Here is a 72,089-nt window from a genome sequence, read left to right on the forward strand (position 1 = left end):
CCTGAAAGACATATTTGTGTCTCTCCTTTTCTTTGACTTGGACTTTTCTACCTCTTTGGGCAGCTCAACAGGTAGGTCATTGACAAGATGCAACAAATTACGATGCAATATACGTGACTTGGTTCTATCAGTTTCTTTGACCACCTTGTAGACTGGATTGTCACTGATTTGTTCTTCCACGATATAGATGGTGCTTTCCCAATATGACCTTAACTTTCCAGGGCCACCTCTTTGACTCAGGTTGCGTACGAGCACTCGATCACCTGGTTGTAGCACTACACCTCTTGTGTGTTGGTCATAATACTTTTTACCACGATCACTTGACTTTTTGCTGTTTTCTGATGCTATGCGATACGCTTCAGACATGCGTTCTGCCCATTTCTCGGCATAGCCCTTTGAGGTCTGGGGTTCCTCATTGTTAACCATTCTGAACAACAGATCTATTGGCAACCGGGGGTGTCTACCAAAAAGCAAAAAGAAAGGTGAATAACCAGTCGCTTCATGACGTGTACTGTTATACGCATGTACAATCTGGGGAAGATAGTCTTTCCAATTTTCCTTTTTTTTCTCCTTCAGGGTACGCAACATCTGGAGAATCGTACGGTTAAACCGTTCGGCCGGATTCCCCTGAGGGTGGTAGGGAGTCGTACGAGAGTGTCCTACTGTGCTCATTTTCTGTAGAGTTCGAAAGAGATCATTCTCGAACTCCTTCCCTTGGTCGTGGTGTAATTTAGACATGTATCCATATCTGGGAATGTAATCATTAAAGATCTTCTCCGCCGCAGTTTTCCCAGACTTGTTACGGGTCGGATATGCCTGTGCATATCGGGTAAAGTGGTCTACCACAACGAGAATGTATTGGTATCCACCTTTACTAGGCTCCAAGTGCATATAATCAATGGATACGAGCTCGAGTGGAGAGCTGGTAGTTATGCTACCCATTGGTGCTCGTATGTGGGTCACTGGCTTTTTCTGTTTTATGCATTGGCACTGTCTCGTGACATAGGTTTCAATCTCACGTCTCATATACGGCCAATAAAATCTCTGCCTAGCCAAGTTTAGGACTCTTTCGGTGCCAACATGGCCCATATCATCGTGCAAGTGCTTAAGGACTAGGGCTTTGTAGCTAGCGGGCAAGACTAACTGACGTCTCTCGGCTGTCTTACGATAGAGCACTCCATTCTCAATGTGTAGCCTTGTCCATTCGTGCATTACCTTCTTGCCAGCGCCCTTCACACTCTGTTTCATGTTTTCGGTCAGTGGTGCACTTGACTCTTTCATTTTTAGAATCTCCCCAATCACTGGATCTGTTCGCTGGGCTTTTTGCAGTTCAGCTAGATCAATCGGTGTCACAGCTTCTCTACTGCTTGGTTTGGACTGGGCACTCTGTGCTAGAGCCAGGGCGGCAATCCAGGCAACATCTCCTTGCTCACCTGCTCTGCACCCTCCCCAAGTAGCAGTGACAGCTTCTCTGGGAAGTTCTTGTGTACACTCGGTGACATATTTGTTGATATCTAGGGGGCATCTGGACAGTGCATCGGCATCACCGTTTGCTTTGCCGGGTCTGTACCGTATGTCAAACTTAAAATCTGACAGTTCACCCACCCACCGGAATCCAACTGCATTCAACTTAGCAGTACTCATGACATACGTTAAGGGATTATTGTCTGTATAGACAGTAAAATGTGGGGCATAATACAAGTAATCCCTAAATTTCTCACAGACGGCCCACTTAAGAGCGAGAAATTCTAGTTTGCCTGAGTGCATTCGGTAGTTTCTTTCAGCTGGGTTGAGGGTTCGTGAGCCATAACCGATTACTCTTAGCTTCCCATTCTGACGTTGGTACAGAACAGCTCCAAGTCCCTTTTCAGATGCGTCCTTGTGGAGCACAAAAGGCAACTCGAAGTCAGGGTAGGCGAGAATAGGGGGGTTCACCAGCTGGTCAATTAGCTTACACAAGGTCTCTTGGTGGAGCTCGGTCCACTCAACTGATGTTCTGGATGGTAATTGTGCACCCTTCCCCTTCTGAGCTTTGCGACTATCCTGAGGCTGCTGTTCTTGGCCCTTTTTCTGTTGTAGGAGCTCATAGATGGGCTTCGCTACTCTGGAAAAATCTTGGACAAAAGAACGATAGTAGCTCAGAAACCCAGCTATTCTCCGAACATCTCCAATGGTGGTTGGTGTCTCGTTTTTCAAGGCGTACACCGCCTCCAAGTCCTTGGGGTCGATGCGAATGCCCTCAGCTGAAACCAACCGGCCAACATATCTCACCTCATGTTTAAACAGGTCACATTTTGTGGGTCTGAGTTTCACTCCATGACTCTGGAGAGCTCTAAGGACCTTCCTCAGCCCTTCAATGTGGTCTTCAAACGTCTTGGCATAACATAAAATGTCATCCAAGTACGGTATGCAACACTCGTCACGCAGAGGAGCGAGCATCTCTTCCATACTGCGTTGAAATGCAGCAGGTGCGTTCGTCAAACCAAAGGGTATCCGCACCCACTCAAACAGACCCCAGGGCGTAATAAATGCAGTCAAGTGGCGCGACCCTTCTGCAATAAACCCCTGGTGGTAAGCCTTCCCCTGATCTAGAATGGAGAACCAACTGTACCCACCCAAGGTGTCTGTGAGGTCTTGGATTCTCGGCAGGGGGTGGCGGTCTGGGACTGTGCGCTGGTTTAAGAGACGGTAATCAATACAAAGACGGAGAGTTCCATCTTTCTTGCGTACACAGATGACAGGGGTCGAATAAGGGGACTTAGACTTCACAATCCACCCTCCGACAAGCAGATCCTCAATGTATTCCTTTACCTCCTTGTACAGGGGTTTGGGAATGGAGGCATAGGATCTTTGTACAGGGTTTTTGTCATTGAGTGTGATTGACATCTCTAAGCTCGGTATACACCCTATGTCATTGTCATCTCGTGCGAAGGCTGCTGACTCTTCCCTTAACAGTTCTCGTGCAACCTTCTGCTGTTCCTCACTTAAGTGACTTATGTCAACTGGTGGGTCCCACCTATCTGCCACACTACTTCCCTTGTCCTGTTGAGTCATCTGGACTTTCTGACTGTCATTGGACTTCGGACCACTCTCGTCAGTCTGTACTATTTTAACCACTGGCTCAATGCTTCCTAGAACTGTTCTACAGGGCAGGGTCCCTTCGTGTCTAGTGTGGTTACCGATGGGGACTCTCACATAGGGAACTTTTGACTGACTGATTGCGACAAGACTGTCACCAACATCTAGCTGCTGTAGCTGTGGGTTGTTGTCAGTGGGTTCAAAAAGCACAACTGGGTTGGACGTGTCAAAGGGGGATGGAACCCTACACTTCACATGTCTGACCTGGCCTGCCGGAATGACTACGTCATGCTGTCCTATTCTCAACACACTTCTACTGACTTTCTCGTCGCTGGTGAGTTTGGTCTGGACAAAACTGACAATTGCACTGGCTTTATCATCTTGGAGATTCATTGCGCCTAGCAGGAGTGCTACAAGGGTGGGTATGAGGTCTGCACCACCCTCTGGACCCAGTATCAGCTCCTGGATCACATTGAAACCGATCAATGGACGGTCCAAGGGCACACTACTAACCAGAAAGGGTACTTGTACTGTCAAACTAGGGTCACTGTTGTCAGGGAGACTAACCATCACTCCTACCCAGCCGTCATATGGCAACGGTTCCCCGTTTACAGCCAGCACACTGAGAGGTTGTCGTCCAATCAATTCAGCCAATGGACGCACTGTGTGCTCAGGGAGGTATGTATTTACCCACTGACGCTCGAGAAGACTCACTTGGGCACCTGTGTCAAATAAGCAGTCTACTGCATAACTGTTAATGTAACACTTGATCTTACATTTCCTCCCCACTAGCTGAGCCACTCTTTCACGAATTTCATTCTCTCTGTTTAGGGGTGAGGGGGTCACATAGTTAGTTTTCACATGAGCTTGACTTTCTTTGGTCAGCTCTGTTTCTGTGGGACACTCTTGTCCACTGCCCCTTATAGCATGGGCGTTAGCAGAGGATGGGCTATTGTTCTTGTTCTGCCCCTGTTTAAGACATCCTACTGCCCTGTGACCTGTTTCCCCACATTTGAAGCAATGGTTGCATGAACTTAAGCCCTTCTCAATGCAATTGGGACATCCGTATCGCCTTGTTGTTGGTTTGTGCTTTGGCTTTGGGTAAGAGCACTCACAGGGTTGTTCTGAGGCCTTAACAGCTGTGAGGGATTCAACCAATTTAGTTAGAGCATCCACCTTGGCATTCAGTTCCTCAATTACCTTATTCTTAGTCTTTGGCTTGTTTTCTGGTTCTTTTTCAGTGACATCATCCTCAAGTTGGGCACTGTGAGCCTGTGTTATTTTTCTACTAGAGCCATGTCCCACTTGTCCCAGCCTTCTCTGTCTCTCACTCTCCTTGCTGCACACTTTGTTAACTTGCCTTATCAGTGACTCATCTGACACAGCATTATCAGACAAAAGGGGTTTGAGTTCAGAGCGGACATCTGTGTACTTTTGGAGAAGGCCCTGGTAAATCGTACGTAAGAAGACATTCTGGACTGTGCGGGGCTCATATTCAATGTCCATGCTAGCCTGTCTCGATGCAAACATGACTTTCTGCTTCAGTGCTATCACTCTGTACAGAAACTGTTGAGGGCTCTCGTGTTCATGCTGCTTAGTGCTCATCAACTCCTGAATCCAAATATAAAAAATATAGAAATAAGATAAATAGTGCACTAAGAAAGCAAAAAAAGGATTACTATGAAAAACTACTATCAGATAACAAGAACCATAACAAGAAACTTTGGAGTATAGTAAACTCAGTATCAGGTCGAAAACCAAAGGTCACACTCCCAGACCACCTTATTATAAATAATGAGACGGTGTCTGAGGGGAAGCTGATTGTGGATCAATTCAATAAATTCTTTGTAAATGTTGGCCCACAGCTGGCCAAGGACATCCCTGAATCACCATTGCGCTGGGACCATTTTGACTCTGATAAGAATACAATCACTAAAAATTCATGTCTGTTACTTGAACCAGTCACTGAAACAGAAGTTGTGAATGCCCTCACACAGTGCAAATCTAAATCTTCAGTAGATGTAGACGAAATTGACATGAGACTGTTGAAGGCGTTACAAAAAGGAATTATAACACCACTCACGCACATATGTAACTTATCCTTCAAAACCGGTGTATTTCCAGACAAAATGAAAATAGCAAAGGTATTACCATTGTATAAAAGTGGTGATATAAATATGACTACAAACTATCGCCCGGTCTCCTTATTGCCACAATGTTCAAAGATTTTGGAAAAACTCTATAATAGCAGATTGGAAAAGTTCATGACTGAACACAACATCCTGTGTGACAGCCAATACGGGTTCAGAAAGCAACATTCGACAGCACTTGCCCTCACAGAGTCCATAGAACTGATTAAAGATGCGCTTGACCACAAATTATATATAGTAGGCATCTTTATTGACCTCAAAAAAGCTTTTGACACTATAAATCACAATATTTTGATTGAAAAATTATATGATTACGGTATCAGAGATACAGCTTTAAGATGGATCAAAAGCTATCTATCTGGTAGAGTCCAATATGTCCAGATGGGAACAAATAGGTCTACATGCCTGGACGTCGTCTGTGGGGTCCCACAGGGGTCAGTCTTAGGCCCTAAGCTATTTACTCTATATATCAATGACATAATCAAAACATCTGATGTATTAAAACTTATTTTATTTGCTGATGATACAAATATTTTCTGCTCAGGAAACGACTTGAATATACTGGAAAAAGTGATCAACAGAGAAATGACAAAACTAAATACATGGTTTAATATAAACAAATTATCACTAAATCTGGCAAAGACCAAATTCATGTTATTTGGGAGAAATAATGTAAAGAAAAGCATAAACTTGCAAGTAAATGGAAACAATATAGAAAGAGTGAGGGAACATAAGGTTCTGGGTATATCAGTGGATGACCTCTTGACATGGCGACCACATGTAAAAATAATTCAAAATAAGATGGCAAGGAGTGTGTCCATTCTGTGGAAATTGCAGAAATCTCTCAATTTAAACTCGCTTAAGACCATATACTCGGCACTAATAGTTCCCACATATGAGGTACTGTGTAGAAAATTGGGGTTTCACTTACAAGGGCATTACAGAACCAATATTTAAACTGCAAAAAAAAGTGCTTCGCATCATTCATTCTGTCCCAGCCAGGGCACATACGAACGAACTGTTCATAAAGACGAAATATCTAAAACTGAGAGAGATACTTCATTTTCAGATGCTACAAACAATTTACAAAGCAACACAGGCGGCATTACCAGTAAATGTTCAGAAATTGTTCACTCTTAGTCAAAGTCCTCACAGCATGCGCAGCTCGCTGCAGTTTAAACAGAAAAAGATAAGGACAACGATGAGAAGCCATAGTTTGTCAGTAGCTGGTGTGAAAATGTGGAATAGCCTAAACAATGAATTAAAGTTAGCAAGAAATGTAACTGTTTTCAAACATGAGTTAAAGAAGCTGTTATTGAAGGAATATCAAACCTAGGTACAGGAAGGCAATGTCTGGCTATGTGTACGAAACAAGGCAATGTGGGAAAATCAGCACTGGAGCACCTGGCATGGAAACAAAACATGGAAACAAAACAAAGTGACTATAAAATGTGTGTGTGTGAAATTAAGCTCTATCACAGCACAGCAGATATCACGACCAAGCAGAACATAAAATCAAGAATGGAGATTCTGAACTGGTCAGTAAATGCTATTGACAAGATTTTTTCTACACGGCGTGCTGGGACAGGGGAACCGGCCTGTCCAGATGGGACATTCTTGGCGGGGTACACTATGGACAGTTGGAACAAATGGAGAGTGGTGTGTCTTGGGGTGCTGGATATGGAAGACGTGGAGGACGTCTATATCTTCACGGGCATGACGGTGGGCCTGGTGATCCTAGGGCTTGGCGGTGTCTGGATGCTACAAAAGCTGAGAAAAGTGAGAGCTGATCAGGCAAAGCTGCTCTCTGGCCTCTCTGACATCAAGGGGAGACTGACCAGTGTATGGTCGGATGTGTCCAAAGCTCGTGAGGACAGCGACTAATCAAAATCTGCATTGACACACGCACCTCCATTGCAAATTGGATTGCATGCAAAAAGAGTGTCACGGCTCAGACAGGACAGAGAACCCACATGCACAACACCAGGCAGAATCAGAGTCCAAGAGGCTTTATTCGGGTCCAAGGCAGGCAGGGGTCAAAACCGGGCAGACAGGCAGATCAGGCAAACAAGTCCAAGGGGACAGGCAAAAATCAAAAACCGAGAGTCATACCGGGAGTCATGCAGGGTTACAGGCAGGCAGGCAGGCAGGAACAGGACAGAAATCAGGAAGGCTGGAAAGCGGAGCAAAAGCACACGACAATCTGGCAAACAAGAAGGTGGAAATGGGCCGGTATATGAGGGGAACTGCTGATGAGGGAAACCAGGTGTGGAGCTGGGTGGGGAAGCACAGGTGAAGGGAATGAGTGAATCTCTGGCTGATTAGGGTGGCAGGATCTGGAAAAACAGGGGAGTGAGTAAAACTAAAAAACTACACTGGGAAACCATGACAAGAGACTTGGACATAAAAATAACTGAACAGTGGACACAGTAGTAAATCACAGGAACGGTGATCAGGATGAGTGGACTGGACACGTGTACAAACATACATGCTATCTGGACTGTGAAGGATGAAATTAGACAAATTGCTATGTGGTAAACTATGTATCTTACTGAATTCTGTTGTTGATATGATCATGAATCTTACATAGAACGGGGCGGGACTTTGATAAGCGTCAGCTTCTCCCGTACCCTTTTCGTCATGTGTTGAGTATGCAATGTATAATGTTCTGGAGATGAAATGTGTCTATATAAACATGCCGAAATAAACGAAATAATAATAAAAAATAACTCACTTCCACTCTTTTCACTCAGGTGTGATCGCATGAAGCTCTTAAGCTCGCTAAGGGTTAAGTCATCCTTATTAATAAGCATGTCCTTAAACTGTCCTGGTTTGACAATACGTAGGACCCCATGAATGATCTCACACTCTGAATGCTTTGCTTTTAGCCCTACATCAATCTGCTTACACAACCCATGGTAACTGATGTCTGATGTACTGTCTGTCACCTGACCTCCGTGGACTTTAAATTCTCTGTGTTGTAGGAATGATAAGTCTCTAAGGGACACCATGCCATCAGGCTGTCTGTGTACTGGGTCTGTGGTAGGATGGTCCTGAGCTATGGTCCCTATACTGAGGTCTGACTGTGGTGACACAGTGAACGTAGGTGTGTGTTGGGCTGATGTGGTCATCTGTTCATGTTCAGCTAATTTCTTGCCCAAGGCCTCATAATTAGCCTTTAACATTTGGTAATCAACTGCCTGTTGATCAGCAGACTTAATAGGAGATGGGTTGGCTATTTTACCTCCCATACCCGGATGAATTGGTCTAGCCGGACTAGGCATTTTGACACGGAGAGTAAAGATCTCATTAATTATATCTCTCAAAGCAAGTAAATGTGCAAAACCCTGATCCTCAGAATCCAGCAGTGTTTTACAATGCAAGTACGTACAGATATAATCAAAACAAGTCTCTTCATCACCTTTAGTTACCTTTGAAGGGTCAACATCTGGCACAGGTGTGATGTTCTCGACAACCTCAAAGAGTTCATCTGCTGTCAGCTTGTGTAACTGTTTCTTTATTGTCCATGTCAAGTCTTTTCTTGCTTCGCTGTCTGCCATTTTGTCTCACTCAGCAGCGTTTTACAGTTCAGAAATCTTCGTCCCGCTCTCTGGCACAGTTACACAGTTCAGTCGTCTTCGTCCAGCAGCTCTGGCAGGTCACAGTGTTCAGTAGTCTTCCTCCAGCAGCTCCGGCACATTACACAGTTCAGGTCAGTACTGTAGGGCGAGGCATGTGTAAGGGACTCAGAAAATGTGTTTTAATATAAAACAGTTGCCCCCCCCCCCATTTTTGTTTTTCGGTTGTTTTGTTGAGAGCTGAACTGGCTGGACGGACTCGCATACAGCGGGAAGTTACCCTTCCAAGACAGTAGATGGCGCTCGAGCGCTTCTGTGGGTCATACCGAGAGAAGAATTCCACAAGCCAACGGAGCGCCAGAAATAAAATGGCGTTGGCTTTGTGAAGACGTTAACCCGTTGTTTCTCTCATTATTAATCCACAGGTACGTAAAGTTACAGTTTAGTTGGTTATCTTTCACATTAAATGTGAGTTTATATTGAAACGTGAGCTTCTATTGTTTAAATGTGAGCTTATATTCTTTAAATGTGAGTTTATATTGAAACGTGAGCTTATATTGTTTAAATGTGAGCTTATATTCTTTAAATGTGAGTTTATATTGAAACGTGAGCTTATATTGTTTAAATGTGAGCTTATATCCTTTAAATGTGAGTTTATATTGTGTAAATGTGAGTTTATATTGTTTAAATCTGAGTTTATATTGTTTAAATGTGAGTTTATATTGTTTAAATATGTGTTTTAGTCATGGGACAAAGCCAGTTTATTACTTTTTGTGAATGATTTATTTTATTTTTCACATTTTCATTTAATTTACTTTTGATGAACATTATTTACTAATTGAATAAGAGAAATAAAATGGCGTTGGCTTTGTGAAGACGTTAACCCGTTGTTTCTCTCATTATTAATCCACAGTGATCTCCATCCTGTGAATTACATGAACCGGTCCAGATACCCCTAGATCTGGAGCCGGTTACACATGCAGCACTCCTCCAGCAGGGAACCCTCTCACACGCAGTGGTCCCGTGGCTGCCTCAGTCGCATATCTGCCGCTCCAGTATGCTGGTTCTGTGATGTTGGACGGGCTGTCCAGCACTCTGCTAGGGTCCCTCTCGCACGTGGTCCCGCAGCTGCATCAGTCGCACGCCCGTCAGTCCACCACGCTGGTACTGTGATGTGTCCTGGGTTTGTAGTTTTAGATCAGCATTCCTTCTAGACTAGTGGTGCTGATCCCAGCGGTGCCTCCAGAATTCTGTTACAGGCCTCAAGATGAGAGGCAAGTAACAGAAGATCAGTCCTGCATTTTACAGGGGAAATTAAAGACAGGAGAATTACGTTGCGTTCTTCAAGCAGGCTGCAAGCTGTCTTTATTCACAGAATCTTAGTTTTCAATCACTTTCTCTTTTTTCTCTCTCTTTACATTCAATCATCATGTCATACAATCAATAATCACAGATCACATATTCCCAATAATCATGTTCACAATTCCCAATAAACTGTTACTATAGGATTATAGCTTTAATTATTTGGTATTTCTTCTGCTGTACCAAAATTACTGTATATGAAATACATTTTTACTGTATGTGTTACAAAACTCACATTTATACTGTTACTTTTAATCAGTCTCTTAGTTTGCTTTCTCAGTAAAGACTGTTATACCGTTTTAAACCTGTAATGTTTACTCTTTTTACAGTCTTACTGCATTTCTAGAACGTTTTTAATAATAATATAAATAAATGAATTAATCAAAATAGTTGGTCTCAAATACCATGAAATACTCTAACACATGTACAATGACACACCAAAACGTATGCTAACTGTGAATGGTAAAACACGTGTACTCTTTCAAGTCTCAAAATAAACTAAAACACGATATTTCTGCATGTTGCTTAGATAAAACAAAAACATAAAGGCTTATGAGTCATTTGCCATTAGTTGTGATGCTTTTGCACATTTTACTAACCTGTATTTTACAGGGGGAAATAAAGACAAAAGAATTACGTTGCGTTCTTCAAGCAGGCTGCAAGCTGTCTGAAGTACGGTAGCCTCCGTGGTTCATATACCGGTGATACCACTGCGCAACGCCCAAGGCATACTCAGCGCTTCTTAATGCCCCCTGGTGGCGTAACTAAGTAACTGCTCCTACTTTAATTTGAAACACAAAATGCAACTGAAATAGGCCTTTTACATGGCTAAAACTCAAAATTAAAATAAAACCAAAACAACAATTGTGCATACACTTGTGGGTGTCACATATACTTCACAGCCAGTCTAACTGACTGCCAGTCTGACTAACACCCCCTGGTGGAGCAACAAGAAAAGCTGTAGTTGTTTGCACAACATTTAATAAACTAACCTCCTGTAGAGGGTCACTGCTTTAATCTTTGTAGCAGTTGTAATACTTGACTCAGTGGCAGCTTGTTAGTCATTCAGGCTTCTGAGGCTGCATGAAGACAAAAGGGACTTTTTAAAACAAGCCTCAGCCGTGGCCCAGAGAGTTTGGCTAGGGCTTCCCCGCGACAAGGGCTCTCCAACTCGGAACACAAGGAAGACAACGTCCCCTTTGTCAGTGTGGGAAGGTGGATAAAGCTGAACAGAACACCTGAACTACTGTGAGATTCCTCAAATCAAGTACATACATAATTAGGGCCCGAGCACTCACAGTGCGAAGGCCCTATTGTATCTGTAGAAATTGTTCTCGTTTTAATTTTTAGGGCCCGAGCACCAGCAAGGCTTGGGTGAAGCCCTATTGAAATTGCAACGATTATTAGCGCCCGAGCACTTACAGTGCGAAGGCCATATTGTATCTATAGGAATTTTTCTTTTTTTTTTTTTTTCCTTCTTCCGACGAAATGAGAGCCTTTTTGCCCCCCTAAACGTGCCCCAAAAGTCACCAAATTTTGCACGCAAGCCAGGCCTGGCGAAAAATGTGATATTTAATGGTTTGCATTAATGGGCGCCATGGCCGAAACCGAACAGGAAGTCGCCCATTTTGAATTAATCGTGTAATTTTGGCGCAATTTATGCCATTTTCACGTGTTGTACTTTAATAAACTCCTCCTAGCAGGATCGTCTGTTCGACATAAAACTCGCTCAGTAGACACAAAAGATGTTAACGATGGAAAGTTAAAGGAGCCGTCTGTAAGAAATGGCCAAAACTGGTACTGCAGTCACTTTCAAAATATTGTTGAGCGGCGTGTACCCTCCCCCTCCTCCCCCCGACCAGAGGTTGCCAGGTAGGCTGCAGAATGCAGCAGGAACGTAGGCTGCCATGGCTGCCATAATTAGAGCCGAGCTGGCAACCCGGATGCCGAAACAATACTGACTTCGTGATTGGGAGATAGGTGGAGGGTGGAGCTTCAGGCCAAAACAAAAAATGACAACATAAACATCAGTTGAGGGCTGCAACTGCTCTTTTTAAACTGGAATATCCTGGCTTGAGTGCTGTTGTCAGTGACATAAGTATTTGAAATGAACATGATTTTTAAATGTCTGTTGACATATCGGGGTCATTTTATGATTCGTTTCATTATCGCTCTTACATACAGCTCCTTTAACAAAATCGTGAGTTTTTGTGAAATGGCGTGGCCCCGTGTCAAACTTCAACGTTAAAAAGGAAGTGATACTAGTAGCTGATGGGTCGATATTTGATAGTTCCTATTTTCTGCCATAACTTTTGAATGGTTTGAAATAGAGGGTCGTGGGTGGTGTCATCGGACTCGGTTTTGAGTCCTTGACCATAATTGGTGCAAATTAGCCCCTTCTTCTGATTGGTTGATATTTGATAGTCCCTATTCTCTGCCATAACATTTGAACGGATTGTGATAAAGACATGTGGGTGGTGTCGTCGGACTCGGTTTTGAGTACTTGACCTTCAATGGCCTGGATTATCCTCGCCCCTTCTTCTGATTGGTCAATATTTGATAGTCTCAATTTCCTGCCATAACTGTTGAGTGGTTTGACGTGCAGGAGGAAAATGTCATATGAGTTTATTATTTTTATCCTAGTTTTTATATTATCCATCCATCTTCTATACCAGCTTTATCCTTTGCAGGGTCACGGGGGTCTGCTGGAGCCTATCCCAGCTATTTTCAGGAGAGAGGCAGGGGTTACACCCTGGACAGGTCGCCAGTCCATCGCAGAGCCACATATACAGACAAACAACCAGACACACTCACACTGAAACAGCTAAAATAGTACCACCAAAAGTGGAGACAAACAACTATACACAAATTATAGACCGATATCACTCTTATCACAATTCTCCAAAATTCAAAAAAAAACTTTTTGTAGCAAGACTTGATAGCTTTATTGAAAAACACCAGTTACTAACAACCAATATGGATTCAGAACCAACAGATCAACCTCAATGGCAGTTATAGAACTGGTAGAAAAAATCTCTAAAGCAATAGACAATAAAAAAATACACCGTGGGAGTCTTCATTGGCCTAAAAAAAAAAAAAAAAAAAAGCATTTGACACAATAGATCATAAAATACTATTGAAAAAAATATATCGATATGGAATCAGGGGTATTGCCCTCTTGGCTGGAACGCCATCTAGATAAAAGAACGCAAATTGTTAGCCTAAACGGAGTCGAGTCGGAACTCTTAGAAATAACTTTTGTAGTTCCTCAAGGCTCTGTACTAGGGCCAAAATTATTTATCCTATATATAAACGATATATGTAAAGCCCTATAAGACATGCAGTGTTTCTTATTTGCAGACGACACACAAGGCTGTACTCATCTGGTCCAGATCTAGAGCAGCTCCTGCATGCAGTACAGAAGGACCTCAACGTCATGAATAAATGGTTTAAAATAAATAAGTTGTCATTAAATATCAGTGTAGCACGGCGAGTGCTACGGAGCCCGAGGAAACCCATGCAAGCACGGGGAGAACATGCAAACTCCACACAGTAAGACCCTGCTACCGGGGACCAGTGCTAACCACTAAGCCACCGTGCTGCCTGGGTTTTTATATTTTTATATTATATAATATATAATATTTATATTATATAAATATATTTATTATTATTTTTATTATAACATGAAAGAATAAGTAAATATGTTTTAATAACCCTTTTGATGAAGTTTGTGAGGTGTTCATAAACACGCTCACTTCAGGTAATATTTGAACTTGTCCTGTCTGTTGATAAAGAGCAACCTTTGCCCGCCTTCAAACACTGCTGTCAGTCTTTTACAGCCAGAAGTCAGTATTTCCTGGGATATTACAGTCTTACTCCTTAATATCCAATATTAGTTTTAGTTTGACTTGATGGCCTAAAATCTGGGTCTATGGTGTTACTTTTGAGAGTCTAATTAGAGCCCTTTAACCATATCATAATACAGCAAAGTCAAATCCAGGGGAGTCAGATCCTTTTTTATTTATTTTTTTATTGAAAAGGAAGATCTGGCCAGGCTAACTGAGGTCCTCAGCAGAGGACCTCAGTTTTTCATTAAATAAATTGAAGCTTAACTATTATTAAATCACACATTAACCCTCTAAAACTGGCAGCAACAACTCACAGACGAAAAGGGGAAGCATTAATTATGAATGTATTATTTTTAATTGCTTTGGCAACCCCTCCTCAGTCTTCCCACGGTGGAAAACTGCCCCGTGCACGGGCGTCAACCTGGAAATGCAATAACTTATATTGACGTCAGATTTCTTGTGATTGAATCAGTTTTCATTCTCTGTAAAGGGTTGGGTCATAAACTAAAGGTTCCGAGGTTGTGCCAGCAATACAGGAAGTGAAAGTGTGAGATTATATATGAATATATCGAGCAGATTAATGGCAACAATCAAGATGAGGAATAAAAATAAATAAAAATTAGACCCCAGTTTCTGTGTTTTGTACCACCTTCTTTATGTATGTATATTATATAAGTCCTGTGACCCTGACTGGACCTGTTCTGGTACAGCAGTTTGTGATCAAGTGGAGTCCACGTGCTGAAAAACGCAGCAGTTACTGTCTTTCCCACCAGGTACGTAGTTTTTCATAAAACTCAGCTGTGCTCCGTCATATACTGTTAATATTTTATCAGAATTTTAACAATCAGGCCTCAAATGGAGATTTTCATCACTTGTTCAGATGAGACAAAATGTCATCGATCCATGGATGCAGCAGCCGTGAAGACCAAAGAAGAAACTTGATTTATTTATACAATCAAAACTACATGAAAAGCCATAAATATGCAGCAGAATCAAGGATGTAGTCATGTGATACCAGCACACGTCTATGAGGATGTGCTAAAATAATTAGTGCATGATGGGAAATTCAGTCAGGAACACTGTCAAAACTCACATAATTAAAATAATTAAATAAAACAGAAGTTATATTCTTGTTTAATTGTATTTTTCATTGAAATCTGTGATGAAACATTAGAAATGTTAAGTGTTCATTGTTTATAAAACATCAGCTGAAAGTTAAAGCTCCTGATTTTAAAAGCTGAATTTAAAAAATGTTGAAATTTAAAAGGAGTGAAAAGTCAACTTTTAGTTGTGTTTCATCAACACAATATCCAATCTAATCGTGTCAGGAAGAGTTGCGTCACCGCCTTATGGGTTTTTACTGTACGACACATGACTTTTTGTCCATCTGTTTTTTCTCCACCTCCCGAGTCTGACGTTCCCCCTCCGTCTCTCTCTGGTCCTCCGGCTCAGCATCCCGATAAAACGGCGTCTCCAGGACCGCCTCCTTCTTCCCCGACGTCAGCAGCCCTTCATGCAGGGAGTCGTGGATCTTCTTCCATGAGCTCATCTCTGAGCTCCAGAGAGCGGCTCGGGCCCTGATGAACTGCGACACCTCGGTCTCGCTGCCTTTGGCCAGGCTAATGCTGTCCTTGCAGATGAAGAAGATGTCCATCCCGATGAAGAGGGCATTGGCCGCGATGAGGCCAGCTCTGGCCGACTGAGAGATGGCCAGAGACCCTTTGGCGGCTGCCTGACCAACGTCCGGGATTTCTGAGGCCACCCGCGGGACGTTACGTAGAGCTTTACCCTCCTGAGCCAGAACTTTACCAGCGGAGATCAGATCTTCACTCTTCAACACCTTGACAGCCGAGCACCCGTCTACGAAGGAATCAATGCCTTTGCCAACGGTACCAAACTTAAAGAGCGCCTTTCCCACGCCCAGAGCCAGATCTAACTCGCTTGCCTCCATTTTGGAGATGGTTTGTCTGGTCACCTCCTCCAGGGAGTCCTGGAGTTTCGTCACATCCTCCATGAAGCTTTGGAGGACTTCCCCAGCTTTCTTCTGCTGCGTGCGGTTAACTCCCACTTCGGTGGCGGTCGTGACGATGCTGTTGACCCCGCTGGTGACCCCCAAGCCGAGGCCGGTCATGGTCAGAGCGAGAGACACTCCGGCCGTGACAGGGATCAGCGCCAGACCGACGATGGACAGCACGCCTCCGACTACGCCCACCGAGCTGCCCGCCACGCTGGAGATCTTGGCTCCTTTACTCATCCGGTCCAACTGAACCGCGTTTTCCTCCAGCTCGGTCAGCGACCGCAGCATCCTGGGCCGGCGCTCGCTAAACTCTTTCATGAAACCGTGATACGAGTCCTCCTGGAACAAGAACACCATCCGGAAGTGTGTGTCCATCCTGGGAAAGTAACATTTAAAAACAGGGAAACACAGAGGTGTAAGTGAAATGTATATATGAACATCAGTGTTGGTAAGATTAAAGGGTACATCATCATGGGAGTTAAACTTCTAGGATAAGCAAAAGAGGGGGGGGCTGTCCATCACAGCCGCGTTGGTGTAAATGGTTTTACAGGTGGAGGCGACCGCCATTGTTTACCTCCCCAAAAAGTTCTGGTATAATGACAATCAAAGAAACATGTTCAATAGTTTCAATATCGTTTGGTTACTTTGTAACCTTGGTTCTCTGAGTGAAGAGACTATCTCTCCACTCCGTTACATATTTCACGTGTACGGGAATTAACCCCCCTGCTGTCAAGGTACGTGGATACTTCTTTAAGACACAACGGCTTGCCCGGTTTACCTATAAAGCACCTGTGCTGGCGTGTAACCATTGATAGTTTGATCGAAACATGTCTCAGAGCGGCCTGAAATTTGGAGCGATAGTCTCTTCACTCAGAGAACCAAGGTTACAAAGTAACCAAACGTTCTCTATCGTATCGAGACTAATGGCCCTTTTGCACTAGTCCCACCTCAGCTCGGTTCTACCCGCCACGGCCCTGTCTTGCGCTTTTGCACTAGGGGCTGAGAGGCCGCTCCAAGCAGATACTTTTTCTGTAACCATTCTGGCGAGGTTCTAACCGGGCTGAGCCGGGACTATTTCTGACGTCACCACCCTCCGCGCCAGTGATTGGTCGGGGGGCGGGGCCGTTAGACGTTTGAATCAGGAAGCGGGAGTCAGCGCGAGAGCGACCCGCGGCGATTTTATTATAAAGCGCAAAACGTCTGTTTGGTGATCCAACTCTGAGGTGCAGATGTTCATAAACCTGGTGGCTGAGGAGAGAATTAAAAAAGGGATGTAGACGGGCTGTTTTACTCTCAGCCGCTCGCGGCTCCAGCTGATTTCTCATCAGCGCCGACATGAACAAAGGGGTTGCGCAATCGAGTACGTCACAGCAGCTTCACCCCAACCTGCCCCCTTCTCACCTGGCTGTGGAAAAACAAACAGGGACAAAGCGGGTAGAGGCGTGACGAGCCGAGTCGGCCCGAGTAAGTACTAGTGCAAAAGGGCCATATCTCTCCACTCCGTTACATATTTCATATGTACGGGGAACTCTTTAAGACACCACGTGAGGAGACGGTGCAGCCCACAAGCTCAGTACACCAAAAAGAGACAAACAAACTATTTACAAATGTACACTATTTACATACCAATCAGGACGAGGCCCCGCAAGACGCAAAGGCCAAGCCTGAGTGGCAGACGGGCTGTTCAGGACAGTCTGCAAGCCGCAAGACTGACCAAAAGAAACCAAACAAAAAGTCAAGAACGGAGCGGTCGCTCAGGACGATATCGAAGGCCCAAGGAGGGACTGAAGGTCCAGTCCTACGAACCGCAAGCACCCTTAATGCATGCTCTTCGACACAAACTGCCTTGACAGCTGCCACCATATCTTGCAGGGTGGCGGCAGACTTCCCAGCCTCCAATTGAGACTGCAAGAATGACAGGATGCCCCGGGCGGTGGCTGAATAGGGATCCATCTGTTGAGCCCCACACCAAGTGGTAAATACCCCCCAACGGTATGAGTAGGGAGCCCTAGTGGAAGGTGCCCAGGCCACTTGCACAGTCTTCACCAAAGACTCCGGCAAGCCTAAAGCCAGGAGCCCAGAGAAGGGGTGGAACAGGGCTTCGCTCGCCTGGGACAGCAGGTCCCGCCGAAGCGGGAGAACCCATAGTGTGCCGTCCAGGAGAGGTGGAATTGCCGAAAACCACAGCAATGTGGGGCCAAAGAGGAGCCACCAGAATCAGCTTCACCCCTTCCACCTGAATTCTGTGAAGGAGAGGCTGGAGAAGAGTGAACAGAGGGAAGGCATAGAGAAGACCCCGAGACCATGGGTGCGCCAGGGCATCCCACCACAGGGGAGGACCGTCGTTCGTAATGCGTTGACTCCCTGGAAGCAAACAGGTCGACGTCCGCCCTGCTGAAGCGACGCCAGATCTCCTCGACACACACACACACACACACACACACACACACACACACACACAAACACTTCTCTGTAACACAGATCGTCTCACGCTGCACCTTGACTCAGGTGGAGATCAAACAATCACTGATTACACGCCAGCACAGGTGCTTTATAGGTAAACCTGAGGGCGTGACCGGGCAAGCCGGTTTGTCTTAAAGAAGTATCCACGTACCTTGACAGCAGGGGGGGTTCATTCCCGTACATATGAAATATGTAACGGAGTGGAGAGATAGTCTCGAAACAATAGAGAACTGGGTCACAGAATTTACAATTATTACAATCTATATTAAATCTTTGTCTAAGAAAACTATTGCAAGGGTAAATATCAATTCAAATCTTAAAATGAGTTTCATTAGCTTTTGGAGCGACCGGGAGAGAGAGGTACTTGGTTCTGATCATTAGAAAAGCCATGTATAGTGTACAAAACAAGTTTTGATGATTTGACTGATTTGGGAATTTTATGAATCGTTATCGGATCATTCAAGGGAAAATCGGTTCAAACCGATGAATTGTTACGTGATTCATGACCCCCTGATGTTTGGGGTGAATCTCACCTGATGTCATCCAGCTGATTGATGTGATCAAGCATCTGCCGTATGTTCCTCTCAGTCAGACACCGTCTGAGCTCCACCGCCACCTCCTGGACCGTCTTCAGGCTGAAGTCCCTGAAGCAGCTGAGACAGACGTTGTTACTTTTCTCTTCACACAATATTCTTTATTAGAGGAATTATCTCTGTAAAATGCATGTTGTTTGTTGTTTACCTCTTCTCCATCTTCTCACAGATTTTCCTGCTGGTCTGGACGTATCGGTCCAGCTGGTAGGCCATGACGTCGGCGTTCTGAAGTCTGGGGAGGAAGAAGACGCTTGCGTCTCTCTTGAACTCCAGGAGCAGTGGACAGATGCGTCGCACGGCGGCGATGACGGCCTGAACGTGATCCAGGCTGATTTCTTCAGAGAGGTTCAAGACATCGTTCTCCGTGAACACGTGCAGAGAGGTGACGGCCAGCTTCTCCACTGCGCCCAGGAAGCAGTTCAGCTTCTCCAGACCTCCCAGGACATCCTTCAACACTGCGGCCAGCTCCTTCTGCAGCTCCTCGCGCTTGCTGTCTGCAGTGAACTGAGTGAACTTGTTTCCCATGTACTCCACGAAGGCCTTTCCTTTGTCCTCCGACTGTGTGAAATGGCTCAGGTCCAAGCTGATTTTATCAGCTCTGTCTTTGATGTCCATCATCATGTGCAGCTCCGTCTCCCTCCTGAGCGTCCATTTAGAGAACCTCCCACAGAACTCCCTCACCGTGTGGATGTAGGTGAGCGTATCTGAGATGTAACGACACAAGGCCTCCTGCAGCTCGTTGCTGTAAAACAAACAGCTTCTAATTAGGATGAACAGGATAGACGTGTCTCTCTCTGCATCGTTGGTCAAGTAACAGACTCATAAACAGTTTCGTCCCCAAAGTCATCACCTTCCTGAACACGCATCTGTCCACCCTCACACGGAAATCTTTTTAACTTTAAAATATTGCTGCTGACATTCAGAGCTCTGCATAGTCAGGCCCCCTCCTACATCGGAGCCTGACGTAAGATAAGAAAAGATAGTCCTTTATTGATCCCCAGAGGGGAAATTCCGGTGCTACAGCAGCTCAAAGTCGGACAACATGAACTAAATAAACAAAATGAAGTATGAAAAATAAAAAATACAGTAAAAAGAAACTGAAACTGAACAAGAGTACTGTAAACTGAATAAATGCACTATAAACATAGTAAGTACAGTATAATCATGTGACCAGAGCTTGATTAGACAGATCTCCGGCCGTCTCTACGTTCTCTAGACGCCATCAACGCTTTATCATTACTCACATCAGTAAGAGGGTTGCTTTATGACCATCATGTTGATTTTATGTACTTTTATTCTAGGAGCTTTTTATCTGTATCGTCCTGTTTTTATTATATTTTTACTTTTATTTCTTGTGAAGCACCATGTGAAGTTTCCTTGTCTGTGAAGGGGCTATATAAATAAACTTGACCTTCTTACTTACTTTTGTGCATTAAAAAACTCATCAATTCTTTACAACGCCTACTGCCTTCATGCATCAGCATGTCGAGTCATGTGCAATAACTATTGCAAAATTTGTGCAGAATTGTTTCCTTTAGCATCTTTTTGTTTTATTACATTTTTTTTATTCTTACATATTTATATCTTAAGGTAGCCTAGCTACAGAGGTGGGCTGGGGCCTGGAGGACCCAGGTTCAAGCCCATTATTATTATTATTATTATTATTATTATTATTATTATTATTATTATTATTATTATTATTATTATGTAATAGATACACCACAGACTGCCAACAGCACATCCTGTGTGGTGTCATCGGACTAATTTTTGAGTCCTTCACCTTTATTGCTTGCAAATATGCAAATGCAAATGCAAATGGGCAGCACCCCGCCGTGGCACTCTCGAAATTTCTGCGAGGAAATTGTCTAGTTATTATTACGTAATAGATACACCACAGACTGCCAACAGCACACTACTTATTGAATAAGAAGATTGCATCCATTCGGGGTCATGGGGGTCTGCTGTGTTGGGGTAAAGCCTAGCCTATACAGGAAAGGCAGGTTCACCTCTTTATGTTTTCAACCTGTTTCTTAACCTCTTTATTTACAGTTTGGTTCATATTAATGCCACAGGATTCCACTTTCACACATCTAGATCCACACACTGATGTCTGATATACATATATTGATATGTTTGGGCCAACTACTCCAGTACTCGAGTTGTAAAAAGAAATCAGGGGGGATGGTGGATTTTATCATATGGGGACAGATAATTTGTGCTGATTACAAATAATATAATATATTACAAATAATAGCACTGACCAAAACACCTGCAGAAATACTGCAGGAATGACATAGCAGCAGTTAAATACAGCCTTCTGTAAGCTTTAAATATCCACTGGGCTTACATCAAATACATCAAAACACAACAATAAAAAACAGTTTTCTGAACTTATCAATATGACTCTGTCCTTCACAGGATAAGTAAAATGGATCACTGCAAAAACTCAAAATCTTAACAAGAATATTTGTCTTATTTCTAGTTAAAATGTCTCATTTTAGTAAAAGAAATCTCATTGCACTTAAAACAAGACTCATCACTGGAAAAAACAACAATTTTCACCTGTTTCAAGTAAATTTTCACTTGAAATAAGTAGAAAAATCTGCCAGTGGAACAAGATTTTTTTGCTTGTAATGAGAAGATAAATCTTGTCCCACTGGCAGATTTTCCTACTTATTTCAAGTGAAAATTTACTTGAAACAGGTGAAAATTGTCAAATAAGTTATTTTTCTGGTGTTATTTTTCTGGTGATGACTATAAATGTTGAAATAAAACCACATTCATTGATGAAATGACATAAGGGATGGAAAGGGGGGATGATTTGGAACGTTTTTATTTCAGGGGGCATGCCATCCCCCCTCATCCTCACTCATCCCCCCTCAACTCGAGTACTGAACTACTCAATTTAAATATCTGAAATAAAAATAACCCCCAGTAGAGAGTCATCACTTTAATCTCGGCAGCAGTTATAGCACACGTCACCAAAGTTAAACTTATTTTACGACCATTTCGACCAATATTTAAATACAACTTGATAAATGAAGAACTTTGAGCACTTATTTAAATGCTGATATGAATTGAATAATTTAAAGAAGCACAGAAACATGTTTTTAGCTGGGAAAACTCCAGAAACGTGTCTGTAGCTTTAAGGAACTGCTGATGGAGGAAACACCACCAATGTTGCCTGTCTAAACATTTCTAAAAGTGAAAAGCAGCCAGGATTACAGATGTTTATTTAGTTAAGTCCCTCTGTGAGATATTCACGTGATAAATAGCCCCATGTTGGTCGTTTTTCCGTCTTTTAAAACAGACAATAAAACTTTACCTTGCTTCAGACATCTCTCTCCTCTCCACAAGTCTTCACGAGCAACGAGGTCGGTGATCTGCTTCGTTAGGAGCTTCACGGAAATGAAACAACATAACCATAACTCGGGAAGAAAGGCTGAAACTTGGGCTCTGGTATGTTTGCTTTCGTTTTTCGTAAACCGCACCCGCTTTAACCCCTTCCCGGGACACGATCAGCGTTTTGACAGCACGAAAACGACCGAGACCGGCGGCGTGTGTTAGATTGGATCAGCTGTGCGCTCAGACTCCGCCCACTTCAAGACGGACAGCCAATCAACGAAGGCGCTCGGACTCTGTCAGCCAATCACAACACAGCGTACCCGCCCACTTTTCCCCTTTGGCCGATCCAATGCTAATATTCAGGAGAAAGGAAACTATTGTCTGTTTTGTTTTGTTTTTGGTGCATGATGCGGGCAGAAGTATGAACCGTCTGTTCATACTTCTGCCAACTTCTACTCAAGCTTGTTAAGACGTATTTGAGATCCACCATGGACGATGATAGACTGAGCAATCTTGGTGTTTTAAGTGTGGAGTCTCGTCGAGCTAAGTCCCTGGACTTAGATGACTTTGATTGATTGATTGAAGAATTTATTAGAAGAATTGCATAGGATCAGGTACAGTTTCATGACAGTACAGATTCGCTGATACAAAGTCAACTAAAAGGCATTATTCCAAGAAAGCATTACACTTGTTTACATTGGAGACCTTTTTTTTAACTCATATAACATTGAATGACATACAGGTAAGAAGCAGTACTTTGTAGGGAAGATTGTAAAAAAAGAAAAGGGGGGAATTAACTCTTATTTTGCTCCGAGAGAGACTAAAAAGGTGATGAGACAAATAGAATATGCTAGGTAATACAAAACAAAAGCAGAAAAAAAAAAAAAAAAAAAAAAACCAAGAAACAATAATCAGAAGGAACAGCGGGATGTGAAATAGAGGCTTTGATTATTCCCAGTTACGAGTAGCAGCCTCCTGTAGGTGGTTTTTTAGGGCAGACTTGAAGGAGATTAGGGATTTGCTCTCTTTTATGGCTGTCGGTAAGGAATTCCACATGTTGGTAGAATAGGATGCAAACGAATTTGAACCTTTCTTGGAGTTTACCCTGGGCTGAAAGTGATTTGTGGAGCTGCCTCTACTTTGTCAATCGTTTTGCTGCAAACCATGATAATCGCAGAATACAGTTGTTGTAAACTGAATGTGTGACAAATGAAACGAATACAATGTTTGCATAATAGTTTTTGTGATGTTTGTTCATGTCTATTTTGAAATTTAAATTAAATCAAACGTTGATTTAATTTGGGACAGTATTAGAATGGAACAGAATGCCTTATCATCACAGCTGAAATTCTGTGTAACTTTCCCAGTAGCAGCCCCTACATACAACATAAATACAACAGTCAGCAACAATCAATCAACTCAACTCTACACAGTTTAAAAACAAGTATGAATATAACAATAGAATAATAAATATGTTAATTAAAAGAGTCTATATCGCAGTGCATTTGTAAATTTGTATAGTGTAGCCTAAGCGTATAGCGCTGCATTTTCAACCTTTTTATGTTCCTGCAATAGTGATTTCTATGCCACCCCCAAATTATTTCAGCCTCCATCCTGGCCACCCCACTGAAAATGTTCTGGCTCCGCCGCTGTGAACAGATAAAATAACAAGTAAAAAGTTATTTAACTACTTTGCAGCTTGACGTGGTCATTAATAAACCCGTTACCACCGTCACAATGTTAAATAACGTCTTACTAGCGGCACATCGTTATACAATGTGACCTCACCCGAACAAAACAAACATTGTTTCAGTGTGTATGATACATTTTTTTTAAATTTTGAGATAAAAAAAGACCTTTTTAAAATTATAAACAGCATTAGTAGCAGCTTAGAGAGAGTAGGGTGAAAATAACTGAACTAATGAGCACAATAAAAAAATCATAAGTGAATAAATAAGCTTTGAATGTTTAGTTTTAGTTTTAGTTGAGCTGAGGCTGAATCCGGGCTTTTGCAGCGTCCCCTGGTGGAGCAACAAGAAAAGCTGTAGTTGTTTGCACAATCTTAATGTTTGAGGACGTCTTACATAATGACGTCTGAAAAAAATATTGAATAAGTGTTTTATAACCATATTCATCGCAGTCGGTGCATCTTTTTGATTTGTAGACGTTTATAATGATAAAATGTCGACATATTCTCAATATCCATGACTTGTTATCTAGTGGTTGGGAGGTGTAGATGAAGACATTTGGGGTAAGTTGTTCTTTTTGGTGGTTTATTTTGTCTTTTTTCCTCTCTCTTTTTGTGCCAGGACATCCCCTGATATTCCCTATTGTTTGCACTTATATCATCACAATGTACGAGTAAACTAGGACATACAAACAGCACTGGGGCAAATATGCTATGCTTTAATAGGCCTACTATTTTGTGTATATGTGACATCATGTGAATAAAAACAAGACAGAAGCATCACGAACAGTTAAATTAGCTAAGTTAAATAGTTACATTGGCTAAGAAGGGGTAGTGTGTTTTGACTTCAGGGGGTTCCAGTTGAAACGTCCTACCTGGAACTCAGAAATTCAGTCTTCCCGGTACGAATGAAACGCAGCAGACGTTTAACCTAGTTATAACTCAGCTGAAGGGAAGCTGTGGACCAGGGATTCAGGGAACAGCGCCAAGCTGGATCAAATCTGGCCATTGCTTGTCTTTTTACGAGGAGCTTGTTAGATAAGAAGACAACGGTTGCGTTTTACTGAGCTCTGAAAAGAGTTTTGAATCATACGCAGCCACACTCTTTAGGTCCTGAGTTCACTGATAGTTAAAGAGTTATGATAGTTAACAAAAACAAAGACTATAACTATATCTAAGAGAAAAAAAAAATTAAAACGTAAAACTAACTGAAACGATATAGAATTAAAGGTCAAATTTGCTTTAATTTCCATTTTGTGTCTTGTTTTTTTTTTATGTTTCCAGCTTCATTTCAGATTTCTTTTTGTAAATATCTGTAATTCAGTACTAAAAAACTAAGAATAAAATGAAAACTAACCTTTTTTCATAACTAAAACTTCCTGAACAAAAAAACTATTAAAAAAACCCACAACTATCTTTAATTTGCTCTGGTAACACATTGATTTATTTAGCTATCCAAGTATAAAATAACCTCCTGTAGAGGGTCACTGCTTTAATCTTTGTAGCAGTTGTAATACTTGACCAGCAGATGTCGCCAAAGTACACATGCTGTTACTGTGAGTGAGGCTTATATTTAAATGAAATAAAAATTGCCCCTGACTAATAAAGTAAAACATGTAAAGTAAAGTAAAACAATGAAATAATGACAATAACAATAATAGGAACAGCATAAATCACAATAAATGCTGACTCATATTTATAAACTTCTATTTACTTATATAAATAAAAATTTACATCGTAAAATAAAACAGCAATAACAACAATAACAATTGTAGCTGTAACATTAAGATGTAGAAAGGCACGTAATTACTCATTTATATTTACAATACTAATATTTTACAATAAGATGTAGAAAGGCATGTAATGACTAATATTTAAAAATAAAAAAAATAGCCATAACAATTAGTCCCAAAAGGATGAAGATTTAAAAAGCTGTTAAATCCAAACACAAAAACTTAAAACAGCAAAAAAGTCACCACCTACTAAACTAAACACAACTAGTTAACTTTTAAGAAGCAGAGGGGTCCTTGTTTTCAGTTTTTTCTTTTTCTGTAGCCCTTTTTCTCCAATACAGCCCTCCATTCATCATATGACTGTGTTTCTGTTTCTCCACAGTACCAGTTGCCAAAATACTGCCTGTGTGATGACGTTTTTCGGCTTTTTTTGCACTTGCTGCAAATAACCACATCTGTTTTTCTAGTGTATTTCCTTTTTCCTTGGGCTGTGTGCTCTTCTACCTGTTTCCTACGTCTGCTTTCATCGTGTGGTTGTGTCTGGGTGGATTGTGACGATAATGGTATGTACGAATGTTTGTATTGTGAGCATCCAGGTGCAGCCGTCACCTGTGAGGATGCAGACACTGATGGGACAACGTAGCCAGGTGTCAGTTGTGACAGGAAGGGCAGCTGTGGATGGAGCTGTGGAGTTGGGAAAATGGCTTGGGGTTGTGGCCTCCCTTTCAGTTGTGCTTCCCCAGCAGTATTAGGTGGCAAAATAAATTGATGAGGCGGAAGTAAACTAGCTGAAAGCAGGGAGGGTTCTTTCTGTAACGTTGAAGGTTTTTCTGGCCAGCCATGGGTGGATCTTGGGTGGATGCCCTGCAGCAGAATTTTTTGTTCCTGTCCTCTGCTGCGCCTGCTGTACCTGTGTGAAATAGATATATAAGAAGATTAGTACTTTCTTTTTAAGGCTGTAATTACCTTTAAAATGCAGTTAAATGAGAGGTAATGTGAAATCTCTGTAAAGTTGTCAGCAGCAATAAAGGTGAAAGATAACACTTGATTGTTTTCATTGTAAATCCATTGTTTTGGTGAAAAATTGTACGGATTCTGTCATTGTTCAAATCGTTCTGTACTGAACTGTATATGAAGTATGTTGAGGTACTCACCATTATGTGAGTGTGGCAGCGTTTACTACGGGGAGCTGGATGGTGGTCTCACTCATCACGCTACCGTTTGTCATCAGACACTCCCGGATGTGCTTGTACAAATGAGCCACCACTGTGAACCGGGACACCTTTTTCCCGTCACAGTGCACAGCATTTGGGTAGAGAGTCTCAGGAAGACGCCTCCACCACCCTGTTACAGTCATTAAGCTTCAGGAAGACGCCTCCACCACCCTGTTACAATCACTGAACTTCAGGAAGACGCCTCCACCACCCTGTTACAGTCATTGAGCTTCAGGAAGACGCCTCCACCACCCTGTTACAGTCACTGAGCTTCAGGAAGACGCCTCCACCACCCTGTTACAGTCACTGAGCTTCAGGAAGACGCCTCCACCACCCTGTTACAGTCAGGCCACTGAGCTGGACTGCAGGCCCCGATGAAAGATCTGAAAAATACAATCCCATACATACTATTAAAACATGACTGTTTTCAGTGTTATTATTTTGTAATTAGATATTTTGAATTGTTAATATATTTTGTAAACAGTCAAGACCTTGTTCTTGCTTAGATGTATCTACCTTTTGGTGCTTTGATGCTTCTATGGTGTCAGTTAAGTTCAGGCTTCCATCTGCCCGTCTCCTAAAACGCGGCTCCACTAGATTAAAAAGATTAGATTAAAAAAAAAAAAAAAAAGTGTATGAATAAAATGCAATACTTGAACAGTTGGAGCATCAGTCACACAGACACATAGATGTGTAACTGTGTCTGTTTATTAGCAAATACAAATTTAACACTGTAGTGTGGGTTATCTCATGCTAAACAGTGAATGAATGCCTGTGAGTACCATCATGATTCCCCCAGGGGATGGAGAGTTGTAGTTTATTCACATTCTACTATATACACTGTATTTACGTATTAATGTTATTGTTGTTAATATGGTTAACAGGGATTGAAAATATCTATGGTTTATGGGTTGTAAAGATTTATTGCCAATTTGGAGGAAAACTCCTTTTTTTCTTTTTTTGCACTGCATTGTATTGTTTATCCGTACATACCTTTACATTCACAGGATTTAGCATCCGTCCCAAAACAACCTTTATGGGTAACATCACCGGTAGTAACATGTACGTTACAGCACAGATTTTTCAATAAAAAGAATGTATTTGCACTTACTTCTGAAACGTTCGGGAAATGTGTGGGAGGAGGATTTGCTGTAGTCGGAAAATGAGTGTGGACCTATTGAGTAAAATATGACTATGGTGGAGGCATTTCACTTTCTTAAGATGTTCTTCAGGTCTTGAAGGTAACAGTAAGAGGGAATATGAATGTTCAAGATAACCTGCAGATGGAAGTTGACCGACAACCATTGGGTGAAGCTGCTGAGGTCTGGGGTAGGATTAATTGGTTTTCATAAATTGTTTCTGAATGCCTGTATTACATGTGAGCAGGTCACATTAACAATGTCAGGAGTGGGATTTGAACCATCCAACAGAGACTGCTACCTGAACGCAGCGTCTTAGACCGCTCTGCCACCCTGACAGTTTGAGGTACTGTAACAATGTGGAATGGACATTCATTCAAAATTAGATAGATAAATGAATACTTAAATGATGAAATATTCAATTAAGTAAATTAATATGAAAATGATATAAATACAAAATTAAGTTAAATTATATTAATTATAAATTGATGCTCCAACATCCACCAGGAAGAATTTTGCACTTCATTAAAAATGTTGTCAGAAGTGGGATTTGAACCCACGCCTCCACAGGGAGACCACAAACCCTCCGTGAAGATGAAGGAAATAGTCAGTCCTTGAGTCTGGCGCCTTAGACCACTCGGCCATCCTGACGCTGCTTCTGTCACTTCACAAAGTTATGAAGGACAGAAGATGACAATACTGGTTTCTGAAGACAATTTTAAATGCTGTTTCACATTAGTCTATATGCACCCTATATAGTGTAGTGATCTGATATATTGAGGTGATAATCATACAGAAATTAACCAACATCAAGCTTCACACGGGGTCTTTGAAGAAATCCAGATCAGCAGAATAATGAGAGGACACGGGCCACATCATGCAGTAAAAAAAAAAACAAAAAAAAAAACAAAAACCCCAGCTTTTTAAAAAATCTTTCTTCAAAGTCAAAGCAGCGCAAAACATATGAGGCTTCTTCGGAAGCTCTGATTATATTTACCATTAAGTTTACCGTTAGAATAGCAACTTAAAACATACCGTATGCCAAAAACACTTTTTCTTAATTTGGTCCCTTTTCAGAATGTGACATGGTAGTCACTGAAATCGAATGCTTAAGTGTCTGCTCAGTTGCTTTTGACTCAATATTAAAATGTAGTGTTAAATAAAGGGAATTGTTCAAAAGAATGAGAGCAGTCAAACACAGACGTATCTAGTGTGTATCAGCTGAACAAAATACAGATGTCATGGTGTCATTTTAGAATTATTGCAGGTCCAGAGGTAATTTAAATCCAGAAAGAATAGTACATATGGTGATAAAAACCACATGAAAAACGCACTACTGTGTAACTCTTTTCTAATATTCGGACACTGATGTCTTGTTGTGAGTTTGCAGTGAGCAGAAAACTGAAATAAAGCATGCAAACAAAGAACTTTTTTATTTAAATGATGGAACAATGGAACATACACTGTTGAAAAAAACAAATTTAAAACACATTTTTCAGTTGAAACTGAAAACAAAATTCCAGATTTCTTTGTTTCTCAGAACAACATAACATGTCTAAATTGGTACCTTTAAAAGGTATAATCTGTGATCGTATTCAAAAACATTTATTGTCATACTGGGTGAAATGGTCCTTCCATTCTGAGAGTAGCCAGTGAATAATGTGTTCAGAAAAAGGAAAGAAAAAAATCCGACCTCTCTGACAGCTTTAATCCTGAAAAAAACTCTGACCAATCTGTTTTTTGTGGTCAGAATGGCACGGATTGGTCAGAGGACCAGAGGAATGGCAAGGGGGAAAGAACCAATCAGATGCCTTTATTTTAAGTCCCGCCCACGCCCCCCCCTGTCCAATGCGCGCACTCTTCCTCCAGCCCCCCTTGTCCCAGTGTAACCCCCAGTATGGGGGTCCGTGGGGATGGAGGCGTCTCCATCCCGGCGAAGGCGGAGAGCGCCGGTCCGGGTGGCGGTGCGCTGCCGTGCAGGCTCTGTTGCCACGGCTACGCCGTAGCCTACGGCATAGGGTACGCGGCGACGCGCTCAATTCTGCGTTGGTGTAACGCGGAACCATAAATCAGCCTTATGGCGTACCCTATGCCGTAGACTCTGCGTTGGTGTAACGCAGAACCATAAATCAGCTTTCAGTGTGTGCTCTGAACACTTCTGTATTGTGCTCATTTTGCTGGGACGTCGGGTCCCTCCGCCGAGACACAACTTTTGCGTTATGCGTTCATTGTTGTGTCTAAAAATGATGCGCAGTGCCCACCCAATAAGAAACGGTACAGATATTCTGTGATATTTTTTTAGATTTATAAAAAAAATAAAGGATCCCCATAACTTTGTTCGGGTGGGCAGGCCGCACGTTTGGGTGGGCACAGCCCACCCCTGCCCCTCCCTAAAACCGGCCTCGCTTACAGGTGAATGAGACATGGGGTAGTTTTGTTGAAAATGTGCTGTCCAAAATGTCCTGGAAAACTCGACTCCTGCAAATGCACGTTCCCCAAAGTTTGTGGGGGCGTGGCTTTGGACGGAGCTCTGACGGGAGGGGGAGGAGGGGGTGGGGCTTAGAGGAGGTGCCATTTTCAAATCTTGCTAGTTCTCCAAAATCAAGGACTATACCTTTAACTGAGCTCTCCAAGTAAAAGCTGCCCCACACTGATCACAAACAATTTTTTATCCAGTGTGAATACGCTGATGACGCCTTAGATTACCTTGTTGGGTAAAAGCTGCCCCACACTGATCACATCTGTAGGGCTTCTCTCCAGTGTGAATACGCTGATGACTCCTTAGATGACCATGTTCGGTAAAAGCTGCCCCACACTGATCACATTTATAAGGCTTATCCCCAGTGTGAATACGCTTATGACTCCTTAGACTACCTTGTTGGGTAAAAGCTGCCCCACACTGATCACATTTGTAAGCCTTATCCCCAGTGTGAATACGCTGATGACTCCTTAGATGACCTGACTTGGTAAAAGCTGCCCCACACTGATCACATCTGTAAGGCTTCTCTCCAGTGTGAATACGCTGATGACTCCTTAAATCACCTTTATGGGTAAAAGCTGCCCCACACTGATCACATCTGTAAGGCTTCTCTCCAGTATGAATACGCTGATGTTTCCTTAGATTACTTTGGTGGGTAAAAGCTGCCCCACATTGATCACATTTGTAAGGCTTAAATCCAGTGTGAATACGCTGATGACTCCTTAGACTACCTTGTCGGGTAAAAGCTGCCCCACACTGATCACATTTGTAAGGCTTCTCCCCAGTGTGAATACGCTGATGATTCCTTAGATTACTTTGGTGGGTAAAAGCTGCCCCACACTGATCACATCTGTAAGGCTTAAATCCAGTGTGAATACGCTGATGACTCCTTAGACTACCTTCTCGGGTAAAAGCTGCCCCACACTGATCACAACTGTAAGGCTTCTCTCCAGTGTGAATACGCTGATGATTCCTTAGATTACTTCGGTGGGTAAAAGCTGCCCCACACTGATCACATATATAAGGCTTCTCTCCAGTGTGAATACGCTGATGTTTCCATAGATTACCCTGTTGGGTAAAAGCTGCCCCACACTGTTCACATTTGTACTGCTTTTCTCCAGTGTGGATACGCTGATGACGCCTTAAAATACTTGACGTGGTAAAAGCTCGCCCACACTGTTCACAGGTGTACGGCTTCTCTTCGGTATGAATCCTCTTTTGGATCTTCAGACCTGGTGAAGTGGTGAGGACTTTATCCCTCCTATCACAGCAGTTACTTGTGGTTCTCTCTTTGGCTTTATGTTTCTGTAAGGAAAGAGAAAAATACTTAGATCCTTTGTTGGCTGACTTGACAAATCCTTTTTCAGTTCAAGTCAAGTGTTTTCTCTCATGTTCGCAGTGAAACAATGAAAAGTTTTATGTCTGAGTGCTATGTTAAAGCAGCACAATGTAACTTTCAGCTTTTGTTGAGTTTGACGGCTCCTTTGGACAAAAGCGGTAGTGCTTTACAAGAAAGAACACTACATTTCCCATGAGCATTAGCGCGTACTGCCGGAAAGATCCTGTCCCCGCTGCGTGCATTTGTTTTGATAGTGAATGAAGACGGGACGGACTTTCAAAACTACTTTTCTGTTTCACCAAGTGAACAGACGGAATTTACCGGGATACCTTAAACAAGGAAGCCAGGGATCGGTATATGGAGAAAATAATGATTATTAATGGTTTGGATCCATATGAAATCCCTACTTAAGAGTGGAGCTCGTTGGAGCGCCACTCTTTAGTAAGGACTTACTGCCGCAGTTCTGCACAACCAACGTCTTAGGCTACCAGGTAGCCTAAGACGTTGGTCTTAGGCTTAATTTGCTTAATTTGTGCCGGATCCTGCCGGAACAAGATCCGGTACCTATTTGATTGGATCCGGCACCTCCTTTTATCCCTATTCTCTCAGTGTTTTATTTCTCATTGAAGTTACTCATAGATCGCCTGTTTGTCTATTTCGGATGCATTTAATCAGAAAAAAGAGAAGAGGGCCCTTTTCTCTGCGCTCCCGATCTCCTTGCGCTGTGCGTCCCGTGACCGTCTCCATCACCAAGCGGCTTTCCCAATCCAACTCAGCCTGGATCATTTCTCGTCTCCTCTGCTTTTTCCCCACATCCAAGTAATGATCTGACATGCTGACATGTTTGCTGCATTTAACACCACACGCCGCTCACTCCACGCTGTTCGCTGTTTGATTGCGTCACCACACGCCGTTATTAATTGTTCGTTTTTTCCCCACTTATTCCACTGAACACCAAAAGTGTTTTTTTTGCTATTTTCGGCCGAACAATTTCGGTTACCGAATATTCATTGCATCACTAACGCTACGCTTTGTTGTGTGTAGTGAGTGTAGACGTGTGTGTAGTTCAGCCTACAGGTGCTGCGCGCTCCATATAGTTAGAGAACGCGTCAATCAGTTTAAGTTTGCTTTTTCTGATTTTAAATAAAACTATCAGCCCTAATTCAAATTTCCCTCCATTGAAGGGAAACGACGTGAGTGAGGAGAGGAGAGACCGAGAGCCACGCAGCTGATCGACGCACATTACATGTGCAGCCTACCTCCATGCATGTTCATGATAATAACTGTGAGAAAAGATTACATTGCACGCGCACGCACGCACGCACGCACGCACGCACGCACGCACGCACGCACGCACGCACGCACGCACGCACGCACGCACCTTTAACTGTAATGTCATTTGGAGTTTTTTGGAGTATTTGTCTGAAAGTTGCCACAGACACGAGAATTCAAAAAAGGACAATAAAACTCAGAAAATGTAGTTTCTTCCATCCAGTTATTTCAGTATATTACAGTTTTTCACAATTGCTTAAACACATTTATTGAAACATCAGACACAATGTGTGCACAACCTGAAACTCATGTTTCAGGTGGCTGAACCAATCCTGCTGAACTCCAAGCACATTTACTGCTCTAGACTCAAATTCCCATTCCATACCACACATTTCTAACAACACTACACACTACACACAATTCCCAATACCCTGCACACTCTTCCTGAATTCCCTCTCATGATGTTCACACAGAAGACACAGTCAGTCACATTTCTAAACTCCAAAGGCTGTTGTGCAATATGCAATCAGCCATTGAATTCATATTCATTGATGAAGCGGGGTTCAACCTTGTAAAAAGAAGGCGCTGAGGGAGGAATATCATTGGCCAGCGTGCCATCACAGAGGTCCCTGGCCAACGTGGAGGGAACATAACAATGTGTGCTGCCATCAATTTGATATGTTTATTTGGTCACGTTATAGAAGTCAGTAGTCAATACAAAGTTGTTTTTTTTGCATGTATATCAAACAAGGACCAAAAGGTGTAGACTGAAGCCAAAGCTTATTTTGTCTACCCTTTTACAGTAACACAATGTAATCACTATAGTGCAAGATTTAAAAAAACAAAACTACATGAGAAGAAAAAATAAATAAAAATAAAATAATGTAAATAATGTACAAAAGGGAGAACCACTGCAGTACCACAAGGACACGGCCTGAAAACTGGGCTGTCTTAAGTGTTGCATCCTTTGTTCAGGGCTTGTGGACTAACTCAGTGAACCCAGCAAGGATATTTTGTACCCAATTTAAGTTGTTTCATGTTCATTTAAAATTATATGTTCATCGTTACTACTACTGATGAGCCTAATTTATTATTATTGTTCATTCCTTGACCGTTAAAAGTATTGTGTTGCATTCAATAAATTAACATAAGAATAAAGTTATTAATCTCCAAATGGAAATGTTTATTCAGAGGTTTTCTCATTACATGAATACTACATACTTTTGAATTTGAATCCCATTCACTAATGCTCTGCCTACAGTATACATCTATATTATGTATTCAGACGTAGACAAGTTTAAAAGTCTCTTGGGAAGGTCACGTGTTTGTGTTTTCTGCTGCCCAGTTCAAAGCTACTGACAATGAAGATCTAAGATGGCGGAGTGAGTGGCAGCATTTTTGCAGGCTCCGTTAAGAGGCACTAATTAGTCCTTGAAAATATTTATATTTTTTGGCAACAACCCAAACTTTTTCACTTGGACATTGTTGCTCACTTAAATTTACCCAAAAAAAGCACACTTCTTAAAGTTTTCTCTTTGGACACTTAAGAAGACTGTTGGCAAGTAAATCTGTTCTGGGTCTCTGGAAAGCGCCTAGAGACAACTTTTGTTGTATTAGATGCTGTATAAATACAATTGAATTGAATCTGGAGCAGACATGTCCGAACACGACTACTGTTTAACTGCTCTCCAGGAGGCGTGTGGGGAAAGCGATATCGAGGACATTGAGGTCGACGTAAACTCCTCTAAAGGAGGCAAACTTAATTTGAGTCATACACCTAATAAAAGTCCACACGCAAAGAAGACGAAAAATAGGGGGAAACAGGATGGCGAGGAAGAGGAGGCGACCAGTGCTGCTATTCTCCATGCAGTTATGGCTCTGACTGGAAAAGTGGATATGCAGACTGAACTGCTGAAAAGTATCTTCGGTTGGGTGGGCTTGAGTCTTTTTCTAATGTTATATGGAAGTTTAATAGTAGTCTTCTTGAACATAAAGAGTTTTGTAATAAAACTAAAAATCTGGTAAAAGAAATTGATCACTTGGAAATGTCACCTTTGATGAAACAGGAGTGGTTTAAATTTAAAATTAGGGAAATTGCCATTAGCACAAGTAAATGCATTTCTAAAGAGGAAAAACGGCAGCAAGGCATTATTAGTAGTATAAACAATTTGTGTCACAAATCAGATTTAACAGAAGAAGAACAAGTCAAAATGCATGATCTACAAAACCAACTAGATAATCTTTATGTGGAAAAAGAGAAAGGAGCATTTATACGCTCAAGAGCTTGTTGGCAAGAGGAAGGTGAAAAAAAACACTTCTTATTTCTTTAGTCTGGAAAAACACAGACATAAAAAAAGGAAAATTCATAAGTGAATGAGGAAATAAGAATGTTTTATAATCATTTGCATATATCAACATTTTCAAGGGAGGATTGTGAACAGTTTTTTGAAAAAAATAAGGGGGTGTGGAAGAAAAATTGATGAGAGTTTTGTGCAAAATATGGAGGATGACCTTAAAATTGAAGAACTGGATATAGCAATTCGACAAATGTCAAAAGGGAAGTCTCCAGGGCTTGACGGTCTAACTGTGGAATTCTTTGGGAAGATATCAGAGAATAACTTTATAATGCATTTTTAGAATGTATTTCAACTGGACGCCTGTCTTCTACCATGAAACAGGGAATTATTACCCTAATCCCAAAGCTCAACAAGGATTCACTTTTACTAGATAATTGGAGGCCAATAACTTTGTTATGCAATGATTACAAATTGCTAGCACATGTGTACTCCAATAGACTAGATATGGGTTTAACAAATTTAGTTGATGAGTGTCAATCAGCTTTTGTTAAGGGTAGAAACATACATAACCATACTAGACTGATTCTTGATTTGTTAGACTACAGTGACTACATTGAAACTGACAGTTATGTGTTGTTTCTTGATTTTTTTTCCAGGTGTTTGATACTGTTGAACATTCTATTTTGTTGAAAGCTCTGCACTTTTTGGGTTTTGGGATTCATTTCTGTAATATTGTTAAAATGCTATACACCGACATCAGCAGCTCTGTTTCTCTTAACCCTGGAATGACTCCTAGATTTGCAGTGTTGCGTGGTATTTGCCAAGGCTGCCCGATTTCGCCGAAAATTTTTATACTGGCAACACAACTACCGTACTAACATTGCTTATTAATAATTCTAAGGATATTCAAGGAGTCAAAATCTTCAGCAAAGAATTTAAGATAAGTCAATTCGCAGATGATATGTCTATGTTTTTAAAAGATAAATCAATGGTGAATGAGGCTCAATACCATTTCAATCTTCTCCAAAGCATCCAAATTATCTCTTAATATTAAAAAATGCGAACTTCTCCCTATACATACAAGCTCTGAATCCTCTATTGCTTCAATTGAAGTCAAATCTTAAATTAAATATCTAGGATTAACAATATCTAAAAATCTAATTAGAAGAGAAGACACTAATATCTCCAGCCATATATTAGATATGAAGAAATCACTCAGCCACTGGTTGACTAGAGACCTTACTATTTTTGGCAGAACCAATTTATCTAAAGCGGAAGGTATTTCCAAACTGATTTATCCTTATCACTTATTATATATCTCCTCAAATAATGTTAATAAAGCCAACAGTCATTTTACAGTTCTTGTGGAGGAATAAAACACATTACATCAAAAGATCCCAGCTCGTTAAAGAGTATGTCAATGGTGTTATTAAAGCTCCAGAATTCCAATCTATGATCGGCACATTTAGAGTGAACTGGATAAAAGTCTGTCCGTCACAACCAAACTCCATGTCGTTTCACATCCCAAGATCTTTGTTTTGTAGAAGATTGGATGTCTAGATTTCGTTTTGAACTGTGATTTGATGTGAACAGGATCCCCATTAAATTGTCTAATTTTCACAAACAAATAGTTAGTTTTTGGAAAATGGTATTGTCCACAACTTCTCTCCTCACAAGTCATGGAACAATAGAGTAATTACAATTATTAGAAAATCAGTATTTAAAAGTAATTGGTTTGATAAAGCTGGTTCCGGGTCGGTGCTCGTGTGGTCGACCGGCCGGTCAGCTGAGCAGATTTACGTTCTTTTTACGTTCTTTTTTTTGTTTGTCTTTTCGCCGATTATCCGGCACTTTTTTTGAAAATTATTTCTCTGCGACGCTACCTGCGTTTTTGCACCCCGACATGGCGCTGCGGCTCAAATATACCAGAGACTTCGGCTGCGTCCCAATTGACCCCCTCGCCCTCGTTTTGTTCACTACCCTTAAATTTTGCGCGTTCCCGTGAGGGTAGTGGTGTCCCAATTCCTCTTTTCACCTAGGGGGAGGGGGCATAACGAAGGCGAGGGGCTGAGGATAGCCCCTTCAAATCGAGGGTTTTCACATGCTGACTTCGCGAGCGAGGGGCTATGAAAATTTCCCAGAATGCTTTTCGTCGCCATTTGCGGACTGAATCAAAAAAAAAAAAAAACATGGCGGACATTTCTTAGTGAATAAATCAATATTTTGAGTTAGTTTCTGCATAAAAATGCCTTTTGATTACATTTCTAGCGACAAATCTATATTTTACTTTCATAATATTCACTCAGTGAATGTACATAATCCCTTTTTTGTCCGCTGTTCGCGAAGAATCGCGCCGGAGTAAAGGCTACGTAAGCTACGCCGTAGGCTACGTAACCTACGCCGTAGGCTCTGCGTCGATTTGACTCGCCGACCGAAGGCAAACAGGCAGACTCATCTCAGACTGTGACCAAGGGAGCAAGCATTTTTTTGTGAGAAATAGAGAGAAATAATCCTGTGACTCGTGAGATTTGTTTTGGATGTTTCTGATATAATAGTTTTCAGAAACCACAAAGTAATCCAGCTGTTATCTGGGTAATTTACACACTTTCAGATAAAGTTGCCGAAGATCGCGCCAGAATAAAGGGATTTATGGTTCCGCGTTACACCAACGCAGAGCCTACGGCGTAGGTTACGTAACCTACGCCGTAAGCTCTGCGTCGATGTACAAGGCGACGCGCGCCGTACGCCGTACCCTACGCCGTAGGCTCTGCGTCGATTTAACGCGAAACCATCAGCTCCGGAGCCGGCAGGCAGAAATCTCGAAATTTCTGAGCAAATTTCTTAACAGGCGTAGCTACAACTGTTAGATTTCATCTATTAAACCAACATCTTCCTAAATGATTTATTTCAGCCACCGTAATTCTCAACAGAGCTGCAGATTTCTCTCCCAGGACAACGGAGCAGCTTGACCCGGTGGACACGTCTGTTCTCGGGCTGTGAGCTGCTGCTGCTCCCCGGGGGCGGGGGCTCTTCTCATCTCCGAAAACATCGGGTCAAATCAGAACTCAAATCAGCCTGAACTCCGGACTTTCCGTTCCGCTCCGACGGACTCTCTTTCCTGAGGAAATACTCCGTGGATACACCACTAACCAGCACAACTCGGACTGCAAAACTCGCAAACCCAAGGTAAACAGGAGGGGATTAAAGAAGGGTTGAGTGAGAGCCAAACTAAAACGGGACATTGAGCCTCTGGCTGTTTCCCTGCGCCCCTACTACCCCCCCAGAGAATTCCCTCAGCTCTTCATCATCCTGGTTTATATCCACCCCAGAGCTAATGTAGCTAAAGGAACAGAGCATCTCACCAGCTCTCTGCACAACCTGGATCACTTTTCACCGGACTCTCCCAAATTCATCCTTGGTGACTTCAACCACTGTTCCCCCGTTAAGTCCCTTAAAGCAGGGGTTCTTAACCTTTCTGACCTTGGGGCCCAATTTTTTCAGTACAGAGTGGCCCGGGGCCCATTAAATATTAACACTGTATAGCAGGGGTACTCAACTTTAAGAGGTCCATTTAGAGAACATTTACTCAAGCGAAGGTCCAGAACATCATTATATATATATATATATATATATATATATATATATATATATATATATATATATATATATATATATTCAAGTAGCCTCATAGTTGTATCAACATTTGCATCTGACTGTTATATTAAAAAAAGTACATATTTCTCTACCAGCAGTTTGAATTTCCCCTTTTCTTTGTTAATTGTCTCAACACATTTTTATAATAAATGAATATAAACACATCTTAACAACTGAACAGTTTTGCAGTTTTTCTTTCTTCCCCTTCCCCCTTCCCCCTTATAATCTTATGCTCCCACTTTCACGTTCAGTGAGAGAACTGAGCTCTAATTTCTCCTGCCAGTTTGATTTTGCTTTAAGTTATTTACATAAATAAGTTGTCAGGACTTAGTGTGTCGGGTTTCATCCGAGCCTGATCAGCTGCGACGGGCAGAGCCAGCACCGCAGCTTTCTGGTCGCGCTGCAGCAGCCGAATCACTTTCCGATGCTTTTGCGAAAGCCCAAACAGTCCAGTCCAGCAGACACGACAGCCCATGCATCTACCATCTTTCACCAGTAACGACGGAGCCGCCCGAGCGGCAGCCTCAGCCGACCTCCCCGGCCGTGGGGACGCGCCGGGATAAATGATCACGCCGCGTTCGCTTGCTCTTGGCGCGGACCCAAGTAATCGATCCCTGATCCTGGTGGAGCTAAACGTACTCTGTGCAAAATGAAGGATTTACTCTGTAAATACACACCATTTCTCTTACTATTACACGTACAGCTAGCTGACTGTCTTCTTCTCCTCATTTGATCGGGAGTTGCTATGCAGTCCTGCGGCCCCAACGGCCCACACGTACAAAACTGAATTCTTTTTGCGGCCCACTAGGTGGCGCTCGCGGCCCAAGTGTGGGCCGCGGCCCTATGGTTAAGAATCACTGCCTTAAAGGCTTTGAACAATATATCATATGCAACATTCGACAGGGGAAGACTCTGGATAAATGCTATGGCACTGTTCAACCCGCCCCCCCCCCCTCGGCTCAGCAGACCACAACACCCTCCTGCTGGCCCCTGCTTACACTCCAGTCATCAGGAGGATTAAGAAGGCTACCAAAAACATCAAGCAGTGGACAGCGGAAAGTATCCTCACCCTTCAAGGATGTTTCGAAGCCACTGACTGGGACAGCCTCCTTTCTCCCTCTGATGACATCAATGAACAGGTCGACACAGTGACATCATACATCTCCTTCTGCATGGACAGTATTATTCCCTCAAACACAGTCACCATCTACCCCAACAATAAACCCTGGATCACCAAGGAGCTCAAGGAAATCCTCAACAAAAAGAAGAGGACTTTCTTCACCGGCTCCGCTCTGGAAAAATTAATCACCGGGGACCTCCGCTCAGCCTGGCAGGGCCTCAACACCATGGCCTCTGTGAACACTGCTTCCACCTCCCCTAGAACCATCCAGGTGTAGTGCAGCACCCCCTCCTCCCTCCCCGACGACCTCAATGCCTTCTACTCCAGGTTTGAGTCGGACAACACCACCCAGCTGGAGGAGTCCAGATCTTCACTCAAACCTTCAGGACTGTGGACGTGGTGAGTGCCCTCAGGAGGACCAGAGAGAGGAGCTCACCCGGTCCCGATAACATCAGCGGCCGACTCCTGAGGCACTGTGCAGGGCAACTAGGGAGTGTGTTCCGGACTCTATTTCAACACTCCCTCGACAGTCACACCGTTCCACAATTGTGGAAACACTCCACAGTCATCCCTATCCCCCCAAAAATTAAGCCAAAGACTCTGAATGATCTCCGTCCCGTGGCCCTCACCTCCCTGGTGATGAAGGCCATGGAGAAGATCATAAAACAGCACATCATCAGAGCAACTGACTCCCTAATGGACCCACTCCAGTTTGCCTATTGTGCAGGCAGAAGCGTTGATGATGCAAAAATCTTCATCATGGACTCCATTCACAAACACCTGGAGCTCCCTGACTCATCTGCCAGACTACTGTTTGCTGACTTCTCATCAGCATTCAACACCCTGCAGCCCCACATCCTGGCCACTAAACTTTCTTCCCACTTTCACCTGGATGATCAGTTAATCCTGTGGATCCTGGACTTTCTGACCAACAGGACTCAGAGGGTTCAGGTCAACAACTCTCTCTCTGACCTCTGCTCCACTTCCACTGGCTCCACAGGGCTGGGTGCTCTCCCCCCTGCTCTTCATCCTCTACACCGATGACTGCAGAGCCACACAGCCCAACTGCCATCTGGTTAAGTACGCTAACGACACAGTTCTCCTGTCGCTGCTGTCAGGCCCCTCACAACATCACAGACCCGTTTTTCAGGAGTTCGTAGAGTGGTGTGACAGCTCCAAACTGGAACTGAACACCAGCAAGACCAAATAGATGGTGGTGACCTTCTCCAGTAGACAGAGGGATCTGGCTGCTGCAGTCACCACCACCATCCACGGGAAGCCAGTGGAGGTACTTGAGGAGTACAAATAGCTGGGCACCATCTTTGACAACTTCCTGAAATTCTTTGCCAACACAGAGGAGATTCTCAGGAAGTGTCACCAACGGCTGTACCTCCTCAGGAAACTCAACTCCTTTGGAGTCAGCACACACTTCATGATGACATTCTACTATGCCTTCCTGGAAAGCATCATGACCTTCTCTATGACCTGCTGGTTCCACTCCCTCAGCACCCAGAACAGGAACAGACTGCAGAGCACTGCATCATTATGCTCCAAAGTCATCTGCCTGCCGGTCAGAACTCTGTCACAGTTTTTTAACCAACAGGCCCTCAGCCAGGCAGCTAAAATCATCAATGACCCGTCCCACATACTTCACCCCGCATTTCAGTGGCTCCCCACCAGGCGGCGCCTCCGCTGCACCGCCTGCAGGACTGAGAGGAGGAGAGCCACCTTTGTCCCAAAAGCTACTCTTCTTTTTAACTCCAGCTGCTAAACACCATCCCCCACATCCACAGACCCCCCCCAGACTACTCTATACTCCTGTTACATTGTTTACACTGTCGACACTTTATATTTATACGACTACAGTCACTCTATTTTTATTTTTACATATTCTTTGTACATACGAGACATGCCTTATTTATCTGCTTTTATTTTATTTCATTATTCTATTCGGTACTTTCAACGTCTTGCTGCTTAGTTGTTCTTGCAATTGCCCCTCGGGGATAAATAAAGTTTTTCTGAATCTGAATTTGAAAGGCATTATATATGTAACTGACTTAATGGATAGTAAAGGGATTCTTTTAAGTTAGACAGATTTCTCAAAAGAAAATATAATTTCAATTGTTCTCATAGAGAATTCATCAGAATATGTAGCGTTATTCCTCTACCATTAATTCACCTAATTCAGAACTTTTTGGTGTATAATACAGCTTCAAATGTATTACCAAATCTATTAATGGAAGGATGTACTCTGACTGATAAAAAGTGTGGTAACAAGTTTATTTGTAATGTTTTAAATCCAGATTGTTCCATGATTTTTGCAGAAGGATAATTCGACAGGATTCTTGCATGGTAAATATAAACACATTAAACAAAGTGCATTCCCAGTTTATTAAATGGCCTATTTTGCCTAAAGTTAAAGAAGTACATTTTAAAATTATGAATAAGGTCTATTCTGTGGCAGAATTTCTTAAAAATGTTTTTTTTTTTTTTTTTTTTTTTTTTTAAATTTGAGGTAGATCAATGTTCCTTCTGCAAAAAGGATGAAGAAACTCTGGATCATTTGTTTTATGAATGTTCTCATTGTTTCTGGACGGACATACACAATTGGATTTCTCTTAAAATTAAAAATGTTCCACCTTTTGAATTAAGCTATATTATTTTCTTCATGGGTGATTTGGAATTTTCTGTTTCTGATATTATTAATATAATTTTGTTAGTGGGTAAGTACCATATTCATTGTGCCAAATGGAGAAATTGTAAACCCTCCTTTCGGAGTTTTATTAACAATTTTAAGATTTTTTTCACATGTCTCAAAAGAGTATAAAACAAAAATGCAAGTAAAATAAGTCTAGACATTTCTCGTTATTTGTTATTTTAATTTAATAATTGCACTCCCTTTCTATGCTCCATCATGTGAATTGAAATGCTTAATTTATTTTGTTATTCATATGCACCTTTTAATTCTGAGAGTGCCTTGTTTTTTTTGAATTCCTTACAAGAATCCCCATTTTTTATTTTAATTTTCCTTTCTTTTCATATTGCATTTAAATTGATATTTGTCCATTATCCTCTTTGAGAGTTTGTATATTTTCAATAAAGTTTTGTTACAAAAAGAAAAGAAAGAAAAAGCTACTGACAATTTAATAAAGCGTTTGGATCATCAGCAGCAACAGAAAGAGCGAGGAGGAACGTCGACCTGAACACTGACCTGCAGACCAGCGGAGGAAGAGTCCGCTTTGGTCCTGCTGCTGGACTCCTGGTCCTGGATCTGATCCTGGTCCTGGATCTGATCCTGGATCTGATCCCAGTCCTGGTTCTGATCCTGGTCCTGGTTCTGATCCTGGTCCTGGTTCTGATCCCGGTCCTGGTCCTGATCCTGGTCCATCTCCTCCAAACACGTGTCCACCACTCGAGTTTTTCCTGCTGGTAAATGTAGGATTATCGTCCCGGAGACTAGAATGTTGTATTTAGAGGGAAATGTTCTCCCCCCGACAGCGCTGTATTCACTCTAGTGTCTAATAGAGTCCAACACAAACTCACCTCTTGGTAGCGTCGGAACGGACTGGATTCACGGAACCACGGCAGCTTCTTTTACGTTTCTTTGTTGTTTTAATTTTCCCTCGCTCGACTTCCGCACCTCTCGGGAGGAGCGTTTCGTTTCAGCCAATCAGAGTCGTTGTTTTGAGAAAACGCATTGACGTCACTTGCAGCCTGCCGCGTTCCATTTACCTCGGAAATCGGAACTGGGAACTGGGAATGGCAGCCTTCTTGGAATGGTAACTTGGGGTCGGTGGTGATTTTATTAATAAATCCATGGTGGTGAAACTTCTCCCACTTTCCCAGTAGGAAATCCCACTTCGAGGGGCGTTCCAGTTGAAAATTCTGACTAGGAACTGGGAAATTCCGACTTCCGAGGACAAATGGAACGCGGCACAAAAGCAGGATTGGAAAACGCTACACCACATTATTTTCGCTAAATTCTTTATTCACAAACAAAAAGTTTCTAGTGCTACTCATACATTTGCCGCTTTTCTACTAGAATATAATTATCTCATTAAATCTCTTTATTTGATAAACAAACAAAAAAAACCCCAAATATATCTTTAATCAACTATGAAAAGTTTTTCCCTGCATCTTCTGACTAACCTTTTATTTATAACTTTCTTGGCCATTCCTTATTGTTTATTAGAGATGTATTCTCTATTTATTTACTTACTCATCGTTATTATTATTATATTAATTATCATTATTATTATTATTATTATTATTACTGTTACCATCATTATCTATATTATGACTTCTTATTCATACTAGATATTTTTTATATTTATATTTATATTATATATTTTTATTTTTTACTCCGTCACTGTTTGTGCTGTTCCACTGTTGGTGTTTGTATAGCAAGATTTGCTAATAAAGGTTTTTTAAAGGATTGGAAACCACTGGGCTGGTAGCCAAGATGGCGACCTGTGTGTGTGTTGTCTGTGCTATTCTATCCTTGTCTGTCCTGTTCTATAATACATCCATGTGTCTGTCTTGTCTTTTTAATCAGCAGACGAGGCGTTATCTTGGTCTGAAGCCTTTATTTTAATAAACGGCCGCGACATTCATTTGTCAGCGAACCTCGCACGTCCGACTGCCGCGTGGCTACTGCGCATGTCCCTGACTACTGCTGCATGCTGGGAAATGTGGTTTTCATGTCACATTCGTAACATCACATCTTTCCCCCAATGAAATAAATAATATTTACCCCTTACAACAAAACAAGTTTGTCTAGACTAGCTTCTCCCAAACAGTGACTTTACTTATTAAACTCTATTTAACTATATAACGAAGGAGGGGGACGGATTAGCGGGACGGACGACGGGAGGAGAAAGAGATGAGCCTGCGGGAGAACAAAGAGCACAGATTAAAGTAATAATTCAGAGGAATCTGTTTTATTTCGTTAGCCATCACAAACCAGTGTGTTTATTGTGTTTGTAGAGAGTTTATACAACGGACACAAAGAGGAGACCAGTATAGAGCTGCATCAGTCAGAGCTGCACTGATGCTTCTCTACAACAATAGAAATAGAAAGCCTTTATTATCATTAGACTGCTACAATGAGATTAGGCAGCAGCTCCGTAAAAGTGCACACATGCAAAGACTATGGAAACAAAGACTGTAAACAACAAAATGAGAAACAGGAAACATAAATACAGGACCTTCTCAGAAAATTACAAGTTCTTTATTTTCTGTAATGCAATTAAAAAAAACAAAAATGTCATACATTCTGGATTCATTACAAATCAACTGAAATATTGCAAGCCTTTTATTATTTTAATATTGCTGATTATGGCTTGAAGTTTGCACTTTAATATTTTCCCAGCAGGCAACACTTGTGTTTGGAGGAGATGGACCGGGATCAGAACCAGGACCGGGATCGGATCCAGGACCGGGATCAGATCCAGGACCAGGATCAGATCCAGGACCAGGATCAGGACCAGGACCAGGATCAGGACCAGGACCAGATCCAGGACCAGTACCAGAACCAGGACCAGGAGTCCAGCAGCAGGACCAAAGCGGACTCTTCCTCCGCTGGTCTGCAGGTCAGTGTTCAGGTCAACGTTCCCGCTCCTCCTCGCTCTTTCTGTTGCTGCTGATCATCCAAACGCTTTATTAAATTGTCAGTAGCTTTTTCTTTCTTTTCTTTTGTAACAAAACTTTATTGAAAATATACAAACTCTCAAAGGGGATAATGGACAAATATCAATTTAAATGCAATACGAAAAGAAAGGAAAATAAAAATGGGGATTCTTGTAAGGAATACAAAAAACAAGGTGCTCTAAGAATTAAAAGGTGCATATAAATAACAAAATAAATTAAGCATTTAAATTCACATAATGGAGCATAGAAAAGGAGATGAAATATTAAATTAGAATAACAAATAACAAGCAATGTGTAGACTTATTTTACTTGCATTTTTGTTTTCTACTCTTTTGACACATGAGAAAAAAATCTTAAAATCGTTAGTAAAACCCCGAAAGGAGGGTTTATAATTTCTCCATTTGGCACAATGAATATGGTACTTACCCAGTAACAAAATTATATTAATAATATCAGAAACAGAAAATTCCAAATCACCCATGAAGAAAATAATATGGCTTAATTCAAAAGGTGGAACATTATTAATTTTAAGAGAAATCCAATTGTGTATGTGTAACAGAGTTGGAAAACCCACTTTAATCATTTTTTTTTTCAAATTGCGTTTAAAACTGCGTTTAAAAGTATTAAACCCATTCGTATTTACTTTAGCTGCTGTTATCAACCATCAAAAGCCCTTGCGTTTGTTTTTGTTTTTTCCCACAGAAACAGTTAACGCAGAAAGCAAAGTCACAAATGCAAGAAAAAAAAATGAAATAAGGTCATGGCACTACGCCAAAATCTACAGTCCATCAAAACCTGACCATACAATAATCCTGAAACGCAGATCAGGACAGCAGCACAGCATCCGCGGCGATGAGCATCAAGCTGATCAGAAGATCCAAAGAGTCACGGCACCAGTGGAACAGGTTTGGATCCGTTGTGACAAATGACGAGTAATAGGTTGGTTTTGCTACATTTATTTCTGCAGAAGACACAAAAACACATTAATAAGTCTTCTGGACCCTCTTTTTTTACTCCTTCTGCTCCCCTCATCAGAGCAACGCAGCACTGTGTAATTTAATTGATTTTCCTCTACAATGCAGAGAAATACACTCCTACATTTTCTCAAACAAAAGCTACCAAAACAGACAGGAAAATACTATTTTTAACTAATAAATCGCTAAATCATAACAGCCAATATGGGAACAGTCACACCCAACGATCAAAACAAAACACTGTATATATGGGGTAAACACAATGAAAACAATTAATTTGACAAAGGAAACATACCTGCAGAAGACACAAAAACACATTAATAAGTCTTCTGGACCCTCTTTTTACTCCTGCTCCCTGAACAAACAAAACAAAAAGGGGAAAGTGAGCACTCAGAGTCTCTGCAGCGCCGTCTGGTCCACACTACCACCTGCTGGTTTAAACCAGTCACCGCCCGCCGCTATACAAAAAGGCGCGAAAACAAAAACATCCACAAGAAGCATATTAATCACCAAAACAACACAAAACAGCCACGTAATGTCAGTGGCATTTAAAGTATACAACATGCGCCAAAAATGCCAACATAAATGGATAATTTCTGAATATACAAATATCATAAATATGTCAGCTCCTCACAGTGCTGCGTTGCTCTGATGAGGGGAGCAGAAGGAGTAAAAAGAGGGTCCAGAAGACTTATTGTGTTTTTGTGTCTTCTGCAGAAATAAATGTAGAAAACCAACCTATTACTCGCCATTTGTCACAACGGATCCAAACCTGTTACATATGTCTGTCCAGAAACAATGAGACAAAGGACATTCATAAAACAAATGATCCAGTGTTTCTTCATCCTTTTTGCAGAAGGAACATTGATCTACCTCAAATTTAAATCTTTTTTAAGAAATTCTTCCTCAGAATAGACCTTATTCATAATTCTAAAATGTACTTCTTTAACTTTAGGCAAAATAGGCCATTTAATAAATTGGGAATGCGCTTTGTTTAATGTGTTTATATTTACCATGCAAGAATCCTCTCGAATTATCCTTCTGCAAAAATCATGGAATAATCTGGATTTAAAAACATTACAAATAAACTTGTTACCACACTTTTTATCAGTCAGAGTACATCCTTCCATTAATAGATGTGCTAATATATTTGAAGCTGTATTATACACCAAAGAGTTCTGAATTAGGTGAATTAACGCTACATATTTTGTTGAATTCTCTATGAGAACAATTTAAATTTTATTTTTTTGGCTATCTGTCTAACTTAAAAGAATCCCTTTACTATCCATTAAGTCAGTTACATATATAATGCCTTGATCAAACCAATTAATTTTAAATACTGATTTTCTACTAATTGTAAGTACTCTATTGTTCCATCAAAGTTGACTTATGAGGAGAGAAGTTGTGGACAAATACCATTTACCAATTATTTGTTTGTGAAAATTAGACAACTTAATGTGGATCCTATTCACATCAAAATCACATTTCAAAACGAAATCGAGACATCCTATCTTTTTTTTTCTTACCTTGTCTGCACACATATTAATGGTTAATACCATGCTGGTAAAAACCTAAGGCATATATATGTGCATTGTTACTATATTTAATATATATATACAGGGTTTTTCCTGGCTCTAATTGAGGCAGAGGTGGCACCATCCTGGTCACACGCATGTGGGTAAACTGTGCCTTCAACTGGCTCAAGCAAACACCTTTTACAAGATATTTTGTATTTTGGGAGTTCTAATGTGATTAAAAATATATTTCTTTATTCTTTATTTCATGAATTGATAAAATAAAACAAACAATTTAATATAAACACAAATGTTCCTAAATTCTGAATGAAAGGGAGCAGAAAGAAGAAGAATCTTATTTAATCTGCCCCTTTTTCCCAAGAAATCACTTTACAAAGAATGTCAATTATATGAAAATGATGTAAAAAATATGACAATTATCATGTTAAAGCATTATTTTATTAACATAAAAATATAAAAAATGGTTTTCTAGAACGAGTTACTTTTAGGTGACTGTCTTATTTTAAATGTAATGACTTTTTTTGGACTAGAAATAAAACATTTTGACTGGATATAAGACAAGTAGTCTTGGTAAGATTTTGAGTTTTTGTAGGGTTTCAGACATTTACTGACAAATCTCGCAACCACACAGAGAGCATTTCAGCCTCCTATTGTTCCATCTGTAGAACCTCATGCTCCTGGTAGTCCAACACTTGTTCCTGGTTTGGTCTGGTCCATGGATGGTCCTGGTCTGGTCTGGTCCATGGATGGTCCTGGTCTGGTCTGGTCCATGGATGGTCCTGGTCTGGTCTGGTCTGGTCCTGGTCTGGTCCATCATGGCCTCCTCACAACATCCAAGAGCCTCTCCTTCAGTCTGCTGTGCAGAGGTGTCTTCACCTTAAACAAAACAATTCATGCATTAAGTATTTTTGTATTTATTTTGATACAGACATAAATAGTGATAGTTCCTACTGCATGGGGGTCACAGTGCTTTTGGCATAAATAACAGACCAAACCTTCCTCAGTTTGCCTGAGCAGGTAAATTGGTTCAGCCACCGTTTGTCAAACCCACTGGCTCTGTGTTTTTGACATCTGTAAAGATGAATAAAAAGTCATGTTTAAATCACGTACACGTTCCTTCGCGTTGATATGCTCCTAATGACTTGGAAACTGACTAAAGGCTGATTTATGGTTCTGCGTTGCACCAACGTAGAGCCTACGGCGTACGTTGCGCGTTGCCGCGTACCCTACGCCGTAGTCTCTGCGTCGATTTAACGCAGAACCATAATTCAGGCTTAACGTTACCCTCGCCTCTCCAGCTCGTCCTGTCCTGCACTCTGACCCTCGCTATGGCCTTTCATGCATATTTGTGCACTACTTTCAGCCCTGACAAAATTGCCGCATCTCGTCGGTAACATGATTTATTACTTTTTAACTGCCTGTAACATTAATTGCACTTTTTCACCTGCACTCTTGCTTGTCCTGGTCGCGAGGTCGCTTTTTAAAGTACCGTATCAGCCCGAATATAAAACGAATAAACAAGACATGCTCGGATGCAAAAGAAACAATATTTACCTGTTTGAACAGCCAGGGAAAACCAGGACGCCGATTTTTAATACAACAAATAGCGGAAAACCGCAGAAATTAATTCTCGTCTTCTTCTGCTGGTGCATGTCGTTGATACAGCGCCTCCACAACGGCGTAATGCTGCAGCTGCAGTTAAAATAACATCCATGCAGTCCAACACCTGCCAGAAAATAACAATTTTCATGACGTCAGAGTTTTGAGAGCTGGGGGCGGCACGAAATTAGGCGGATGCGGCCGCCTCCTAATTTTGTATGCAGGAAAAACCCTGATATATATATATATATATATATATATATATATATATATGCAGGGGTGCACACAAGCCGGGACTCCAGAGCTAGTCTACTGCATGTTTTAGATGTTTCCCTGTCTTCAACACACCTGATTCTAATCACTGGTCGTCATCAACATGTCATCAGGGTTTACACAACTCTGTTGGTGACACAGTCTTGTCTATCAGAGGGGTATTCCAGGAAGCAGGTTTAGTGAAAATCCTGAGTTTGTTAAGCCTGAGATGAGGGAAATCTGGAGTTTTCAGTTCCAGAAAGTGAGTTAACTCAAACTCTGAGTCAGTTACTATGGCAACTGAGCCTCTGAACCTAACCTGCTCGCTAGCAGGTATACTTCAATAAAGCCTGAGTTTCTCTCTGTCTCCTGCCTTCAGCCAATGGGGCAAGCGGCAGAGAGAGCAGAAAAAGCGTATCTAACAAACGCAACATATTTTATTCACTATGTCAGTGCAACAATATCACAGGGACATCCGAGTTTAACTTCAAACAGTTAAAGGAGAGGGAAGAAGCAGAAGAGAGAAAGAGAGAGAGAGAGAGTAAAAAAAAAAAGTATTTCCCTTAAACAGATTTATAAGAGGGTAGGGTGATTTGATATCTTACCTTAAAATGAACTTGCATGGCTTCCGGCTTAGCTTTACATGGGGTGAGACGTAATTAGCGGAGCTCCTGCAGAGTTAATTTTAATTCAGCACTTATTGGCACTTTTTGTATCACTCCCACGGCTTTGGTTTTAACTAACCTATTTTCAACGCGGTTACTTCGACGACTTACCACGGAAATGCCTCCAAAGTCCTTCAAAGCGGGGAATAACCCTCCAGCTAACCCGCGGCCTGCTGCTCATGCTGTCTCCTCGCCCCGCGGTGACTCCCCTCCTCCGGAGAGCACCTGCGCTGCGCAGGTTCCAGCTGCGGAGTTCAGCCGGCTTAAAACCGAACTTCTCTCCGCTCTTCGCAATGATGTTGCGGCTGTATTTAGGTCAGAGCTTCAGCAAGCACTGAACGAGAATTTAACGTCCATTAAGTCCGAGCTGCTTTCTCTTAAAGCCGATCTTTCTGGCAGTATTTCCTCCATGAAGGCGGACGTCGCGGGTCTCGCAGCCACGGTCGCTGGGATCGAGCTCTCGCTCTCAAGCTGCTCAGACGACATCGTTGCTCTCCAGAAAAAAGTTGATCACTTGTCGAAAGAATATGTGAGGCTGGAGGACAGATGCGAGGATTTGGAGTCAAGGTCCCGTCGGCAGAACCTGCGGATTATTGGCGTCCCGGAGGAGGATCCTGACTCTTCATCTGCAGCAGGTGTTTCCAGGCTCCTGGCGGAAGCCTTCTCCCTCGACGCAGAGCCGGTGGTGGATAGAGCCCACCGCACCCTCATGCCGAGACCGAAGACCGGGGAGCGGCCCCGCGCAATAGTGACAAGGCTCCATTACTACACCGACTGCGCTGACATCCTGAGAAAGGCGAGAGAGCGGCAGCGGATAAAAGTCCGGGGTATGAGCATCTCCGTGTTCCCGGATCACACAGCCAAGACAGCGCGGGCGCGCGCTGCCTTTAATGACGTGCGCCGTCAGCTGCGGGAGATTGAAGGAGTCCGGTATGGATTGCTGTACCCCGCCCGGCTGCGTGTAACCCATGATGGCCAGCAGCGTGACTTCACGTCGCCAGATGAAGCCCTGGCATTCATCAGGAAAATAAAAAAAGTGACTACCAGCTAATTTTCTGGGACGATTTATCCAGCTTGCTGTCCATGCGGGACTCTGGCCCGGGGTGAGTGACTGAGTCAATTCAGAAAATGGGACTTTATGTCGTAAATTTATTTATTTTTTTTTTATTTTTTTTTTATTTTTTTTTATTTTTTATTTTTTATTTTTATTTTTTTATTTATTTATTAATTTTTATTTATTTTTTTTTCTCTTCTAACTATCAATGGGAACAACACAGTTTAAAATTGAAGGCCTAATCATTTCTCTGGTACGATGCCTTGATTAGAAAATATGCACACACCCCTGTCTTTGCTTAAATTGTGTGCATGTGTGTGCGTGTCTGTGTGGGTGTGCGAGTGCATATATGTATATATCATTGTTCTATAGGCCAAAGATCTCCTTAATTTTAATTAACGTTTGTTGTTACCCTGACAAGACAGCGATCGTCAGAATTGCTCAGATTGTTGGTTTCGTATGCCTCCATGCGGGACTCTGGCCCGGGGTGAGTGACTGAGTCAATTCAGAAAATGGGACTTTATGTCGTAATTTTTTTTTTTTTTTTTTTTTTTTTTTCTTTTTTTAATTTATTTATTAATTTTTATTTATTTTATTTTTTTCTCTTCTAACTATCAATGGGAACAACACCGTTTAAAATTGAAGGCCTAATCATTTCTCTGGTATGATGCCTTGATTAGAAAATATGCACGCACCCCTGTCTTTGCTTAAATTGTGTGCATGTGTGTGCGTGTCTGTGTGGGTGTGCGAGTACATATATGTATATATCATTGTTCTATAGGCCAAAGTTCTCCTTAATTTTAATTAACGTTTGTTGTTACCCTGACAAGACAGCGATCGTCAGAATGGCTCAGATTGTTGGTTTCATATGCCTCATATTTTATTTATTTTTTTTAAGGTTTTAACTCTGCAGGAGCTAATTTTGTTTTCGTTTTTGTATCTAGCTTTACAGTCGAAAGCATCTCCTTTCGAGAATGGCTTCCTTTGAAGCCAGCACGGCTGTTTCCATCGTTTGGGGATGGGATCATCTAATGTGCGTTGGGTGGGTGGGCGGGGGTTATGGGATGTTGGCTTTTTGTCTCTGTAGGTATGTATATACTCCTGAGTTTTGTTTGTTTTGGTTTTCCCTTTTACCTTTTTTCCTTATATCTCCTCTGGTGGTGGGTGAGTCGGTCTTATTTTCTCTCAGAGAATGCCTATGAGCGATCGTAATCTGCGCAAGCCTGATACTGGATCAAACATTACATTCACTAGCTGGAATGTTAAAGGTGTGAATAATCCAATTAAGCGATCAAAGATTTTTTCACATTTGAAACGCTTAGACACTGACATAGCTTTCCTTCAGGAAACTCATTTGCGATATAAAGATCATTTCAGACTCAAACGAGCTTGGGTGGGTGATATTTTTCATAAGTTACTTCTGTCGTATACCACCCAATTGTTATTTCGGATCACGCCCCTCTAACTTTGAATATAACATGGTCTGAGCGCCCCCGTTTTTCTTCTCCCTGGAGGTTTAATCCATTGCTTTTATCCGACGATGCATTTAATGTTTCTATATCTGCTTCAATAGATGATTTCATTGCATTAAACAAAACAGACTCTACCAGTTTTTCGCTAGTATGGGAATCACTCAAAGCATATTTGCGAGGACAGATTATCTCTTATTCAGCATACGCCAGTAAAATCCGCAGGGCTAAATTACAGGAGCTCACATCTAAAATTCAGGACACAGACAGACTAAACTCAGTTAACCCAAGTCCGAGTTTACTGAAACAACGGCTTGATTTGCAGTCAAAATTCGATCTTATAGCGACAGCCGATTCTGAACGGCTCCTATTACGCGCTCATGCCAACTATTATGAACACGGCGATAAACCAAGCAGCTTATTGGCTCACCAATTAAAAAGGCAAGCAACGTCGAGACTGATTCCCAGCATTAGAGATTCTAATGGCACACTTACCACCGATCCAATCGCCATCAACACAATTTTTAAGTCATACTACTCCTCTCTCTATGAGTCAGAATCTCCACTTGACACAGCAGAAATGACCTCCTTTCTTGATAATATCACTGTCCCTACTATTAATTTGGATGTGGCTAATGGCCTCGATGCTCCTTTCAGCTTGCAAGAAATTGCTGCCGCCATTGAAGCTACGCAAAGCAACAAGGCCCCTGGTCCCGATGGGTTCGGAGCTGAGTTTTTCAAAAAATTCAAAGACAAATTAGCCCCCCTTTTACTTTCAATGTACAATGAGTCCCTTGATCATGGCTCATTGCCTCCCTCTTTAATGCAGGCGTCCATTGCCCTCCTTTTGAAGAAGGACAAGGACCCTGAATCATGCACTTCTTACAGGCCCTTGTCTTTACTGAATGTGGATGTCAAAATTTTAGCCAAAGCACTAGCAATTCGTCTTGATAAGATCCTTCCTAGCATCATATCTGAGGAGCAGAATGGTTTCATCAAGGGACGCCAGCTCTTTTATAATGTTCGTACACTTCTCAATGTGATTCTCTCTAAAGATTATTCTCCACTCCCTGAAGTTGTTATCGCAATTGATGCTGAAAAAGCGTTTGATCGTGTCGAATTTAACTATCTTTTTGCAACACTTCATAAATTCGGATTTGGACACAGGTTTATATCGTGGATTAGACTTCTTTACACTTCCCCTCAGGCCAGCATTCACACCAATGACAACTACTCCACTTATTTTACATTATCACGTGGCACGAGACAGGGCTGCCCTCTCTCCCCTTTGCTATTCGCTCTATCCGTCGAACCACTTTCAATTGCTCTAAGAACTCTTCCTCTATTTCGCGGAGTCTCTAGGTCCAATATGGAACTCAAATTGTCACTTTATGCAGACGACCTCCTTTTATATGTATCTGACCCTTTAACCAGCATTGCACCAATATTATCTCTGTTGAAGAATTATGGATCCTTCTCCGGCTATAAGGTCAATCTTAACAAGTGTGAATGCTTCCCCATAAACTCCTCTGCTTTACAACTCAAACAATCTGATATCCCCTTTAAACTCAGCCCGTCGGGCTTTAGATACTTAGGGATTAATGTGACCCGCACTCTGCCCTCTCTTTTCACCGCTAATTTTTCCTCACTGGTAACTCAAGTGAAGGCGGACTTACAGAGGTGGAACTCCCTACCACTGTCGCTGATAGGAAGAATTAACACAGTGAAAATGACTGTATTGCCTAAATTTCTTTTTTTTGTTCCAATGCACTCCTTTATTTCTACCAAAATCTTTTTTTAAATCACTTGACCAAATTGTTTCCAACTTTTTATGGGCCGGTAAGACACCCAGAGTGAGGTATTCGCTTCTCCAAAAATTTAAATTTAATGGGGGTCTAGCACTACCAAACTTTATGCTTTACTATTGGTCAGCGCATATTCACAAACTAATTTATTGGCTTCAGTCTCCTGAGTTATTATGGTGCAGATTGGAGGCTCAGTCACTCTCTTCATCCTCTGTAACGGCCCTACTCTCCTCCTCTTTACCATTGAATCCCTCTAAGTTTACAAATAGCCCTGTGGTGCTTTCCTCCCTTAAGATTTGGTCACAGTTTAGGCGCCACTTTAAATTTGCTTCTCCATCCATCTATACACCTGTTACTAAGAATCATCTGTTCCCTCCATCACTAATAGACACCACTTTTATGATTTGGTACAACCGGGGCATTAAGCACTTCAGGGATCTATATAAGGATGGTATCTTTTCCACATTCTCAGATCTGAGGTCAAAGTTCAATTTGCCTGCCTCCCATTTGTTTCGCTACTTCCAGCTTCGACACTGCGCCTCTGCTTTGTTTCCATGCTTCCCTTCCCTTCCTGCGAACCAACCGTGGGATGATCTTCTAACTATGAAACTCAGTCAAAAGTCTCTGATATCTAAGATATATGCACTGTGTATGACATTTGATGATCATTCTGTAGATAAAGCTCGGGAGGGTTGGGGACGAGAGTTGGGCCTTGACTTCACAGGGGAGCTGTGGGATAAAGCTATCCGTAGCATACGATCTAGCACGCCTTGCGCTAGACTAGAACTTATTCAATTTAAGGTGCTGCATAGAGCCCACCTATCAAAATCCCGATTATCGGAAATATATCCGAATGTTGCAGACTTATGCGACAGATGCCAGGGTTCTCACTGCAATTTAAGTCATATGTTTTTCTCCTGTCCTAGGTTACAGAAATTTTGGAGTGATTATTCTGTGATCATGTCTAAAGTTCTGGGTAAAAAAGTTGTTATGGCCCCTCTCTTAGCAATATTCGGACTCTCTGTTGACTCCTCACATATCAGCCACACACAGTCAGAAGTATTGGCTTTCACATCCCTTTTAGCAAGACGTCGTATCTTACTTTTATGGAAATCCCCCAGGTCCCCGTCTATTTCTATTTGGCTTAGTGATGTTATGTTTTTTCTTAAATTGGAGAAGGTGAGATACTCTGTAAAAGGCAACTCAGCTAAATTCATTCACAAATGGCAATCGTTCATAGACCACTTTACCGCGTGGAAGACTCTACCCACCGACTGACCCCCCCCCCTCCCTTAATTTTCTTTTCATCTCCTTAATTTGTTTTTTTTTTATGTTTTATTTATTTCCAGTTTCATTTCTTGCTCATCTGTTTATTTAATTTTTAACGCTACAGAGACTCTGTTCCTTTGTTAGGTTTTGTGTGTTTAAAAAAAAAAAAAAAAAAAAAAAAGGAGACAATGTATAGTGCGTCTGGTTGACTACACGTTTCCATGTTTTAAGTGTATGTTGTTTCTTATAAAAAGATCAATAAAAAAAAAAAAAAAAAAAAATGAACTTGCATAACGAATCCATCAGTGGCTAACAGCCTCGTTAATATCTTCTGCTGCTGGGGCAACATTGGACCCATCACTTGCCTTCTTTCTTTTTTTTTTAGATTGCTTGGTTGTCTGCTTCCTTTTCATTTTTGTAAGTTAGTAACACTGCAGAGCGCGCTAAAAACGAGATTGATAGTGACCACTGTCGTCAGGGACGCTGGTACCTCACATTTCAAGATATGAGGGGGTACAAGTGTTGGGAAAGATAATACCTAGTGAAATCCATCATGTTGTTCTGACATGCATTTGTAGTTATTTTATATGTATTAATTAATAGAATAAATCAATACAAATAGACACAGAGTAATTCCATAAATGTATAAAAAAAATTAAAAAAAACCTTTACATTTTCCCCTGAAGCCGAGGTGTGCGGCTGCCCCTGATCTAAATGACGATAAAATTTCATTCAATACCATTCCACCACTGTTTTCATCTGTAATATTATAAGAAAGTGTGCTTAAATCAGGGGTCTCCAACCCTGGTCCTGGAGAGCACCTATCCAGCATGTTTTAGATCTTTCCCTGCTTCAGCACACCATGATACAAGGAGCTGTGTCAGCAACAGAACTGTCTGGACCTTGATGACAAGTTGATGACGACCATTGATTAGAATCAGGTGTGTTCATGCAGGGAGACACCTAAAACATGCTGGATCGGTGCTCTCCAGGACCGGAGTTGGAGACCCCTGGCTTAAATGTAAAATGAATACTGCATTCAAACTTACACATTGACTGCAGCAACTCTCTCCCGCGCCAATTTTTTCCTTTGCTGATGCAGCTGTTTTTTTTTTCCCGAAATATGCTCTCATACTTGCCATACGCACGTATTAACACTTCTAACTCCAGTGGCGTGAAGTATGTGGATCTTCAGATGCAAACTAATGTTTCCTCAAAGGGATTATGTAAATTGAAATGTTAAATAAAGTTTAAAAAAAAAAAAAAGAAAAAGTATGTGGATCTTTTGTTGTCGCCGGTTGCCATGGTGAATCGTTGAATCAGGGCTCTACTGATGATGGCTTTTTAACTCGAGCTTAACAAACTTTTTCAGGATAAGTCAACTCGGAGTTCAGGACTTTTTTTTATATATATATACCGTATTTTCACGACCATTCGGCGCACTGTGTGAAAAGGCCCAACCTCAGTTTTGTGTGTCATTTTTGGATTTTAAACACACATACGGCGCACCGACCCAAAAGGCGCCGTCTACAGACACAGAGCTGCACACACGCACCGCAAAAAACACACACGCGCTGCAGAACACACACACAAGAGTGCTTATTTAAAAATAGAGCAGAGCAAAACTTAGATTGATATTTTATTTCACTTTTCACATCAATCAAACCCTTCAAAGGTTCATCTTCTGTTTCCGCATTAAAGAATTTAAAAAAACCACCGGGTCGCCGCACATAAACCTGTTTCAGCCACCAGCCCTTTTCATTTCACTCTGGCTGGAAAAGTCTGTTTAGGCAACGCTTTTCTTTTAAAAATCACCATAGCCGGCAGTTTCTGTCCATCAGCGTGGCAGGCAAGCACAACAGTAAATAAACTTTTCATACCCCGTTGTGCTGCGGATCCCGACCGCGGTGGTCCCGCGTCCCGGTCCGCTCCCCCGCGGGACCACCGTGGTCCCGCGGTGGTCCCGCGGTGGTCCCGCGGTGGTCCCGCGGTGGTCCCGCGGTGGTCCCGCGGTGGTCCCGCGTCCCGGGTCCCGCCCCCCCCCGCGCTGGTCCCCGTTAACCATGTCATTCACCTAACGTGAGCGGCACCTGTCCATGTTCGTGATGTGTCGGCTGCAGAATGAGCGGAAGCACTCCATCTTTTCCATATAATCCGCCGGGTGCTGCTGCTGCGCTGGCCCCGTTTCATGAAGCGAAAGCACCAAGACGGACCTCCATGAAAATGTTAAATTTTCATTTCTTCCGCCTGTGCTTCACACGCCCCCTTCTCCCTTTACCGTTCTCATGGTGGCCGTCCACCTTACATTACCGTAATACAGGTAATAGATACGGCTTCACACGCCCCCTTCTCCCTTTACCGTTCTCATGGTGGCTGTCCACCTTACATTACCTTAATACAGGTAATAGATACGGCGCACCGTTTCATTGGGCGCGCGGCACATTTAAAAAAAAAATTTTATGTGCGCCTTATGGTCGCGAAAATACGGTATATATATATATATATATATATATATATATATATATATATATATATATATATATATATATATATATATATATATATATATATATATCCAGGACCGGATATTTTTTTGTTGGGGGGGGGGCGGACATCCGCTGCTAAACCGGGAAGCAAGAACACATGGAGGCACACGTCAAGCACTGGAAATCTGCAACAAAAAACCACAAACAAAACACAAAACCGACACGGAGCCGACCAAAACACGAGCAGCAATCGACCCAAATCTCGAGAACTGATCACAGTCTGAGCTAAGCTACCGCTAACTAACCCCAAAAACAGAGCAAGCATGCAGGTGTGTGTGTGTGTGTGTGTGTGTGTGTGTGTGTGTGTGTGTGTGTGTGTGTGTGTGTGTGTGTGTGTGTGTGTGTGTGTGTGTGTGTGTGTGTGTGTGTGTGTGTGTGTGTGAAGTCCTATTAGCGTCTTTAATAGAGGAGCCGCGCGCAGCAGCGTGTGTGTGCACGCGTGAATAACATAGAGAATTTTGTTACACGTGCGTGCGTGTCCAGCATGCAGAAGCAGATCTAGTGATTCATAAAATAAATGAACGAGTTTCGCGGCAATAATGTGTTATTTAGACGCTGCATGGTCTGTGTCCCGCTGTGCCCCCATTCGCTACCATTATATGGATAAGCGGCTCGCACAAAACTCCTTATATGTTACGAAGGACTCCAAATGACACCAAACTTTTCTGGGTGAGTATACAACCATAAAAAATGCCAGAAATAAGGTCCAGGTTGTAAAAAACGAAACTTTCCCTTTAAGCGTGTCGTGTAGTTTCTCTGTGTTCCATTTTCATCCAGTAGATGGTACTATCGAGTCAAAAACTGACAAAAGAATAATGTATTTCTCAGAATCTTAGAGAAATATTTCAAATTGATAGCCTTAGCATTAATCTATCGTACTGCTGGGTTACACTTTAGTGTTTCTGTGTTGAGAAATGTCAAAGATGTCATTAAAATAGATGGTGACAGTGAGGAAGATACTTCCGGGCAGCTGGTCCTCCGGACAGCCAATCGCAAGGCTTAAAATTGCGGATTTCCAAATTCAATTCCTAACTTTAAAATCTACGTTTTTTATTGAAAGAACATCAGCAAAGAGTTACATAAAATAACACAAATAACATAACAGCTCAGCACAGGAAACGAGAAAAATCTCCGTAATAGCTGACAAACTAAACATAATATACACTCACTGAATCAAGATTATGAAGATAAAATACATATATCTCGCTAAAAATGTATTGAATTTCAGCCATTTTCCTCACAAACTCTAGGTGCCCTCTGCTGACCGTTTTGAGTATCGCTCTTATTACAGTTTTTCTCAGTCGCTTTGGTGCATTTCTCACATCACTATTTACATTTGCACAGCAGTTAATGCATTTCTCAAAACAATTACAAACTGCAAAATCTAGTTGATAACCTGCAAAAGCGAGTCACTTTCTCAAAATGGATAGTTCATTCCTCAAAAGCAAGTATTCATGTCAATGAAAGTGTCAGTGTCATCAAGATGTAAAGTAAAGTCCTGACACCATCGTTTATGAACAAGATCGTCAAATAACTTTGTCATGTTTTCATTATGACAGTTTACTCTGTAAATGGTTTCCAATGCAAAAAAGTCAGATCTTGATGACACTATCTGAAAATGCTCAAGACAGCACTATATACTATTTACACAGCCATTTGAAAACTACAGTAAAGTTACACATTACTGTCAGGGGTTAATTTGTGCCGGTTCCTGCCGGAACAAGATCCGGCACCTCTCGATTTTGGCCTCCCTGCGTTCCGGGACTTATTTGGGCAGATCCGGCACCTCTCGTATATATATAAAACAATAATAATATAAAAAAGTTTTTTTTTAATGTATAAAAAAATAATAATATACATACATTCATTTACAGAACAAATCCCAAGCATTTCATGTTGTTTATAAAGATTTAACGTCATTTGAAAGAGTCGGAGATTTGTTGATGCAATGAAAAGATGGGCCAGCAAACCACGCCCCTGACCAAAAAAACTTTGGAAATTTGCTGGATCTGGGGAGCCAGCAGCGAGCAACGCAAACATGTCAAAAAGACAGCTGAATTTACTGTCTTTTTTCAAAAAGAAGGAAGAGTTGCGTGATTCTTCAAAACGAATCAGAAAAGCAACAAGCGGCGATGAGGGCAGCTGCAGCGCAATCAACGTGGTCCTTGCGCCGCGGACACATACACATGAATGGATTTGTGTCGGTTGCTGTGGATTATGTTCTCACTACAAATAAAAAAACCGGCTGAAGCCCCCCCAAATTTGATCTCAGCCCCCCCAAAATTAAGAGGACATTTTTCCCTTTCCAACGATACCAATATTGTGTTTGTACAATTTAAAACGGCGTTATTTTGGGGATGATGCAGCCGTGTCTCTGCCTGCAGTCACTGTGTCCAGCAATGTCCCGCCCACAGCACCATCTGATTGGTTACACACAGAGACAGGCACGGGAAACAGCCAATCAGCGGTGAAGGTTGTGCACGCTCTGTGCTCACACACAAACAGAGGAGCGGAGAATATTAGTTATTAATTATTTAGTTATTAATATTAGTTTAGCCGGGTAGAGAAGCTCCGGAGAGGATATCTCCAAATTAAGTTAAGGCAGCAGACACCCTATTATTGTTATTCTAGCTTTCCAAAGTGCACCAGATTGATGCATTTAAATGCATTATGTCAAAAAAATTTCCCGGGACCCCCGGGACCCCCGGACCCCCCCCCGGTACCCCCTCGATGTTCCGGGACCTCTTCATGGACAAATTAAGCACTGATTACTGTATTTAGTGAGGTAACTGAGTACAAGACGCTGAACATGTATGTTTCACATTTTTACTGCATATGCTCTTTGCAGTTCTAATTTGTTCACAGCATTGTGCAAAAGAAAAAATACACCCTTATTTACAACAAACATAAACTCCCTTTGTAGAGCTGTGTACAACTGTAAACAATACTGCAGTACATATTGGAACTACATACTACATACACAGTACTGTAAGTCATTAATTCCTCTCTGTCTGGACACATATTTTCATCTTCATCACAGCGAATATCGTCTCTGGCAATGCAGCGAGGAAAGTAACTCCTCGAGTGGCGAATCCACCCTCTGCAGGACTCTTTACAACTAGCGACTGTGCTAACTAAAGCTAACTACACTTAGCGAACTCAAGCTAACTAAGTTAGCAAACTAACTAGAAAGACAAACTGACAGACTGACAGAGAAACAAACAGACATACCTACACAGAGACATATAAATACGGCTGTAATGCCACAATTATGATAAAATACAAGATGTTGTAGCGTGCAGTAGCACATGGCTACTTAAAATGCAGAATGATGTCATTCTGCATATTAAGTAGCCATGTGCTACTGCTGTCAGGGTTTGACACTTCCCCCCCAGTGTTTGTAACTTTCAGTTTCTGTCTTGCCCCGCCTGTGTCCCATCTGCCCTGATTGTGTCCGCACCTGTGTCTCGTCTTGTCTCGTTATCCCCTCAGTATATCTTGTCTTGTCATTCCTTGGTTCCCTGTCGGTCCGTACTGTTCTCTCCTCCATGTCTCCTCGTGGTTTTTGTTCCTGTTCCTGGTTTTTGTATTTTATCCTGCTCTGCAGCGCTTTGCTTTTGCCTTTTTGAATTAAAACCCTTTTTGTTTTTGAGAACTCCTGCCTCCAGCCTCCCTCTGTCTCCTGCACTTGGGTCCTTAAAGAACCATACCATGACAGAACGGACCGACCAGGTGGACCCAGCGGGAGATTACCTCACCCTTTTGAACTTCCTCTGCCATGAAGCGGGTAAAGACGTGCGCTGGGCCGAGGAGGAGTATTGTGACCCCTTTTGGGGAACACGCCTGGCTCTGGGTGGGCCCAGGAGCCTGCAGAGGCGACGGCGTCAGGAGTATGCTGACCCCTTTTGGGGAACACGCCTGGCTCTGGGTGGGCCCAGGAGCCTGCAGAGGCAACGGCGACGGCGTCAGCCCCAGCCTGTTCCGGCCCCAGCTCCTGCACCTGTCCCTGTTCCTGTGGTGGTCCCAGACGCACCTCCCCATGTTCCTGTGGTGGTCCCAGACGCACCTCCCCATGTTCCTGTGGTGGTCCCGGACGCATCAGCCCCTCCTCCGGCCCCCCAGCCGGCTCCGAGGACTCGTGACCCCCCCAGCCAGCTCCGAGGACTCGTGTCCCCCCCCAGCCGGCTCCGAGGACCCGTGTCCCCCCCCAGCCGGCTCCGAGGACCCGTGCCCCCCCTCAGCCAGCTCCGAGGACCCGTGCCCCCCCTCAGCCAGCTCCGAGGACCCGTGTTCCCCCTCAGCCAGCTCCGAGGACCCGTGCCCCCCCTCAGCCAGCTCCTAGGACCCGTGCCCCCCCTCAGCCAGCTCCGAGGACCCGTGTTCCCCCCCAGCCCGCCTTGGATGTGGACTGTGGGGACATCTGGGATCTGTCCCTTGAGGGGGGGCCAGCGCCCCGGACCCGGGTACCCCCGCAGCCAGCGCCACGGACCCGGGTCCCCACTCGGGCAGCTCCGGGGATCCTCTGCCCCCCGACGCCGGCTCCCCGCATCCTGTCTGCTCCTGTTCCGGCTCCCCGCCTCCTGTCTGCTCCTGTTCCGGCTCCCCGCCTCCTGTCTGCTCCTGTTCCGGCTCCCCGCCTCCTGTCAGCCCCGACTCCGGATCCTGAGGCGGTCCCGCAGCCCTCTGTTCCTGAGGCGGTCCCGCAGCCCTCTGTTCCTGAGGCGGTCCCGCAGCCCTCTGTTCCTGAGGCGGTCCCGCAGCCCTCTGTTCCTGAGGCGGTCCCGCAGCCCTCTGTTCCTGAGGCGGTCCCGCAGCCCTCTGTTCCTGAGGCGGTCCCGCAGCCCTCTGTTCCTGAGGCGGTCCCGCAGCCCTCTGTTCCTGAGGCGGTCCCGCAGCCCTCTGTTCCTGAGGCGGTCCCGCAGCCCTCTGTTCCTGAGGCGGTCCCGCAGCCCTCGGTTCCTGAGGCGGTCCCGCAGCCCTCGGTTCCTGAGGCGGTCCCGCAGCCCTCGGTTCCTGAGGCGGTCCCGCAGCCCTCGGTTCCTGAGGCGGTCCCGCAACCCTCGGTTCCTGAGGCGGTCCCGCAGCCCTCTGTTCCTGAGGCGGTCCCGCAGCCCTCGGTTCCTGAGGCGGTCCCGCAGCCCTCTGTTCCTGAGGCGGTCCCGCAGCCCTCGGTTCCTGAGGCGGTCCCAGAGCCCCGTCAGGTTCCCGAGCCCCGTCAGGTTCCCGAGCCCCGCCAGGTTCCCGAGCCCTGTCAAGTCCCCGAGCCACGCCAAGAATCCCCGTCACGCCCCCCGCCAAGACCCAGGCCTAGGCCTCGGGGACGCCCCCCCGAGCTGTCTCGCTGGTCTGCCCGGTCCCGAGGTCGGCCCCCGGAACTTTGGCCGTGTGTGGCTTGGGCCCTCCTCCAGGCCCCCTCCGCCCACCCTGGGTTAGGACTCTGGGGACATCTGGGATCTGTCCCTTGAGGGGGGGGTACTGTCAGGGTTTGACACTTCCCCCCCAGTGTTTGTAACTTTCAGTTTCTGCCTTGCCCCGCCTGTGTCCCATCTGCCCTGATTGTGTCCGCACCTGTGTCTCGTCTTGTCTCGTTATCCCCTCAGTATATCTTGTCTTGTCATTCCTTGGTTCCCTGTCGGTCCGTACTGTTCTCTCCTCCATGTCTCCTCGTGGTTTTTGTTCCTGTTCCTAGTTTTTGTATTTTATCCTGCTCTGCAGCGCTTTGCTTTTGCCTTTTTGAATTAAAACCCTTTTTGTTTTTGAGAACTCCTGCCTCCAGCCTCCCTCTGTCTCCTGCACTTGGGTCCTTAAAGAACCATACCATGACAACTGCACGCTACCTAAGCTTCTGTGGCCCAACAAAGGAAACTGTCTTACTTTCTTTCTTTATTCATTTAAGGACAGTTGTGCCTATTATTGACTCGATAGCACCATATACTGGATGAAAATGGAACACAGAGAAACTACACGACACGCTTAAAAACCTCATCCAGTGGGGGGGCCCGTCCCCGCCCTCGGGCCGATTTGACCTAATTTACATAACTAGGTCATTTACACAGTTCATATGTTAAGTGAGATACTCATGCAATATACCTTTGGAAAGCTAAGACTCTTGTGATTCCATTCATATAAACCATTTCAGGATATAATCAAAGCAGCTGGTACATATCGACACCACAAACAAACAAACAAAGATTTGTGCAAAGGATGCAACTCACCTATTCATCTTCATAGAAATCATATGTTGAAAAATATTCCCACAAAAACGGTCTTGTTACATTCAGGAAGGTTCAGTATATCCAATCCAGTACAGTATTTAGTCCAAAATACATCATTATAACTGTAAATAGCCACAAACAGCCGCTGCATCATTAGAAATTAGCCGCTCCATTTACCGCATTTCCAAATTTAATTCATTGTAATTCTTGTTTTCGGGGCTTTCCTATAGAAATTCTTTTCTCAAGATGGAGTCGGGGTCGTGTCCTATTGATTGACACCGATTTGGACCAATCAGACCATTCCTCTGGCCGTCCACAGCCATCAACAGCCAATGACCGTCTGTGTTGGAAATAGGCTCATGCCCCCCTTTTGTCATGAAAAAAATGAGCCAGTTGCAGCCAATCATGCTGATGACAGGCACATTCTATAGCCAATGAGATCCTGAATACAACGATGTATGACACCACGGGGTCTGTATAAAAACCCGCAGCATGAGCGCTGAGCGTCATCTGAAAACTTTCAGTAAGCAAAACTGAGCGTCTCCCAATGGCCATTTTTGGAAACGCCTAGACATAGTCTGACAAAAACAAGTGTAAAATACTCATTTTCTGTGCTATTTTTATCAAATTTGATGTTGCACTAGATAAGGCTTCAGGCTTTGGTCCCATTGTGTTTTCCAGCTAATAAGTAACAGATTCACTCATCTGCAGACATCTGATTACGAAAATAATTTCCGGCTGAAATAAAAACCTTCTATTTCAGTGTGTTCAAAGTTAGATTATTCAATTATAGTAGCAGTTACAGTGATTCTGACAGTTGGAGAAAAAACTTCAGAGTGTTACCTTTCAAAAGAGACCAGAACCATCCATGTACTTTGTCGAGCCACATTGTCATGGGAAGCTCCAGCCCCTACACCCTACAGGGCTTTGAACTGGACTCAAGACCGAACGAGACACTGTGTCTGTGTCGGTCTGCTGAACGCCGGCTAAATAAAATCTCTATTCCCACAGCGGACTTCTGAACTGGACTTTGTAATATTCTTCAACAACTTTAAACGGTTCAAGAATAGCTTTCAATTTACTTTAGCTATGCCTTGGATAGGCATTTCTGGCAACTTTTACAAGTGCGGGAAGAGGTTAAGTGATGTGTCTGCTGCGCACCGAGGAAATGTACTTCCGGTTGCGAACAGTCAGGGAATGCGAACGCACGTGTGTGTGATCGCGTAAAAGAAAACTTCTAACAGTGACAGACAGACATGCACACGCTGTTAGTGTAGTACGCAGCTTCTTGTTACGTGTGATTTAGTCTGCGTATGTAACAATGCACGGCCGCACGCATGTGTCACAAAAATGTTCTATCATCTTCATGCGTGCGTTCATGCGTGCGTTCGCAAAAAACTTGTAAATGTTACATGTAGTCACTACGCGTACTGTGATCACACGCGTGCAGCAGTCATTACGCATGAACGTACGCGTAGACGCGTGACCGTTATAAATCAATGGGGAAACTACTTTACATGTTACCCGTTGCTTTGCTGCACAGGCGTCAAAGCACGCGCGAGTGACACGCTCAGTTGACAGCTGCGCACCCATTATGACTCGCATGGAACTTCATTGTGTGTGTGTGTGTGTGTGTGTGTGTGTGTGTGTGTGTGTGTGTGTGTGTGTGTGTGTGTGTGTGTGTGTGTGTGTGTGTGTGTGTGTGAAAATCCTATCAAAGCTCTACCTGAAATATACCTGATACATTTAACACCACACACACACATTGAATCTGCTCCAGATTCAATTCAATTGTATTTATATAGCGTCTAATACAACAAAAGTTGTCTCTGGGCGCTTTCCAGAGATCCAGGACAGATCTACTCGCAGACAGTCTTCTTAAGTGTCCAAAGAGAAAGCTTTAAGAAGTGTGCCAGGTCCCCCTTTTGTACATAACAGAATTTTCGAGCCCTGACACACACACACACACACACACACACACACACACACACACACACACACACACACACACACACACACACACACACACACACACACACACACACACACACACACACACACACACACACACACACACACACACACACACACACACACACACACACACACACACACCTGCAATTTATTTCATATATTGAACATATGTGCTAAAATATTGTCCATCTCTGTAAAAATAGATTCACTCACATAGATTGAAACAACAACAACAATACAAACAACAGCCAAAATCTGAACATTTGCAAAAATTAAACCTTTAATCTCCACATCTTTTCAGTGGGGATTTCTATAAACAATTTATGATTTTGTTCTGAGGGTACCTTTACCCCTTCACACTTTTGTTTTGACATATTGAGATGTTTTATCTGAATCTTTCTGGCTGTTAAGATACATTGATAACAGAACATGCTTAACATAGCACTCACACATAAAACTCTTCATTGTTTCACTGCGAACATGACAGACAGTACTTGACTTGAACTACAACAGGATCTAAGTCTTATTCTCTTTCCTTACAGAAACATAAAGCCAAAGAGAGAAAAAATAGGAGGGATAAAGTCCTCACCACTTCACCAGGTCTGAAGGTCCGAAAGAGGATTCATACTGAAGAGAAGCCGTACACCTGTGAACAGTGTGGGCGAGCTTTTACCACGTCAAGTATTTTAAGGCGTCATCGGCGTATCCACACTGGAGAAAAGCCGTACAAATGTGATCAGTGTGGGGCAGCTTTTACCCAACAAGGTGATCTAAAGAGTCATCACCATATTCACACTGGGGCTAAGCCTTACAGATGTGATCAGTGTGGGGCAGCTTTTACCCAACAAGGTAGTCTAAGGCGTCACCAGCGTATTCACACTGGATTTAAGCCTTACAGATGTGATCAGTGTGGGGCAGCTTTTATCGAACAAGGTAATCTAAGGAGTCATCAGCGTATTCACACTGGATTTAAGTCTTACAGATGTGATCAGTGTGGGGCAGGTTTTACCCGACAAGGTAGTCTTAGGAGTCATCAGCGTATTCACACTGGAGAGAAACCTTACAGATGTGATCAGTGTGGGATAGCGTTTACCCAACAAGGTAATCTAAGGAGTCATCAGCGTATTCACACTGGATTTAAGCCTTACAGATGTGATCAGTGTGGGGCAGCTTTTATCGAACAAGGTAATTTAAGGCGTCATCAGCGTATTCACACTGGATAAAAAATTTTCTGTGATCAGTGTGGGGAAGGTTTTACTTGGAGAGCTCAGTTTTGTTTTCAGTTTCAACTGAAAAATGTGTTTAAATTTGATTTTTGTGTTCCATTGTTCCATTATTTAAATAAAAAAGTTCTTTGTTTGCCTGCTGTATTTCAGTTTCCTGCTCCCTCCAAACTCACAAAAAGACATCATTGTCCTAATATTAGAAAAGAGTCACACAGTAGTGGGTTTTTCAGGTGGTTTTTATCACCATATGTACTATTCATGCTGGATTTAAATTTACCTCTGGACCTGCAATAATTCCAAAATGACACCATGATATATGTATTTCGTTCAGCTGATTCACTCTAGATAAGTGAAGTCTATGTTGTACTGCCCTCATTCTGTTGAACAATTCCCTTTATTTAACACTATATTTTAATATTGAGTCAAAAGCAACTGAGCAGACACTTAAGCATTAGATTTCAGTGACTACCATGTCACATTCTGAAAAGGGACCAAATTAAGAAAAAAGCGTTATTGGCATACAGTATGTTTTAAGTTGCTATGCTAACGGTAAACTTAATGGTAAATGTAATCAGACCTTCCGATGAAGCTCTATATGTTTTGCGCTGCTTTGACTTTGAAGAAAGATTAAAAAGCTGTGTTTGGTTTTTTTTTAACTGCATGATGCGGCCACGTGTCCTCTCTTTATTCTGCTGATCTGGATTTCTTCAAAGACCCCGTGTGAAGCTTGATGTTGGTTAATTTCTGTATGATTATCATCTAAAAATATCAGATCACTACACTATATGGGGTGCATATAGACTAATGTGGTGTTCATCTGACACGTACATAACATGTAGATATGAAGATATGTGAATGATGTATGCAGATATGAGTATGTATGCATGATTTAAATGTAGCATGAGATATGAGTATGCAGGCATGACTGTGGTGTGACAGAGAATCATTTAATAAGGTCACTCGCATATCAGAAAATATATTTTCCCTTATTCCATTCCACCCTTTCGATCATTAAACTATCGCTCAAAAGAATAGACTAATCACACTGCAGCAATCCCACCAGAATATATGCAAATGGAAAATCATCCGTTTTCTCCACTGGGGGTTCAACAGGTAACTTCTTATGGTAAACTTTAGTCAGTCACATTTCAATCAAGCAGTGGAAGACAGGAATAGTGACATCATGTATGTTTTCCAATGTCCAAACCAAAAGAATCAACAAGTTTATTTGTACAGCACAATTTAGCATCAAAGCAGTTCAAGGTGCTTTACAGAATAAAAATATGAAAAAATAGTGGCAGAATAAAGAAAAGACTTAAACTAGAGTTACAATTTAGGACCAACATGAACGCACGGATTAGAACTTGTGACTCCAGTGGCGTGAAGTATGTCGCTCTTTTGTTGTCGCCGGTTGCCATGGTGAATCCTTGTATCAGGGCTCTACTGATGATGGCTTTTTATTTCCCTAACGCACGCGCTTAGCTCGAGCTTAACAAACTCAGAGTTGATTGAACTAACTCATATCCGCTGTTCTGGAACCGAAAACTCAGAGTTTCCTATCTCAGGTTAAGTCAACTCAGGAGTTCAGGTTTAAACTCGGAATTTGTTGAACCTGCTTCCTGGAATACCCCTCTGAACCAGAAGCCCTGAGAGGTGTGGACGCTTGATATGGCAGCAATAAGTATTTTATGTATTTTGGTCTTAAACCATTCAGCGATTTCTAAACTAATAGAAGTAACCCATAAAGTCTGTTTTCTGAGCAGCCAGTGTAAAGATCCCATAACTGGAGTGATGTGATCCACGTTTTTAGTTGAGAAGCCGGGCAGCAGCATTCTGGATCAGCTGTAGCTGTCTGATTAATTTTTAGGCAGACGTTTGTTGCAGTAATCAATTCAACTGAAGATAAACACATGGATGAGTTCTTCAAGGTCCTGCTGATATATTAGTCCTTTGATCCTGTAGCTGTTCTTCAGATGATAGAAGGCCGACTTTTTAATTGTTTTAATGGGTTTCTGAAGGTTCAGCTCTGAGTCCATGACTACACCCAGATTCCAAGTCTCATCAGGGGTTTGTATCTGTGTGCTGACTCTTGTTCAACTGAAGAAAATCATGGCACATCCCCGAGTTGCCTCACTGTTGTTATCTGGAGTCATGTTTAAACCCCAAATATTTTAAAGAGAGTGAAAGCTGAACATTGATTGATTGAAGCTAATATTGATTGATTTAAAGATAACTTCAAAGCCAATGTTCAAAGATTCAAAGAGAAGCAAGGGATAAAACATGTCCCTCAGCATGAGTCTTTCAGAGCAGCCAGGGGAAAACCTGCAGTATCCATCTTGCTGTCGAGAATTGTGGCAATCAGAGATTATCCGCCCGCCGATTTCAAAGCATGTCAGTTTTCCGTTGTGTAGTGGTTATCACGTTTGCCTAGCACGCTGAAGGTCCCCTGTTTGAAACTGGGTGTAAACATGTGTGACTGTACAGTGGCATTATTTGGACTAGGAAAACTACTCCGGTGCTCAGGACAGGAAGGCTGACCATCTCTTTCTCTCACTGGGTCTCATGCTGAAATGAATTTTGTTGCAGTTCCTCAACTGAATAAAAAATGTCAATCTCCATTCACATCCACTTTAAAACGTCCCACTTTACATCAAGAAAGAAACATATTAACTGACTAGTGTAAAAAAAAATAAAAAAAAAGTTGACCGAAGAATAAAATTACAGTTAAGTGTTTCACAGTTTTAGCAAAATGTAATTATAAACTCTCCAAAGCTTCCTTGTTTGGGAGGAAACTGTTTGTCAACACAAACACTTAAAATGTTTCTCTAGTGTAGTAAGTGCTTCTTGTTCGTCCATAACATTATTTAAAGGAGCATGAGGCTCCTTTTAAGAAATGAGACTCTCTATCGCCACCCTTCGCCACGACGGCCGTCGGGGGTACTGCAGCAACAGCGAAGCCGGCACGGGAGAACGGGGAGAATGCGCATGCAGCGTCATGTGACGTCACATCCGCAGGACAGCGCGGGAAATTCTGCCCCACAATTGCAGCACATTTTGCAGCACACAGCCTGTTCAAGGCAACGGAGAGATACGCTAGAGGGCTCATTCGTTTTGGTTTGGAACGCTTCATCTGACATTATTACTAGAAAACTTAAAACGTATACGATTTTTTTTCATAGATCCTGCCTCAAGCTCCTTTAAGCATTAGAAAGCAGACTGAACTCGCGTCACATTTTAACAGCCCTCATGAATATTGAGGTGATTATTGGTGCTCATCATTGAACAGTCGTTGGCTGACCGTCACTGCCAGGGGTTCTTGAGAAAGCTTTAAACCATTCAGGAGTGGGTACAAAGAGAGAGCTCTGTTCATTCAAATGACAATTGTGATTACTAAACCTCTCCAAGTCTATTGTCTCTTTCTACATATTTAATGTACAAGATAAAATGTTTCAATCCAGGGTTTGAGCTTAAATCAATAATCAACTCACC

At 42.5% G+C, this 72,089-nt stretch overlaps 1 protein-coding gene, 1 non-coding gene and 1 pseudogene across 2 annotated transcripts; all 3 read right to left on the reverse strand.

The window, feature by feature from the left end:
* Positions 1 to 14,766: 14,766 nt before the first annotated feature.
* On the reverse strand, positions 14,767 to 22,601 carry LOC133422637 (uncharacterized). Its single transcript, XM_061712662.1, has 4 exons — positions 22,415 to 22,601; positions 19,238 to 19,831; positions 19,030 to 19,149; positions 14,767 to 16,409 (listed from the first exon to the last, which is right to left on the reverse strand). Exons 1-4 carry the CDS (start codon positions 22,426 to 22,428, stop codon positions 15,374 to 15,376), a joined length of 1,764 nt encoding a protein of 587 aa, XP_061568646.1. The 5' UTR covers positions 22,429 to 22,601; the 3' UTR covers positions 14,767 to 15,373.
* A 6,141-nt stretch (positions 22,602 to 28,742) lies between these two features.
* Positions 28,743 to 28,858, reverse strand: trnal-caa (transfer RNA leucine (anticodon CAA)). Its single transcript has 2 exons — positions 28,821 to 28,858; positions 28,743 to 28,777 (listed from the first exon to the last, which is right to left on the reverse strand). It is a non-coding gene; the product is annotated as a tRNA-Leu (tRNA).
* Positions 28,859 to 30,051: 1,193 nt separating this feature from the next.
* On the reverse strand, positions 30,052 to 43,967 carry LOC133422647 (zinc finger protein 501-like; annotated as a pseudogene).
* Positions 43,968 to 72,089: the final 28,122 nt, after the last annotated feature.

Source organism: Cololabis saira, chromosome 21 (assembly GCF_033807715.1).
Source record: "Cololabis saira isolate AMF1-May2022 chromosome 21, fColSai1.1, whole genome shotgun sequence".
Lineage (NCBI taxonomy): Eukaryota > Metazoa > Chordata > Actinopteri > Beloniformes > Belonidae > Cololabis > Cololabis saira.

Excerpts from the sequence above, each read along its gene's own strand:
- LOC133422637 (XM_061712662.1), bottom strand. Across the intron at positions 19,150-19,237 it reads TGTGAGAAGATGGAGAAGAG|CTGCTTCAGGGACTTCAGCC; the intron begins GTAAACAACAAA and ends CGTCTGTCTCAG. Across the intron at positions 16,410-19,029 it reads AATCAGCTGGATGACATCAG|GATGGACACACACTTCCGGA; the intron begins GTGAGATTCACC and ends TTACTTTCCCAG.